The 57,914-nt window shown below is 32.3% G+C and overlaps 1 protein-coding gene across 8 annotated transcripts; it reads left to right on the top strand.

Moving 5' to 3' along the window:
* The first annotated feature begins 14,546 nt into the window (after positions 1-14,546).
* Positions 14,547-43,616, top strand: LOC127706095 (uncharacterized). 8 transcript variants are annotated; one of them, XM_052210552.1, is made up of 2 exons: positions 14,547-15,408; positions 27,929-28,675. In XM_052210552.1, exons 1-2 carry the CDS (start codon positions 14,550-14,552, stop codon positions 28,309-28,311), a joined length of 1,242 nt encoding a protein of 413 aa, XP_052066512.1. In that variant the 5' UTR covers positions 14,547-14,549; the 3' UTR covers positions 28,312-28,675. The 8 variants fall into 8 exon arrangements, 2 of the variants coding, with proteins under 2 accessions (XP_052066512.1, XP_052066511.1); XM_052210551.1 differs by lacking the exon at positions 27,929-28,675 and adding an exon at positions 18,117-18,833; XR_007984210.1 differs by lacking the exons at positions 14,547-15,408; positions 27,929-28,675 and adding exons at positions 15,774-15,888; positions 18,117-18,261.
* The last annotated feature ends 14,298 nt before the right edge of the window (positions 43,617-57,914 follow it).

A 57,914-nucleotide genomic window follows, 5' to 3' on the forward strand; every position in this document is an offset into this window, starting at 1 on the left:
AAAAGGACCATCATTAGCATTTACGGACTGTAGTTCAGTATTGACTGCCACAACATCTACTGTTGAATTTGTGGATGTAAATGCAATTTCTGAAGAAGTTGAGCTACATTTGTCATGGATAATTGATTACTTTCAGATTTACATGTATCAGGTTCTATAGATGGAATAAGTAGATTGGAGATAGTGTCAGATGCTTTCTCCTGCTGTTTAATTGATGGTGTTACATAACTTTTTATACTTTCAATGCTTTTCCATCCCCCTAAATCAGCAACTTCCGTTAAGGGTCTTCCACCATTTAATAATGTTGTTACACATTTTTTTCGAGAAGAATGATTTACTTTACGGCCCTGAAGATCGCATTTCTCTGCCATTTCTTTTCATGATTACCGCCCTTTTGTTTTTCCCCACACATTGTTTGGAATACCATATTTCTGAAATTGGGCGGTGTAAATGTCGAAGATAAAACTGACTATCCTGATCCCTCATATCTTGCGGACGATGGTCTCTATATGCCTTGTATATCTTTACGGGGCAATTATCATCTTCCGGCACTGCAAATGCCTTAGGGAGAACTTTTTCTGCAGTCACTAGACTTTTCACAACTCCTAGTTTTATTGCTTTTCTCTAAAAATAAAGGATACAATTAGATTATGAATGAATAAAACCTGAGGCTTGTGCGTGACTGACTTGTTATCTTAAGACATGAATTTGTTTGGATGAGACATGTGATTTTTTTTACCTAGGTTAATTAACTAAAGAAATTGCCTTTTTTCATGTTTTTGGTGTTTTTTTTTGTACCGGTATATATATGTGCACAAGACAAAACTCAATTAAAACAAAATGTATAAACTTGTATAAAAACAACAGAAAAAATCCATAATATTTTATTAAATTAAAAATAATACCTATGAATTCCAAGTACTCCTTTCCAACAGAAGTGTTTTTAGTTCTACTTCACCCCATAGCATATTTATATGGTCTTGCCTCTCCCTCAGTCTAAAATATACAACATTGTTCAACCACACTTTTTTAAGTAAGGATTCTGGATTACCTGAAACATGAAGTAAAACATATAATTCACATGGATAAAAGTTGTTAAAAATAAATGTCTTTTTCATTATTTGCAGTCAAAATTTGCAACTTGCACATACATATATTGGTCTATTTGAAGAACTGTCCAATAGACATATTATATAGTACTGTTTGGTGTTATAACAGTACATATCTTCCCTTTTTATTTTATTTTTACTTTTATTAAAATATTTTAAATCTACTTTGAATTTTTGTGCATTATTTAATGATACTGTATATCATGGTATATGGGATACATGTTTATTATGTAAATTGATTAATGAATTTACTTACCAGCACCTAAAACATTTTTCCAATACATCATGTCAATTTCCTTCTTTTCTCAGGGATCAGCCTTAAGTTTCTTGTTCCCTTTACCCATAGCCTTTAGGGATTTCCTTTTTAACTCCAAAACTCCTTGAAGTGCCTAGAAAATTAATATATAGATATAAGAAGATGTGGTATGAGTGCCAATGAGACAACTCTCCATCCAAGTCAAAATTTATAGAAGTAAACCATTATAATATCTCTATAAATATTTTTAAATGCATGACAAATAAAGGCGATTAATGATTATGCAATATTTGGTAATTACAGTATATTTATACATGTACATCTTTATTTTATGTAGTTTGTGTTTGGTCATTAAATTATTTTTGTAGAGAAAAACAAAACAATTATAGCCAACATGTAGTTAAAAAAAAACAGTATAAAGAACAAATGATTTCTATATATATGTAGTAATAAGTATTATATTGAAGAAACAACTAATGAAAACACAATGGAACAGACACATAAGAAAAAGAAAGGAAATCTCCATTTTCAAGTTTGTTACCTTTCAATACTATTGATCATTGCAGAAATTGAATCTGGTTCATACTCTGTTTTGTCTTTTTTACAGACACAAAGGCAAAATCTGGCTAACAAAGTATCCATATCCTTTGCTGATATATCAAGAAAATTCCTTTCCTCTCCAATTTCACTTAACCAATCTTTAAATGTTCTAATGTCAGCTTTGGTTTTGTAGAATGTATTCTTATTTACACTATCTGTTAGAAATTTATCTGTATCCTCCAGCGACACGTTAGGAAATCTGTTTTCCTTGTTGTTTGAAACATATTCTGACTCTGAGTTAACATTCACCGACGAGATTTCAGGGTTTGCATCATTACCATAGTTGAGCTCATCGAAATTATAGTCTAGTTCAAACGATGATTCATTTCTGGCAAATTATGCTAAAACTGCCTTTGCCTCTTCGCTTGTGAAACAGGCGATTCAGGATTGGGTCACCCATTTCTGATTCCGTTGACAAAGCTTGGTCTGCAGACAACATGTTTATCTATTATGTTTCCAAAACGGAAACGACAAAATTCCGAAAACAACCGGAAGTCAGTGTCCCATATTAGCCCATGGGTCAATACGTTTTTTTTCCGTATTACACCGGTCCGAAAAGCCGGTTTAATATCAGCGAAGTTACATCATCAGTATAATACATGCCGATTTTACCGTAATAGATCATTTTTAATCATATCATTTAATAATGTGTGATATTTTTACGTATACATCACTCTACAACTTCTTGTTTAGCGAATATTCATACATTCTTACCCATAATGGCCATGTGTGAAATTTACGTCGTTTATTTCTAAGAAAATCCGAATCAGAACTTCCTTAAATCTGGAATCAAGCTATACTATGTGGTCCATTTTCAGATTCATATCTCATCAACTTCCTGTTTATCGAGTTCTTAAATATCACATAATAATCATGTATAAAATTATGGATAAGTGCGTCCAGATATTTGGTATACAGATTTATGTGAGCTTGCTATATACCTAATGATGCATTTTCACTTCCATTCAACTTCCTGTTTAACGAATACTAAAAGCGGGGTAGTATAAATGAGCAAGAACTCAGAGTTCAACTTACACAGGTTTCTTTTTTTTTCTCTTTTCTGAAAACCCCCTCCACACCCTCTCTTATGACACATCGAATAAAGCTACTAAAGTCAAAAGTCATAGTAACATAATCATTCTTTGACAAAAATGGCGGAAAATAGTTTTAAATTGATGTTAAAGGATTCAAACGAGAAATATAAACAAACAAAAATCAGACGATCACAGATGAAGATGATTTATTAAACCTGTGATGAATCAAAAAGAGAGTGCATCTAAAAAATCAATCAACGCACCTTAGAATAGGAAGCGAAAGAATCAGATGTTTGTAAAGCTGAACAAAAAGCTATAGTGGTACTACACAGACACAAGCTCACAGAACACGGACAGTTCAGCATGCAAAATGGCTCTTTGAGAGGCACTAAATCAATTCAAAAAGAGTTGAAATTGTTGTCACATAACATTTTGTCAAATTATATTCTTCGTCTTTCATTTAGACTTATTTTATTTCCAAAAAAAAAAATACTAGGTTAGTAATGTGCTATCTGCAGAAATTTCCGACATTGGGCATACATGTATGTTAGATGTGGATTTGGATTTGGATGTAGGTAGTGGCGTGTATGGGTTGGTGACTAAGTGGTTGTGGATGTGTGTGTGTGTGTGTTTTCGGAAGGCTTTATCATGTGATAGACCTTTTTTCACGTGCTTGATAATTTTGAATAAAATAGTAATAATGAAATGTACATTTTCATACAAAAATTGCCCAACACATTGTAAGTAATAAACTTAAACTCTTACTATCCATGTATTCATAAGTATGGCAATAAACGTTCAAAGAATTTAAAGTAGATAAACAACCGATGCATATTTCTTAATTAACATGAACCCGTTTTACAATTGCTCGAGTTTCGAACAAATAAATTATTCATATATCAAGAAATGCACATTTATACCCCGAGGGTTTGAAGGCAAACAATACTTCACTATACACAATTTACATAACTATAACGTATAAAGGCAACAGTAGTATACCGCTGTTCAAATAGGAAAACCCACAAGTTTCCACAAAAACAAATATAAGTACATTTATACATGTATGTTTAGTTACTGTTGAAAACTTCTTTTCGATTAATTACTTTCCAAGTTTCATACTTATACAAAAGCTATGATATTTAGTCTCTAAGTATCTGAAAATTAAACGTGGACGTGAAAGTGTAAAATTTAAGGTATACAATTGACGTTTTTACAGAAGGAGGTTGTGATACTTCTAAAGACACATCCTTACACTATGTATTATTATGTAACGTCCAGTAGTAAATTGAATCCATATGCAGGACGAGCACATGTTTATGTGACAGGAATATGACCCTATTAATAACCGAGACTTAAACTTGACCATTAAGAGTAATTATTAATTAAAGTGCAAATAACTGCTAGTATATTCATTTATCAGTAAAATACAGGGACATTATTTTTGTACTTTTGTTTTGCTCCAGATTTCAAAATTTCCAAATTTAATCTAGTAATTGCATGTACAAGACCGACATGCTCAGATATTAAACGTGCTAGTTCACAAGATAACAGTCCACAGGAAAACATGTCACCCTACCCAGATATGTTATTTTCAACTCCAGGCCGACCAGTCTTTACTCTTACTCCTTAAAATGTCTCGTGCTTAACGGAAAAGCAGGAATGCCAATTTTCATGTCTTTGCTATGACCCGATCGGGAATCGAACCAAATACCTTGAATCTAATTTGACGTTGCCAGAAAAATGATGTTTACCTTTTATAGGACTGTAACGTGTAACCAGTAGGGCGTTTATATCGTAAACGATTCGTTCCAGTAAATACTTGGATTCAAGCTGTCCATAAATAATACGGCGATACCAAAAATCTACATCTATCTGTTTATGCTATGTACAACGAACTAAAATATACACACGGACTCGTTCCCAATATAAAGCAACGACGAACAATTATATATAAACAAATGTAATACAATCTAACAGCTTGTCCTCCAGATGGGGCGGTCTGTCACTACAAGACAGTATGGGCTGGTACAGTCTGTCACTACCAGACAGTGCGTGCTGGTACAGCCTGTCCACCGAGTGGGACAGTCTGTCACTTCCAGTCAGTGCAGATTGTTATAGTCTGTCCTCCAAGTGGGACAGTCTGCTCTGCCAAATTCCTATACTAGACCAACTTGTACCCAGTACAAATTGTCCTCACAATGTTACAGCTCTTATATGTAATTTATATCTAAGTAACGTACAACTGCTTGTAAACTGGTCTTTATAAGAACATTGACAGAACCCGAATTGTATTCCTCACCCGCTTATATACTCCAGGGCGAACACAAAGTTTCCTGGATAGGGGTGTTCCCTAAATGTTCCCCTTACTGAACACGAGAATCCCTCACAGACGGGGTCATGGTAACTGACTTTCCCGCCAAACGTCTAAATCTACATAACGCTTTCTCAGGCGTAAAACATGCATTGCTACAAGACGATTCGTCTTATAAGTAACAATAACGACGAATTAACATAACAGGACCTATGAATTCAGTATCATTGAGAAAACCACACTCCCCAAAAAACCAATAAAAACAAAACAATTTAAAACAGAAATAAGGATTTGAATGGGAGAGAGACAGTAGCGTTTTGTTCATGACAAGCAGAGGAGAATTTACTTGCGAGAAAGCGGGATACTACCTGGTTTGTGAACCATCAAAGGCAATTGCACGTTTGTACAGGGATTCTACTAAAATTGCTAAAACTAGGAAAAGTGGTGATCGTAATTACGAATCACATGCTGCAATGGGAATTACTCAACTTAATACGGGTGATGTTCTATCGGTGAAAGCTGGTACTAATGACATGGATGTGCACTTTTAAAAAGGTTGATTGTAATCTGAAAAATTAAGCTATTTTTTTGTATCTGTATATCTGAAGAATGATGAATCCTGCATCTTATGTGTTATACAAATCAGGATTCACCATTCTTCTTATATACTGATGAAATAAATATCTTATTTTTTCAGAATACAAACAACATTGTTTGCTTATTTCATTTTGTTAAGGCACCGACCATTCATCAATGGGGTGAAAAGGGGATGGTTTTTTATTATTATATTGATTGATAGTTGTACATCAAGTGGCAAAAACTGCTTGCATATTCAGGACAAGTAAAAATAACAATAATCAAATAGATATGAAGAGTGTGTCCACAAGGATAATAGCATACATTTTAAAATGCAATTGGAAAAGAAGAGCATGTTAGACAGGGGCAGACATTTCGTCTTGCAACAGGCTCCTAAGAAACCTTGTTTCATTGGTTCTGTGAAGTGTAGAGCTAGGCAGTTTCCCTACATCAGATTGAACTTCCCAATTCTGACTGGACGTAGCTGTGCATTTATACATCTTGGACAACCAAATACACTTTTAAGCATCACGCATGGGTTATAACGTTGGATATGGTATAGTATAGAGAACATACTTGAACATCTCGCAACGCTTAACGAACACTGCCCCCTACCCTTATACCCCCACTCCAACCAGCTGAGACGTTTAGGTGACCATGGCATTGATAAGGCACACATTGACACAAAGATTCAGATTTGTGGAATGTTATCATGAAATAATAGTATTTTTAAGTTCGTATTTCAATTAAAATTTTAATCCTCAGTATTCCATTAAAGACAGGTCCTGACCAAAACAAAAATTAATTATAAATATATGTATGACTTCCTCTAAAATGAGTTTGTACAGTATGATGATGTTAAATTCAAGATCCACTATGGTTTGTAACTTTATACCTTTTGGGGGTTGTGACCAGATGGATGGATTATTATAACAGGGGGAACTATGGAGTTTGGCTATATATATATTACAAGGTACATGCTTGTTGGAAAAGGAGTACAGTTTGTCCCATAGGGAAGCCAAGTGTCTGTTGAAAACCATGTCCAACAAAAGTAACAAGTTCATTGTCAAGACAAAATCAAGTGAACTGTGACATATAGTGGTTAAATTCTATTTCATCTGATCCTTATTGGAGAGTTGTCTCATTGGCAATCATGCCACATCTTCTTGTTTTAATATCATGTCAGTTTGTCAATTTTTACCTCTTGTTTGGATCATTTTTTTTACACGGTATAGTTTTCCGTTTCTTAAACAAGATAGTTGTATCTACTAGTACTTTTTCATTGTTCTGGAAGAAAGTTGGACTTATTAGGTTTTTTTTGTTAATAATAAAGAATGAGTGTGCAAACGGTAAGGAAGTCAACGTTTGGAACCGTCTTCACTCTCTATTCTACACTATCAAATACACGTTAAATATTTTCTCTTTATCGCTCTTTTTTATAGGTCAAAACTTTGATGAACCAGATGCCTCATTGTCTCAATGGAAGCTACGCAACTAAAAAGAACCTTATACAATATTTAGTTTTGTTTCAATCTATAAAATATAGGGATTTCATAGTTTTTCCAAATTATACTAAACGCAATGATCGAACAGTAGCATTATAACCTTTGTTAATGACTCTAGTTCATCAAAAAAAAGAAATATTTTAGGCAAATCCATGAACTTGTTAATAGGAAATTAATACCGCAAAAAAAAAAAAAACAGGTTTGTGCCATTCCAATTTCTAATAAAATCCTGCAGGTAAATCAATATTTTATCATAGTAAGTCTAAATATTTTTATGATATTTGTGCCAAAAATTATTTGAACAATTTATGATTTGTTTTTTTTAACATACTTTCATTAAAATATGAGACGTCACTGCAGACACGAACTAACTAAGAAATGTACACTACATATTATTTAGGAATTAACGAAACTATAACATCCACAATTGGAAAATCAACAATGAGAAAAGAAAAGTCGCCCCGTTTGTCATAATTGTTGATATGCAGACTTTCGTTAGATATCCTAAAAGGTTTCAAAGATACAACTTTTATCGTTAAATCTAACACGAGTTAGTACATATGGATATATAAATTTCATCTTCATATTTAGAAATATCTACTAGTATTTATCTAGAGACACTATGGCGTCTAAATCGAAGAAGATATTGTTGAAAATAACTATAAAATGACGTATATGTGGACATTTTGAAGATTTAGTCATAAACTGAAATTCATTACAGTAATGGAACAATTCTACGATAAGATAATTGTATTGGCAATTATCGTCCAGTGGTAAATATTACATTTATATCAGGATCAAAACATGTTGATGTGATATGCATAGTGAATATGAAAATAAGAAGATGTGGCATGATTGCCAATGAGACAACTCGCCAACAGAGATCAAATGACACAGAAGTTTACAACTATAGTTCAACGCACGACCTTCAACAATGAGCAAAATCCATACCACACAGGCAGCTAAAAAAGCCCCGAAATGACAAATGTAAAGCAATTCAAACGAGAAAACTATGATTTATGTACACAACGATGAACGAAAAACAACTATAGATCAACAAACGACAACCACCGAATTACAGGCTCTTGACTTGGGACAGGCACATACAGAATGAGGCGGGGTTAAACTAGTTTGTTGGTGCCAAACCCTCTCCCTAACCTGGGATAGTGGTGGAACAGTACAACATAACAACAAATTATAAAAATCAGTTGAAAAGGGCTTATCTCCTCAGATCGATACAAAGCAGAAAAACGTCTAACAAAAACACAGACCGGACGTGGTAGAGTATTTATACATCCGACAACAAAAAAAAAACAAAACAACACAGAACCCTGCTTTGAACAAGTCAGATTGTTTAACTCATTAGGTCATGAGGTCTACAAGGAAGCCCCTGACCGGGAACATTATAAGAACTCCGAGCCAACCTGTCTTTGTTTTAACTTTTATAGGTCACGATCTTAGCCGAGAATTGAAAAAAATACAAATTTGTAAGTCTTTGGTTTTACATGACCGGTGATCGAACCATGGATATGTTGTATAATTTGTATTAAAAAGATATAGCGCTTTAACATTGGTTGTCGTCTTATTACTTGAAAAAAAGACATATTTAATTTTCTCGTGTTTTCCACCTGGTAATGTAAGACGAATCATGTGATTTGATTGTGTAGTTATTTTCTGTTGTACATAAACGTTTTGTGAAGTCATAATTACAGGTTATCTTAGTTATCCAGTGTCGTTAAATTAATATTTCTATGTCGGTTTTGAAGAAACTAAGGTTTCAACTCCCTCAGGCAAAGTTGGCCTAAGAAGGATTTGGCTATTATTTTAGGTCATTTTTAATTATATAGCTTTTCAACTGCTTCAGATTTATACATCCTTGGCTTTCAAATATTCGGCTTTGAGCGTTCCTGATGAAGGTAAATCCAGAAAAGCGCTTCGGACGCATTAAATTTATAACGTGTTGTTTTCATTTTTTTTTTGGCATATCTAATGCTGAGTGATATTTGGCGCTTTACAAAATTTTGTTCCATTCTATTTCTAATTGCCAATGAAGGGCATGTCCAATGTCAGTCACAATCACCAAGTGTTTCTTTAAACAGAAAATTAATGAATCTTTTCACCTAGATTTTGCAGTATTTGAACTATTCAAGCTTTTTCGAGATTCCCTGTGTTGGTCAGCCTCAAATAAGATTGTTCCTCTATCCTTGAAGCAAAGCTGTTCGTGAGACAGGGAGTAACGGTAATGTTGACCACACAAGTTAAAGAAGAAAACATTTTAAATATATCTTAATGTAGACCACGTATATTCTAAATGCAATCGGTCAAGAAATTTTAAATAATGTGTTAGTGTTATTTAGACAATAATTGATAGAAAAGCTTAAAATCTCACACATCTCTTATCAAGATGTAAAATGATGGCGGGATAACGTGTTTTCCAAAGCATAAGTATTCCCTGGTGCTATAAGTCTTTTTACAGGAAAACTTTAGTCCCGAATGTTCTTTATCTTGAACATATCCGTATGTTGCAAGGGAGAGCACCCACCTATTCTGCTTTATAAATATGATTTAACATTCGAAAATTATAGAAATTATGTTAAGAAGCAAAGTAATAATTTCATCAGACAAAATTGATTTTAATATGGTTTTTGCGGTTCTGTTTATGTCCTATTTGGTCATGAATCTCCTCATATACATTATTAGATTTGAGTGTTCCTGATGATGGTTAATTTGAGAAATCGAATCCACAGGCACTCGTCTCTGGAAAAATACCTATATACATGAACTTTATCAAAGTGCATGTATATAGTTCTTTTTCAGAAACATGTGGCTGTAAGTGTTTCGGACGCACCAAAGTTGAAAAGTGCCATTCTTATTATTTGCTATAATTAAGTGCAGTCAGCCTTCATCAGAAAACCAAACACGTGATAAGATAGTTTAATCAAACATTAAGTTTATTCTATCACGCAAAATTTTAAAGGTGATCCACAGCAGATATTGTTACAAGCAGATCTATCGAAATATCATTTTATAAAATAAATAATAAGCATATATGGTATGAATACTGAGTAGAAATATCATAACTATCAATTACAAAGGAAACCATGTGATTTTCTACAGCTTTTATTTCAGTGGTTGTTTAAACGTGTTAAGCAAGGATCTTCCTTTCAGTAGATGTAGTAGTTACATGTATAAAGCATTTGAGCTTGTGAATCTCAGTGAAGCTTTAAAGTATTTGTAATCACTTTGCAAGCTGGTAAAAAACTAACCAGTACTTAATTTTTTTTTCAACCTTGACTTCGTCGTTGAACACTGTCTCGTGGAAAATACTTTTGGCGTTAAATAGATAGAAAAGATTTCACGTCAATGATGTTAAAAACAAGTTTAATCCTATATTCAACATTGTCTAAAAAAATTTACACGACATAAGGCCAATGAGTCAGCAACCAAACAACGTCAATATGCCATCACAGACGAATCTATTAAAAACTGTGTCTTGTGCGGTTTTTTTAAATAATCTACAAAACTCTGAACGTTGATATATGGCGTTTTGGTTAGTTTTAAGTTAAGTTTGACATTATGTTTGAAACATTTTTAATAAAATTCCCCTTAAGCAGTGTCCGCAATTTGATCTGGGAAACATACTTATTAGTTGAAATATGCTTTGACTAGCTTTAAGTATCTGCAAGTACTCTTAGATCGGTATTTTGTATCTTTAGTGTTCTTGTTAGTTGTTTTTGTTCTTTGTGTCAATCTGAAGAGTCAAGCTCTTTCCAACTGATTTTTGCAGTCTGGTCTAATGTTGTGCTGTTACACTACTGACCCAGGTTAGGAGTAGGTTTATGCGCGTACTTCCATGTTTAACGCCGCCTCATTCTGTTTGTGTCTGTTCCAAGTCAGGAACCTGTAATTGTAATTTAGTTGTTGTGTTGGTAGCTGTCAATCGTATTTTGATTTTCGTTTATTGGTTTGTTTGTGAATCAAACCGTTGGTTTTTTTCGTTTGAATTGTTTCAAATTTTATTTTGGTTCCTTGTGAAGCTTGTTATACATGTTATACGTAGCTGGTTTTGCTCATCATTAAAGTCCGTTAGTTGACCAATAGTTTCTTTCGTCTGCGTCATGTTGTCTCTGGTTGATATTGTCTCCCTGGCAATCAAACCAATTCTTCTTATTTTTTACATATTTCATATTTTTTTTCTCGGGAGACAAGTTTTACAATACTAGCAGTAAATCAGTAAAAAGGATTTTACCCTGGAACGGTTAACATCAATTACTGGTTTGGCTGCACTATAGCTTCAACCCAATGAATATTGATCAAACCCAAACGACATCTAGAGGACACCAGTCGGTTTTCTACAATTTCATTGCCACATTTCAAGTTCTAAATCCTCCCAAGTCTAAATAAATTGTGGATGAATTCAACAGAGACTATCGAAGATATGTCATCAGCACAAAATTCCTTATTTGAATAGCAAAAATAATCGCAAACATGAATAAACAAAAATTATGATATAACTAAAAACAATGAGCAGGAACAAACTGCTAGATTTTGTTTTTTGAGATTGATTGACTACTGAAACTGTGCGAGAAAAAGTGATAGACAGAGAAAGAAATGTATTAAAAAAACGTAAACACTGTGAGCAGGGTTTCCCCTGGGTCAATTTTCTTTTTCGCCACCTCTTTCGCCAAAACAATACATTTTTTGCTACTTTCAATTAAATTTCGCCAAATTATATTAACATTTTTATTTTAAAATTTTCCTCCTTTCTAACAAAAAAAAAAGTTTGCGGCATTGTTGTCTATAATAATTGTACATATCTATTTTCTAATCTTCATTGTAATAAATAAACACTTCAAAATAATAATAAACATTTACATTTTAATAAAAACTGTAAAATTGCAATATAGATTATGGAATCATTAATTTTTACTTCTGGGAACACGGGATCCACCTTATCGGATACTTCCTGTCTTGTTAAGGAATCAAGACTAAAATGTGAGATTTTTCATACTTTTAAATGTTTTTCTTCATAACAACAGTTTTTTTGTTCTTCACCATCGTTAAAAGGAAAAGTCGAGACGTAAAACTATGCTTCAAACACGTGTGCTAACACGATTGTAAAGTACCCACTTCAAAACAAATATTTCTATCACAGTTGAAAGGATAAAGTTTAAAATCAGAGATTTTTCTTATTTTTGCACAATTTTCGTCATAACCACAGTTTTCTTTTCCGTCCTCTTTAAAAGAAAAAAACAGAGGAGACGTAAAACTACATTGCTACAAACACGTGTGTCATTTCTTTCAAAGCTGTAAAAAAACCCTTAAGTTGACATTAATGTGACGCCAATAAACCACACTATTTCATTAAACAATACAATCAACCCCTTTTTTAATTAGGGCTTGTTGTCGATAGCTATACAATGCAATCAGCTGATTATTGATTTTCTATCAAAATCGTGACGAGTTCAGGGTGAATACCCAGTATTATCTGATCAGGCAAAAAGTCCGAGAATCCCAAAAAAAGTAAACAATATGGACAAAGTCGAAGCATTATATTTCTTTCGCTTTATTCTTTCGCCAATAACAAATTTTAATCGCTACAATTTTTATTTTTTTCGCAACGCCTGATGAAACACGATGCAAAAAAAAGGCTTACCCAAAGAGGTTTGATACATTTCCCTTCAAATTTGTTTCCAGACGTCTTAACATAATGTATATAGTTGAAAACTTAATATTGCCGTTAGATGTCTAAATATATCTTAGTCACTGGGTTGCTGCCTCAATAACGTATACCCAACATCTCTCTTCAGTCATATTGGAATACATGTTACATGTAATCAGATCATAAATGCTGATGGTTGTCTAAAAAGCTTCAGATTTTGACTTTTTTATGTATATTAACCCACAGACTGATTGGAATTTAATTTTTACCTAAAGCGCAGATTATATGGTTTGCAGGTATATCTTTGAAAAATCATCCATTTCGCATATAAATGTCCTTGTATCGACTGCACAAGTTTCATGACATAGGCGTGGGAAATTGTCCGTGTCGAACTTTATGACTTTTAAAAGTGTTATCTAAAAATTAGCTATAGAAATTGAGTAAAGTTGACGTTTCCTAAGATAGGAGACCCTCTTAAACATCTTTAAAATATTACTTATCTGATATGCGTAAAATTAAGGACTTTCTAAGTTATATAAACATTAAGAACGAACAAATCTTTACATTTTCTTTTACAGATTTTTAGACAACATTTATAAATTGTATAGAATTTCTCATTACTTTTCGGTATTAAGTGTATGAACGATTTTCATAATTTTTCAAAATGTTAGGACATGAATATTTATCGATTTTGAATTTTATTTTCATGATTTATTCATGTAAGTGTCAGGATTTAGATAAATACGTTGCACCAATACTGGACAACAGAGGGCACCGCTTGTTGCAATAGTAGATACAACTAACATTAGTTCACATATCGTCCGGTCAATAGAAATGCCATTACGTGAGATAATCAACACCACGATAGAATGCAAAATAAACGAAGAGTTACAAACAGTGAAACAGGACATTGCTACATTACGGATATAAGATTATGGAATCATTAATTTTTACTTCTGGGAACACGGGATCCACCTTATCGGGTACTTCCTGTCTTGTTAAGGAATCAAGACTAAAATGTGAGATTTTTCATACTTTTAAATGTTTTTCTTCATAACAACAGTTTTTTTGTTCTTCACCATCGTTAAAAGGAAAAGTCGAGACGTAAAACTATGCTTCAAACACGTGTGCTAACACGATTGTAAAGTACCCACTTCAAAACAATTATTTCTATCACAGTTGAAAGGATAAAGTTTAAAGTCAGAGATTTTTCTTATTTTTGCACAATTTTCGTCATAACCACAGTTTTCTTTTCCGTCCTCTTTAAAAGAAAAAAACAGAGGAGACGTAAAACTACATTGCTACAAACACGTGTGTCATTTCTTTCGAAGCTGTAAAAAAACCCTTAAGTTGACATTAATGTGACGCCAATAAACCACACTATTTCATTAAACAATACAATCAACCCCTTTTTTAATTAGGGCTTGTTGTCGATAGCTATACAATACAATCAGCTGATTATTGATTTTCTATCAAAATCGTGACAATTTTTCAAAATGTTAGGACATGAATATTTATCGATTTTGAATTTTATTTTCATGATTTATTCATGTAAGTGTCAGAATTTAGATAAATACGTTGCACCAATACTGGACAACAGAGGGGCACCGCTTGTTGCAATAGTAGATACAACTAACATTAGTTCACATATCGTCCGGTCAATAGAAATGCCATTACGTGAGATAATCAACACCACGATAGAATGCAAAATAAACGAAGAGTTACAAACAGTGAAACAGGACATTGCTACATTACGGATAGACACAGAAGAGACATTTTCACATATAATACACGAAAGGAAGAATTTCACAAAGGTTGTCGATACTGTAAATGCAGATCTTGATGAAAAGGTGAAGAATTTTAAACAAAATGTTGACCTCATGAAGTCAGGATTACAACAGACGTTTGACGAACATATTGGAGATAAGAGGAACCAATTTACTGAAGTTAAAGAGGACATTGCGACATTACGAAAAGAAATGGAAGAGAAAATTACTAATGAAATCTTTAAACAAATGAAGAATTTTACTGAGATTTTTAATACTCTGAACAAAGATCTAGATGAAAAAGTGAAGAATTTAAACAACATTGTGGAAATCGTGCAAACAGAATTAAGGGAAACCATACTGTCTGTGAATAACAATGCATCAAATTTAGTAGAGCAACTGGAAACCCATTCCAATAGATTGGATGTGCTCCGTTCAAATATACAAGAGTTAACTGTAAACACCAACGCAATTCAGAGTGGTATGAATAATCTAATGTCTACAGCTAACGTCAAAAATGGAAGGTTAAGAAGTCATGAATCAAGGCTAGACAATTTGAATGCTAAGGTCAATGTTATAAATTCAAGAGGTTAGTTTACAGGCAATACTAAATATGATCGTTTTTTACAATTCATATCAAATCTTTTTCTACAGAAACGGTGTTTAAAATATCACAGGGCAAAGTAATTTTAGTGACCATTGTTTCGTCTCATTTTTACGTATTTTGTATTCCAATAGTATTCATATATCAGATGTAAAATTTCATAATAATTTATCTCTATCTCTCTAAAAAAAAGGATTCTGTAGGGTATTAGTCAGTGGGAAAGAAACCTAACAACCAAAGAAACTAAAAGTAATGATGTAAATGAATATATGAATGTGCTGTGTATTGGATATTAGATGACTTTTAAAATTTTAACGATAACTCAAATGTTATGTTGATGAAGTGCAATTCAGAGTGGTATGAATAATTTAATGTCTACAGCTAACGTCAATGATAGAAGGTTAAGAGTTCATGACTCAGGGTTGGACAATTTAAATTCTAAGGTCAATGTAATAAATTCAAGAGGTAACTTTACATGGCAATATTAAATTGAATCTTTTTTAACGATTCATATCATATCTTTTTCTACAAATACAGTGTTTGAAATATCACAGGGCAAAGTAATTTTAATGGTCTAAGCCATAAATTCAAGAGGTAAATTTACAAGGCAATATGAAAATGAATATTTTTTAAAGATTCATATCAAATCTTTATTTTTTACTAATACAGAGTTGAAATATCGCACGGCAAAGTCATTTTATTTTCACAATTATATTCATGTGTCAGAAGTGAAATTTTATAATCCTTTATCCCTATCTCTATCTCAAAACAATTATTCTATGGGGTATTAGTCAGTGGGAACGAAACCTAACAACCAAAGAAACTTAACGACAATGTTTAGCTGTATATAAATATATTAATGTGCTGTGTGTATTGACATTGGATGATTTTGAAAACTTTTAACGATAACTTAAAATTTTATGTTGATAAAGAGCAAATGCGCCAGAGAGTAAAGGTTTCAGTTCACTTTTACTCATGATTTTTTGCCCTAAAAATCTGTAAATTTTAAATGCGATAATTGTATGAAGACTTTGTGAAAACATACGTTAAAATATTCAATTGTTTCAGTTAAAAAATATTTTCACCCATTACATCATTCGTTATGAAATAATTAATATCATCAATGTAGGTCAATTTCATTAAAAACTGAAATTTTGCATAATTTGGCAGATATTGTAACCGTTTTCTGAAAAATTAACAGTGGCCATACCCCTCGCTTAAAATACTTTTGCTGAAATAAACTTTACATACCATATTCTTTAATTTTCAACAACAATTTCTTTGGGCGAGGGGTGGCGCCATATATGAAATCATGAAAATAGACAAACAAAAAGTTGCAAATTTCTAGAAAATTTGACTAAAATAAAATCTATTACTTTTTCAGGCTAGTATAATAATATGAAAAATAATGCTTTTAGCACTACATTCACATTAAATTTAAACAATTGTAGTTTAAAAAATACACCATTTCTTGGTCGTTTTTTGGGGGTAACTGGTTTTACTCCTTTTATGCATGTGAAATCAAGTTTTCAGTAAGAAAAAAGTAAAATCGCAAAAAAACTGAACTCCGAGGAAAATTCAATCGGAAAGTCCCTAAAAACATTTTGTATGTTGTTTTCTGCTCTTTGGTTGGATTGTTTTTCCTTTGACACATTCCCCGTTTTCATTCTCAATTTTGTTAATTATCAGAAATCTTTTACCCAAAATACTAGTAAATGATTTGATATTTTTGGTTTTAAAAAATAATAATAATTACCATTGTGTTATTTAAGTTAAAACCGCATCAATTATGTAGTTTGACCGTTTTTATTGCGTTATTGCTTTATTCCTTTTGAGTGTTCAAAAATACTAGAAATAACAATTTAAAGCTTAAGGACTGTGACCGATTTTGATTTAAAAAAAATGTATTTTGTAATACTTAATGCTTCATTTCAAAGCTTTGAAAATATAATTCGATATTGGTGATATATGTAACGTAATTGAGAAAAAAGAAATGGCTGTTTATATTGAATTTCAAAACGATATTTTTTCTATTATTTTTTTTATAAACGAGTAGAGCCAGAAACCCCAAAAAACGGCCCTGTTAAGTATTTTTTTTTAAACGTCAGTGGCTTGAGTTTATTTGCTTGCTCTCCTTTGTTTGACATGTGTACTTACAATTCATCAAACTCAGCAAAATGTACAGCTAAATAACATTTTGGTAATATTATTGAAAATTGTGTAGGTATATTATTTAGACTCTCTGATATCCAAATTTAAGTAGGATTCAACAACTTTTATGATTTGACCTTGTAAGCGGAAGAAAATCAGAAATATTTGCCTTACCTCTTTGAACATATACAATAATATACACATGATAACAAAGACATGGTTACGATTTACAATTCCATCTTTAGGTTAAAATCTACAGTATTTATAATAGTGCCAACAGAAATTTTCTTTCCTTCCTTGCAAATGAACTATATTTCATTCAAAACATTCTTTAAGTTTCTTTATGAAAACAAATAAAAACGCAGAACTGGCGTTTAAACTGGCAAATGTTAACAGCAGTCCTTAGCAACAATTGTGTAGGTTGGTGTTTTGTTTAGAGTTGTTATTGTTTTTCTTCGTATAAGTTATAATGAACTACATAACAAAAGATATATCTACTAAATTACAACAGACTTTGATTGTCTTTTATTTCTTATTTTCAGAACGATTACACGTAGTCGCATTCTATGCCTATTTATCTACAAATAGAGTTAATCCTAGCTTTCGTCATACACTGATATACGATGTCGCAAAGACTAATTCTGGAAATGGTTACAATACAGTGACGGGAATCTTTACCGCACCCACAGCTGGTATGTATGTTTTCACATGGGTTACTCGGATGTACGAAGCTGGACATTCTACCGAACTTATGGTTAATAATGCTGTCTTTGGGGCCAGCTATCTTCGAATATTTCATGATCATGATGTTTCCGTGAGTGGAACCGTTGTTACAAAAATCAACAAAGGGGATTCTGTCTTCGTGCGCGTTCATTCGTCAAGAGTTGGTGTTGGTGATATTCTCAGTGAACAATATGGCCGTTCATCATTTGCAGGCTGGCTCCTACACTAAATCAACAATTTAAAACACAGTTCACAACTTCTTTCCTTCAACAACAGTCCTCAAACATATAACACAGACATATGTATAAAACAATGGTTTGGCATCTAAAAGGTTGCGAGAAAACAATTCTGATCCCCAACCTTGTTGAAAACAATTTCATGTCTAATTACAACATTGAACAAAAATATCTCAATATATATTCAGAATCATTATATTTTGATCTCACTCCACATTGGTCCTGGGATAATACCCATGGTCTGATATTGGTCAGTGGGAAACTCCATAGTACTTTTTTTTATTAGATACTTTTTATGGATGTTGTTGTCTCGTTATAATGTTCTCATTTAGCAAGAGGTTGTTCAAAGGTAAAATTATTTCATTAAGGTAACTTTTAGTAATAATTTGGTATTTGTTTAAACTCATGTAGACAATAACATAACATTTCAAAATAATAGTCAAAGAACTACTATAATTTGAGAAATTCAACAGAATGTTTTCCGCCTTTATGGATAAGCTTTAGAGAAAGGTATCGTTGATGAGTTTATCAAACTTTTTTTTAAAAGAATGGTTAATATCATGAATCTAAATAATTATACCCTTGATCCGAAGGAGGATGTTTACTGTTTTACCCTTGTTCATACATCCGTCCGTCGTTTATTTCTTAGAAAATCCGAATCAAGCTTCCTTAAATCTGGAATCAAGCTTGACGTGACCATGCTATACTTTGTGGTCCGTTTCCATATTCACCTGTTTATCGAATTCTTAAATATTCCTACTCATAATAATCATATATAAAACTATGGATCAGTGCATTCAGATATTTGGTATACGGATTTATGTGAGCTTGCTATATACCTAATGATGCATTTTCACTTCCATTCAACTTTTTGTTTATCGAATACTTAAAGCGGGGTAACATTTGGGAGCAAGAACTCAGAGTTCAACTTGCACATGTTTCTTTAACAATATATATTTTTTCAAAAATACAAGACGTACGGTTTCAGCTAACCCAGTTTACACACTCTTTCGTCATTGACGTATCATGAATCCTGGCGCTGTGCTTTAGGTTATATTCATTATACATAATATTATTCGTGTCAATGACCAGTGAAGCCTTTTCAAACTGATTTTAACAGTTCGTTCTTATACGGTGGAGTTACACGGTTGTCACATATTAGCTGTCGTTGTTTACATATCATATTTGTTGTTTGTTTGTTGTTTTTTGCGTAAATCGTGCCGTTGGTTTTTTATTTTCGATTGGATTGTTTTTTTTATTTTGTAATGTCGGATATAGGTCTTGCTCGTCGTTGAAGATCGTGCGGTGACTCATAGTTGCTAATATCTATGTACATGTAATTTGAACTCTGGTTGATAGTTGTATTATAAGGAGAATTGCTGTTTCAATGTGGAAGGTGTAAAAGTCGTATCACTTTACTTTTGTTCTATGCATCCGCATGGGTCGCGATATGGGGTCCTTAATTTATGTATTCCTTAAATTTTAAGATCATTTTTCTTAAAATTTAAAAATAAAGCGTTTTCTGTAAAGTTCTCGTGATTGTACCATTAACTGTTCATTAAATTTGGTGATTCCTTTATTCTGTACATTGTACATTCAAGTAATCAGTATTGTATTACCTTTTTTTTCCATAATTGTTGTTTATACTTTTGCACCTCATTTTTCTCTATTTTTTCTATTTTTTGCTCATTTTTCTCTATTCATTATTTTTATTTGGCCATTTGTCTCTATACTGTAACCCAAATACCTCTCCCCCCCCCACCCCCCACCCCCCCCCCCCCCCCCCCCCCCCCGAAATTCTTTGATGACACATCGAATAAAGCTGCTAAAGTCGATTTTCAGTCAAAGTCAAAAGTCACATTAGCATAATCATTCATTGACAAAAAAAAAGGTGGAAAAAAGTTCTAAATTGAAGTTAAATGATTCAAACGAGATATAAACAGAAAAAGCTCGGTCGATCACAGATGAAAATGATTTAATAAACTATGTAAACCTTTGATGAAAAAAAAGAGTGCATCTTAGAAATCAATCAATGCTCCTTAGAGTTGGAAGCGAAAAAATCAAAGAAGTTATAGTAGTACTACCCAGAAAGAAGCTTAGAGGGCACGGACAGTTAAGCATGCAAAATTGTTCTTTTTAGAGGCACTAAATCAATTCAAAAAGAGTTAAAATTGTTGTCACATAACATTTTGCCGAATTTATTCTTCGTCTTTCATTTAGACTTATTTCTGTTTCCCAAAAAATTACTAGGTTATAATGTTCAACTGCAGAAATTTCCCATAGTAGGCAACAATATTGGTTATATGTCGATTTTGGTGTGTTCGATTGGTGACACTGTGTATGTGTGTTTTTTTGTTTTTTTGGGGGGGGGGGAAGGTTTTATCTTTCTTCTTATTTTAATCAGAAATTTAAACAAAGCATGTAATAGACTTTTTTAGCTTGCGTGATGATTTGAATAAACAGTAATGTATATTTTCATACAAAAATTGCCGAACTGACTAAAAGTGAATAAACTTAATCTCTTATAATCCATGTATTCATAAGTATGACAATAAACGTCTAAAGTATCTTACATACATAAACCACCCATATATCTTAATTAACATGAACCCGTTTTACAGTTGCTCCAGTTTTGTACAAATAAATGATTTATTTATTAAGAAATGCATATTTATACTCGAGGGGTTGAAGCCAAAAAATACAACAATATACAAAATGCACATATATGTTTAGTTACGGTTGAAAACTGATTTTAATTCTTCTATAGATTCATACTTATACCAAAGATATGATATTTAGTCTCTTAGTATCTGAGATTTTAAAGTGGACGTGAAAGTGTAAAGTTTAAGGTATACGAGTGACGTTTTCACAGTAGGAGGCTGTGATACTTTTTAACACAATCCTTGCACAATATTTTACTGTGTAACGTCCAGTGGTAAATTAAATGCAAATGTAGGAATAGCACATGTTCCTGTGACAGGAATATGAGCTATTAATGACAGAAACTTAAACTTGACCATTTAGCTTTATCGTTAATGAAAGTGCAAATAACTAAGTTTCTGTCATTAATAGCTCATATTCCTGACAGAAACTTAAACTTGACCATTTAGCTTTATCGTTAATGAAAGTGCAAATAACTAAGTTCATTTATCAGTAAAATACGGGAAAATTGTTTTTATACTTGTTTTTTGCTCCAGATTCATAAAGTTCCATGAAAATTTAATAAAACTTAATCTAGTAATAGCGAGGAGCGTTTCGTCCATGTCAAGCAAAGGACTATTTACTTGCGAGAAAACGGAATATTATTTGTTATCCGTTTTTTGTGACATAGGAATCGTCAATAGCAAATGCAAGTTTGTATAGAGATTCTACTAAAAACAACGAAATATAGGGAAAATGGTGACAGTAACTACAAATCATATGCTGCAGTGACAATTACTCAACTTAATACGGGCGATATTCTATCTGTGGAAGCTGATATCAATGACATGAATGTGTACAACACATACGATTCAGGATTCACCATTCTTCAGATATACTGATGAAATTGTTAAAGGTTTGTTGAACGTGCAGAGAACAAACAATCTTTTTTATTTCGTTTAGATTTAGGCACCAACCATTCATCAACTGGGGAAACATGAGGTGGTTTTCTTCTTTTCTTTTTGCAGACATTAATGAAAAACCCACCTTTTTAATAACATACACAAGAATTTGTTTTGAATACTCAATGTTGGATTTATTCCCCCCTCCCCTTCCCTTAATTTCAATGGCAACAAACATTTCCCTTTTCACTTTCATTTTGAAACGAAAATAACATATCTAAAACAACCTTGTCTCCCACAGAAGATGAATGCTTGGTGTATTGTAATCCCTAGAGCCATTTGTCGAAGAACAACGAATACTTTTTGAATGTGTATGAACATACAATCGTTTGAAATATTTCTCAAATCGCAAAGGAATGAGTGTGCAAAAGGTAAAGAGGTCAACGGTTGGAACCGTCTTCATTCTCTACTGTATACTATGAAATACTCGTTATATATTTTCCATGTGTTTTCTCTCTATCACTCTTTTTTAATGGTCAAAACTTTGATGAAGTAGTTGCCTCATTATCTTAATAGAAGCTACGTCACTGAAAAACCCTTAAAACTATTTAGTTTTGTTTCAAACTATACAAAGTTAGAGACTTCATGTTTTTTTCCAAATTATACCGAACGCACTGGTCGAACAATATAAGGCAGTTTTATCTTTATCAATGAGTCTAGTTCAACAAAAAGAAATATTGTTAGACAAATCCATAAACTTGTCTATTGAAAATCAATACCGCAAAAAAAAAAAAGGTTTGTGTCATTTCAATTTCTAATAAATTCCTGCAGATATAATAATATTTTCTCAAAGTAAATCTGAATGTTTTTATGATATTTGTTCTAAAATGTATTGAAACTTTTGTACATTTTATGATTTCTTTTACTTTGTTGTAAGCGTTTTTTTAATAACGGATGTCAAGTTGGTTCAATATTCAACATTCAACATTCAACATTCAATTTTTTTTATTTTTTTTCAGCATTCATTTTCAACATTCAACATTCAAAATTTTTTTTATAAAGCTTTTTTTTTCAATTTTCATTTTTTTTTTTCAAACATTCGTTTTCAACATTCAACATTCGATTTTCGATTCTCTAATAAAACAAATTTGACATATTGCTCAGATCAAACTTAATTAAACACAATATATTTCCTGATGTAGATCTATAAATAGATCCTTGGAACCTGGTCAAACAAATTGACACAACAGATGTAATGGATAAAAGTCCTTCAGAAACAAACAAAAAACATTTGGCAGTTTGTTATTTTGAACTAACAAATGCTTCAAATTTAGAGCTACAATTGAATGGGAGAGACTCATATAAGAAAAGTTTAGAAAAATGACATGTCATGTTATATAAAGAAAGGTTTATTAAAATCAAGCTTAACCCAATCACAAGAAGGTTATAGGTTACTAGTAAGTAAACATTTTGAATGTTATTAATCTACAAGAAAATGATAAAAAAAAATAAACTATACTTTTAAATCTTTATCACAATCTGAAGTAAAACAATCTGAATTCTTATACAAAAAAGGTCATTAGAACTAAGGATAAGTATTTAATGAATTATTTCACTGTATGCCGTAATTTTACTGTTTGTGTTATATTTGTTAATTTTTTTTTTCACATGTTTTTTTTTATTTTAATAACCAATGATATTTGAATTTTATATTCTGGGATTTCTCAAGGTGCCTTCTTTGAGGTCTGCACCTACGATAAAATCGCCAAGTTTTCATTCTGTACCCCGCTCTCAAGAATAGAAGATCTTGATGTGTTTAATAATCATTTAGATGGAGCAGGACTGAACATCGGTTTACATTCATAAATTAAATTTAGATACGGGGTTGGATACAAATTTAGTAGACAAGTGTTAGAAACCTTCTGGTGAAATATAGGTTCATATGAATATAGCGTTTCTAAATGCTAAGACATTTATTTTGGTCAAACATTTCTCAAAAGAAAAAAATGCAGAGTCAATATAACACACTATTACAGTAACTGAGTGCTTACTAATCAGACCACGTCTATGTGCTGCTGTAAGTGCCTATACATAGGTCACACAGCTTTCGTATATGAATTTATGGATTGAAGCAGGTTCAACAAAGGTTCAATTCATACAGAGCTTCCGTTTATTGATAAATTTATATGATTATTTTGTAATTGAAAAAAGGAATAGTGTATCAATTCTTGACACAAAATCATTACGTGTACATGATGACATCAAAGCACGGCACCTTTCGATTTTCTTCAACCCAAAGTCAGCATGATGCATTAAACATGGAGCAAACTTTTACCCCACGGAAAGTTAAAAAAAGTTAAAGATGTACCCGTAAATAATATACATATTTTGATCGGTCTTTAAATTTTATAGGCTTCAGATAGTTGTTGAAAAAGTATTTTGCTATCCCCAACTTATTATTTAATATTGATATTTAATAATCGTTGACGAAGAGCGAAATCTTGATTGTAGGCACAAGGTATTAGTCTTCAAAACTGCAGGAGGAATTGTCTATATGAGCTTATATCATCATTATTGATTTTATAGTGTGGGTGCACCAACGGGAACAGAGAGAAAAAAATATTTACATCATCTAAATAATTCTATAGGCATTCAAAAGCTTATTCAATGCACTACTCTTTTGTACACTTACAACACATTTTAATTGGGTCAGTGTACGTGTGCGTTTTTTTTTTTATTGATGATATGTGACGTTTAAGACATAAATGAGCAGGTCTTGCAGTTTCCTTAATTTCTGTTTGTTAAGAAAACTTAGACACGATTTTAGTTTAAGGACTGGTCCTTTTAAAACAATTTGGCTAGTAATATAGGGTGGATATTAGATTTTAGAACATGAAATACTGATATATATTTATACGGACACTGATCGAGGACATTTCTTGTTTCTTGTTTGATTTGAAAAGGCAAAATAGTTGACCAGAGAATAATTAAGACAACACAGGCAATCCACCAATGAAATGATACAGTTCGTATTTATATTCGATCAAAAAAAAAAAAAAAAAAATAAAACAAGAAGTTTTTACATCGATATTTAAAAATAAGCCGATATTGAAAACAGATCCGCACATGAAATGTAACATGATCAAAAGCAAAAGTTAAAAAAAAAAGGAAAAAGAATAAAAAACCTAAAAAAGTTGTTAACTAAGCTAGATATGAAGAAATAACTATCAAGGAGCCAATAGAAAAGAAATGTGGAAGGCTTATTGTGGAACTTGTGAACATATTCAGGAAAAGAAGACTTTTGTATTCAAAAACAATATGATTTTTGACATAAATTGCAATATGGATTTATTCTGCAAAGCTGTTTAAAATTGTTTTCAATTTAATGTGTTTTTAATTACAAAACACATATGCAGAAGTGTGTTGTATAACCACGTCTTTTTTTTAAGGCAAAACATTAAATACGATAATTTGAATTTATTTTTAATATTAAGATGCAGAGAGTGGTCCTCGCCACAATATGTTGTGCCTTGACACGTCGCAGAAAAAAAAAACACTTGACCAAACAACGAAAGTAGAAAGGCTGAAACATTGAGGTTTAATCAATTTCCCTTCAAATTTGTTTACACCTGAGCCATTTTTATGACGTCTTTACATAATGTATGTAGTTGAAGATTTAATATTGATGTCTAGATGTCTATAAATATTATAGTCGTTGGGATGCTGCCTCAATATCGTATACCCAACATCTCTCTTCATTCATACATGTACCAGATCATAAACGCTTATGGTTGTCCAAATAGCTTTAGATTTCGGCTTTTAATGTGTATTAACCCACAGACTAATTGGAATTTAATTTTTATCCAAAACGCAGATTATATTGTTTGCAGGTAATTATTTTTAAAAATCATCCATTTCGCATATGAATGTCCCTGTATCGACTGCACAAGTTTCATGCATAGGCGTGGGAAATTGTCCGTGTCGAACTTTATGACTTTTTAAAGTGTTATCTAAAAATAAAAATTTGAGTAAAGTTGACGTTTCCTGAGAAAGGAGACCCTCTTAAATATCTCAAAATATTACTTATCTGATATTCGTAAAATTAAGGATCGTCTAAGTTATATTAACATTAAGAACGAACAAATCTTTACATTTTCTTTTACAGATTTTTAGGTATGATTTATGAATTCTATAGAATTTCTCATTATTTTTCAGAATTAAGTACATGAACGATTTTCACTATCTTTCAAAATGTTAGGACATAAATATTTATCGATTTTGGATTTTATTTTCATGATTCATTCATGCAAGTGTCAGGATTTAGATAAGTATATTGCACCAATACTGGACAACAGAGGGGCGCCACTAGTTGCAATAGTAGATACAACTAACATCAGTTCACATATTGTCCGGTCAATAGAAATGCCATTACGTGAGATAATCAACACCACGATAGAATGCAAAATAAACGAAGAGTTAGAAACAGTGAAACAGGACATTGCTACATTACGGATAAACACGGAAGAGACATTTTCAGATGAAATATACGAAAGGAAGAATTTCACTAAGATTGTCCATACTGTGAAAGCAGATCTTGATGAAAAGGTGAAGAATTTCACAAAATATGTGGACGTCATGAAGTCAGAATTACAACAGAAGATTGACGAACATATTGGTGATAACAGGGACCAATTTAAGGAAGTTAAACAGAACATTGCGACACTACAGAAAAACACGATAGAGACAATTTCACATGAAATCCTTGGACAAAGGAGGAATATGACAAAGACTATCGATAATGTGAACAAACATCTTGTTGAAAAGATGAAGAACTTCACTAGCAATGTAGTTGTCATGCAGTCAGGCGTACAAAAGAAGATTGACGAACATATTGGAGATAACCAGAATAAATTCACTGAAGTTAAACAGGACATTGTGACACTACGGAAAGAAATCGAGGAGAAAATTAATAATGAAATCCTTCAAAAAATGAAGAATTTTACTACAATCGTCAATACTGTGAACAAAGTGAATGAAAAAGTGAAGATTTAAACAACAATGTGGATATCATGCAATCAGAATTAAGGGAAACCATACTGTCTGTGAATAACAATGCATCAAATTTATCAGACCAACTGGAAACCCATTTCAATAGATTGGATGCGCTCCGTTCAAATATACAAAAGTTAACTGTAAACACCAACGCAATTCAGAGTGGTATGAATGAAGTAAGATCACCTGCTAACGTCAATTATGGAAGGTTAGGAGGTCATGAATCAAGACTAGACGATTTGAATACTAAGGTCAATGCTATTAATTCAAGAGGTTAGTTTACAGGCAATACTAAATTGGACCGTTTTTTACGATTCATATCAAATCTTTTTCTACAGAAACGGTGTTTGAAATATCACAGGGCAAAGTAATTTTATTGACCATTGTTTCGTTTCATGTTCAAATATCAGATGTGAAATTTCATAACAATTTATCTCTGGTAAATTTCATTGAAACCTGATTTTTTGCATAATTTGTAACAGTTTTCTGAAAAAAATTTAACAGTGGCCCTAGCCCTCGCCCACCAATGTTTTTGCTGAAATATTCTTAAAATACCATATTCTCTCATCTTGCAACAAAAATGTCAATGGGCGAGGGGTAGCTCCACATATGAAATCATGAAAATAGATGAAAAAAAAAAATCAATTCTTATATCTGGCTAATACATTTATAAATATGAAGCAGATATCGAAAGTTGGTAGGGCTAAGTATAAATGTATAAATAATAGTTGTCTTTACCTTAATATTTGTAAGTTGCATGTAAAACAAATATCACTATTTAACAATATTATCGCATTTCAGCTTTTCTGTCAGCATGGGTTCCTGATGTAAAAACAATGTCAACTAATGAGATCATACCATTTACGACTATAAATGCACAACATGGCATTAGTAGAGTTTCGTCCATGACAAGCAGAGGAGAATTTACTTGCGAAAAAGCGGGATACTACCTCGTGTCTTTTTTTGTGACGTCGAAATCATTAAAAGCAGAAGCAAAACTGTTAAGAAATTCTGTTAAAATCGCTAGAACTATGAAAAGTGGTGATAGTAACTACGAATCACATGCTGCAACGACAATTACTCAACTTAATACGGGCGATGTTCTATCTGTGAAAGCTGATATTAATGACATGAATGTGTACAACACATTCGATTCAGGATTCACCATTCTTCAGATATACTGATGAAAGAAATATCATCATTTTTCAGAATACACACAACTACTTCTTTTTTTATTCTATTTTGTTTACCATTCATCAATGGGCGAGGAAAAGGGATTTACAAATAAACATTTATTTAAATAACATTCCCGAAGAAGAATTTGCTTTGGAAATTCCATGGAAACAAACGTTTTTACCCTTCCGTTTTGAAACCATTTTTGTTTCAGAAATGTTTAATCAAATAGCATATCTAAAAGAAAATTATGCTCCCACAGAAGAGGACTGGTCGGTTCTAAATAATTCCCAGAGCCATTTGTCGAAGAACTACGAATACTTTTTGAATTTGTATGAAAATACAATCATGTGAAATACTACTCAAATTCATGAATATCTGTAATTCACTAAGATTTTTTTCAAGATATAATACAAAGAATTGTATCCAAATCAATCTCTTTTTCATTAATTTTTAAACACTTTGGATACATTGCGTATTAAAAAATGTCCAGACGTTATAGAACACAAACAGTTTTGGGGTGTTAGAAAATGCATTTTTAATTGTGTATCTACGTAAAATGTTAATAATTCATATCGATGCTATTTTTGAAAGGCTTTTAATGAGTTTTGTTAACAAAATGATAATTTATGGATTTTACACACTTTTTGAAGGTATCCTCATGTTTTGTTCCAGATTGATACCACTTCCAATCCCACAATCTCCAGCCATGTGTCTATCAAATATATATACGGATTGACAGTTTAGACTGAGAGCACATGGTTTGTTTATTAATTGTAGTGGAGCTTTTGGTGGCCACGACGTCGTCAATTATTTGTGAAAAGCTTTATATTCCGCAAGGAAGAAGACCTAGATGCTTCATACCTTGTATGTAGATGCCTTATGTTACGAAGTGTCCGTCTGTCATATTTCCATTATCCTTGACCTAATTTTCAAGGTTCAGCGACTGTTTGAAAAGAATGTGTAGTTTATTTTTGTAATGCGTAATACTCACTTATTATGAGCAATAGGATTACTATATTAGGTATATGGAATCCTTGCAATGTCAGACAGAGTTCACCTGACCTCGACCTCATTTCATAGATCAGTGATAACGATTACGTTTTCGTGGTCATGTCCGTGTCTCAGATACTATATATACTTATCTATATTTGGTGTATGGAATGATTGTGAGGTGTACAAGTCCGACTGGCAGGTTTCGTCTGAATTTGACCTTCAACTTTTTTCATGGTTCATTGGACAATGTTTAGTACATGACCAAACGTACAATGCCCGAATAAATCTGTACAGAATCTGAATGAATAGAACCCCTAAAAACATGTAGTTTTGTTTCAAACTATAACAAAATAGCGACTTAATGTTCTTCATCAATATACTAAACTCTATGATTGAACAACAGTAGTATTATCCATATCAATTTATCTAGTCGGTCAACACGGTCACAGTGTTTCTTTAAACAGAAAATGAATGAATCTTTTCACCTAGATTTGGCAGTGTTTGAACTATTAAGTTATTTTTGTTTCGAGATTTCCTGTAGGTGTGGGTCAGCCTTAAATAAGATTGGCCCTCTATCCTTGAAGCAACGCTGTACGTTAAACGATAACGTTGATCAAACAAGGTCAAAAAGGAAACATTTTGAATATCTTTTAGTAGAATGTAGACGCTGTACACGAGACAGGGGGAGAACAAGAGGCTCTTTTCACAAAACAAGAGGCTCCCAAGAGCCTGAATCGCTCACCTGTATTTTTTTGCTTAAATATTTCATCAATAATTATTTTTGCTTTTTAATATATATTAATGAGTGGCTTAAAAATGCAATTTAAATGTTCTTTGTATCTGTCATATTTTCTTCAAAAGCCAAAAACATGCATTTTACCCATATGTTCCATTATAGCCATATTTTGGCTTTGTTTCTTGACGTACAAGGACATAAAATACAAAAGTTATACTAGATACACTGAAACTCATTAAGCCCAAGTTTGCCTGAAATTGTTTCAGCAGTTTCAAAGGAGAAGATTTTTTTAAAGTAAGGCAAGCAAACTAAATAAACAAATTGTGGAAAATTGTCTTTAAAGGGCAATTTTTGGTCATAAAATTCTTTTTTGTAAATCTTACTTCGCTGAACATGTTTGCTGTTTACAGTTTATCTTTATCTTCAATAATATTCAAGATAATGACAAAAAACTGCAAAATTTCCTTAAAATTACCAATTTAGTGGCAGCAACCCAACAATGGGTTGTTCAGGTCGTCGGAAAATTTCAGGGCTGATAGATCTTGACCTATTGAACAGTTTTACCACTGTCAGATTTGCACTAAATGCTTTAGTTTTTGAGATATAAGCCAAAAACTGCATTTGACCCCTGTGTTGTATTTTAAGCCATGGCGGCCATGTTTGTTGATGGATCAAAACTTCGGATACAATCTATTAACTAGATACCTTAAGGAACATCAGTTGAAGTTTAGAAGTATTAGGCCCAGCAGTTTCAGGAGAAGATTTTTAAATGCAAGCAAACATGATGAACAAACTGTGAAAAATTGTCTTCAAAGAGCAATAACTCCTTAAGGGGTAAATTGACAATTTTGGTCATATTTACTTTTTTGTAGATCTTACTTTGCTGAACATTATTACTGTTACAGTTTATCTCTATCTATAATAATATTCAAGATAATAACCAAACACTGCAAAATTTTCTTAAAATTACCAATCTAGTGGCAGCAACCCAAAAATGGGTTGTTCGGTTCATCTGAAAATATTACAGCTGATAGATCTTGAGCTATTGAACAAATTTACCCCAAGTCAGATTTGCTCTAATTGCTTCAGTTTTTGAGATATAAGCCAAAAACTGCATTTGACCATGGCGGCCATGTTTGTCGATGGATCAAAACTTCGGATACAATTTATAAACTAAATACCCTAAGGAACATTCAGTTAAAGTTTGAAGTTATTTGGCCCAATTGTTTCAGAGGAGAAGATTCTTGAAGACGACGGACGACGACGGACGCCAAGTGATGGCATAAGCTCACATGGGGCCCTTCGGGCCCGGTGAGCTAAAAAGGTCATACAACATTTCAATATAACACGATCAATTTTAATCGTATGATTTTTTGTTAAAAGAGTCGCTGGCCCAACTTACGGTAAAGTTGATAAAAAAAGTTCAAGAAGGAAACATTTAGAATATATTTTAATGTAGACCACGTATATTCTAAATGTAATCGGTCAAGAAATTTTAAATAAAAGATGTGTTAGTGTTATTTGGCAATTGCTAGAAAAGCTTTTAATCTCACACATCTCTTATCAAGTTGAAATGATGCCGGCATTCCAAAGCATTAGTTTAAGTATTCCCTGGTGCTATAATATTTTTTTATGAATACGAGATGATGGGCATTAATCTATAAAAATAGACAGCAACCAAACATGGCAAAACAAAATCTAGAGGTAAATATACAATACACTATTTTCTATACCATATATCATTCTCTAAATCGCCTCGCGTCCAGAAATGTGTTTTGATAAGTTTATAAATGTATCAAAATTCTGTCTGAACACAAAATTCATATGAAGTACTAAAAATAATATATGGGTAAATACAACCATTAAAAAGGTTCTTGACTTGGTAGTGGCCCTTTCGAAATTTGATCTTAATGGGGATCTACAACAATTAAGGCAAACATTAGTCCCCGAGTGTATCATTCGCTCTTGAAGATTGCTGTTCTTTATCTTGAGCATATCCGTATGTTGCAAGGGAGAGAACCTGCCTATGCTGCTTTATGGACATGATTTTAATTTCGAAAAATTTAGAAGTTATGTTAAGAAGCAAAGTAATAACTCCATCAGACAAAATTGATTTTAATATGGTTTTTGCAGTTCTGTGTATGTCTCGTTTGGTCATGAATCTCCTCATATACATCATTAGATTTGAGTGTTCCGGATGATGGTTAATTTGAGAAAGCGTTTCCACAGGTACTTGTCTGAAAAATTACCTTTTACATGTACTTTATCAAAGTACGTGTACTTTATCAAAGTACATGTATATAGATATTTTGTTTTTTAGAGTATATAGGTAAATTTGTTTTATGAGACAAGTGCCTGTGAGCGTTTCGGACGCACCAAATTTAAAAAGTATCATTCTTATTATTTGCAATAATAGGGTGCAGTTAATCTTCATCGGAAAACCCATAACATGGCAAGATAATTTTGTTAAGCATTTCTACTACCAAGCAAACTTTTAATGGTGTTCCACAGCAGATGATGTTACAACCAAATTTATCAAATATCATTTTATAAAATAAAAAAAAATCCTTTTGATAAGTTAATACGGTACGGTCGAATACTGAGAAGAGAGATCATACATGTCAATTACAGCTAATTTTCCCCCAAAGGAAACATGTAACTTTCAATAGCTTTTATTTAAGTGGTTGTTAAAACGTGTTGAGCAACGATCTTCCCTTCAGTAGGTGTAGTAGGTACATGTATAAGGTACTTGAACTTGTGAATCTCAGTAAAGTTTTTAAGTATTTTTGGTCACTTTGCCAGCTGGTAAACAACCTAACCAGCATTTATTTGTTTTTCATCCTTGACATCGTTTTACTTAAAAAATGAAAATGGTACTTTATGTATTTACTACAATAATTATGATAATGGCCGTGAACCTTTTCATGATAATGTCGGTGTGTGATTTTAATCGCAACAGTGAATCAGATGTTGCATCATCATATTTGCTGTCTGTCTTCAGTATAATTTTCACTACTTGTTAACTTGGTGTTGTTTCAGCACAAAATGTTGTCTAAAATATCTCAGTTTTTTCAATGAAATTAAAATATTCTCGTGCTGAATTATCTGACGTGGTAAAGAAATATGTTGACAAACTAATAAACTAAGTAAACGTTGTTTTGATATAAGACAGCCTTATCCATAGCAGATTCTTGCGGTTCCCTGCTTACAAACTCGAACAATGTTAAACTAAATATCATAAATATGATAAGTAGATATGTATTGTGTAGGTATGTTCTATGTTAGGAACTTGAATGATATACAAATTTAGGAGTTTTACTTCAAATCTGTATCTCGTCCTGAACATACATGACATAATTGCCACTGGTCATTAAGCAAACAGTAATCAATCAATCAAGTATGTCTCTTGGCTTAATAGAATTATTGATAAAAGCTATAATTATGCTGTTGTTCAATCACTGCTGCGTTTTGTGTTTTTTGGGAAAACAACAATTATAGCTTAATTGCTTTTCCAGTATACTAGTTTTTATTGTTTATATAGCTATTACATATACGCCTTGACACTGATAAATAAAAGGTTGAGAATTAAAAACTATTTTTACCGCGCTATTTGTACACGTGCCTAAACTTCAGGAACCACTTCAGTAGTCGTCGAATGTCATATCTTATATTTTTTTCTTTATATGGGTATTGATGACAGTTATAGTTACTATTTTTTTCATAACTTTTATAGAATCCGACAATATAGAATTGACATTGTTAAATATGTCAATGTTGAAGACTATGATGTTTATTGGTTATTTTTGTCGTTGGGTTGCTGACTCATTAACGTATTCCCCACATCTCCTTTTAATAGAAAGTAAAATTACAAAAACACAGAACTCCAAGGAAAATTCAAATCGGAAAGAGAATAATGTTTATATTACTGTCAATGTCTATAGCACTGCTTAAGAAAGCAATTTTGACGATGATAGAAGCAAACCGGAACGCGAAATATGACGTATCCCGTTGAAAGAAGGGTGATTTCTAATTAGCTGAATTGTCATTCATGTAACTTAGGGAACGACGGGGAAATGTTCGTGGACAGTGCACGCGAATAGAGGTATAACGGCAGATGTTTAGTTCTTCAGCCTGAAGGCTGAACAGTAGCAGAACTAAAAACCACCTCCTTGAAAGTTGAATCAAAAGGGGAAAATAATTTAGATGCATACGGTCATTCATGTAAAATATAAGTTTAAAAGCTAATTAAGATACTTAAGGGGAGTACGGTCCTTCATGGGAAAATACAAGTTTGAAAGCTATACAAGATGATTTAGGGGAGTAAGGTACTTCATGTATAATATAAATTTGAAATATAAATAAGATATTTTGGGGAGGACGGTCCTTCATGTGATAATACAAGTTTGAAAGTTGTTCAAGATACTTTAGGGGAGTACGGTCCTTAATGTAAAATATAAGTTTGGCATTAAATTAATGTACGTTAAGGGAGCTGGTTTTTCAAGTGAAAAATAAGTTTGAATGCTATTCAAGATACTTAAGGGGAGTACGGTTCTTTATGTAAAATATAAGTTTGAAAGAGATTCAAGATACTTTAGTGGAGTACAGTCCTTATGTGTATAATATAAGTTTGAAATATAATTAATATACTTTAAAGGGAGTTCGGTTCTTTTGAGAAAATACAAGTTTGAAAGCTATTCAAGATTCGTTTGGGGAGTACTGTCCTTATGTGAAAATACAAGTTTGAAAGCTATTCAAAATACTATAGGGGAGTACGATCCTTCGTGTATTATATAAGTTTGAAATATAGTTAAGACACTTTAAGGGAGTATGGCCCTTCATGTGAAAATACAAGTTTGAAAGCTGTTCAAGATACTGTAAGGGAGTACAGACCTTCATTGAAAATATAAGTTTGAAATATAATTAATATACTTTATGGGAGAAAAGGCCTTCATGTGAAAATCTAGTTTGAAAGTTGTTCAAGATACTTAAGTGGAGTTCAGTCCTTCATGTGAAAAAACAAGTTCGACAGCTATTCGAGATTTAAATTTGTTTGGGGAGTATGGTCCGTATGTGAAATATAAGTTTGAAAGCCATTCAATATACTTTAGGGGAGTACAGTCTTTATGTGTATAATATAAGTTTGAAATATATTTATCATACTTTAGGGGAGTACGCTCCTTCGTGTAAAATGTAAGTTTGAATTATAATTAAGATACTTTCGTATTATTTGTATGTTAATCTTGTTTAATGTGGATTAAATGTAAAGTTACTAATACTTATAAAACCCTTGCTTGTTAGCTATTTCCATTTTACGAAAGAGCTGAGAGGTATGACAAAAAGCTTTGTGTAATATATAGAAAAGTTTCTTTCATGTAGTTGCCAAAAAGGTTTTGCCAGCTTCCCCTGTATTTGTTCCAATCAGAAGATAAAAATCTGAAATTTGTTTAAACCTACCTGTAGTCGATATGATATTCTCACACTAATGACATACTTTACTCAATTTTATATATTTCAAATAAATGAAAATATTATTCAGTGAATAAATCAGCGCTATTGATTTGATTTTTCTGTTTTACTGAAATAAAAACCTGTGCAGGAGGACCACACAGCTACCAAGAATGTAGACTATTATATTAGACATATCAATTTGTAACAAATCTTATTTTTTTCTGAAGAATATACAATAAGTTGTTAAATATTTTATATTGAGCAATCTCGTTATGTATTCACCAAAAGTCATATAAACTTGACGATTCCTTGTAAGTAAAGCAGAAGTGTGGTTATATCAATATGTGTGCTTGTAAATGGTAGCATAGTGGAAACAGGTGACACATTTTTGCATTTTTTGTGTCAAAGGTACAGTAAGCGACTCGTATGTGCTTAGCACCGCCCTACATTGCTACAATTGGTAGGATATGTTGGCAGAAAATCGTGTTCTGGTGGTCAATTTGAAAAAAAAAATCTAAAAATCTTCAAAATAACTTTTTTTCTTTCTTTAACGATGTTTTAAGAATTTTTGTAGATGTCGCAATCGGTTTTAAATATTGGTTGCAGATATAAAAGAAGAAGAAAATTTGACCAAAAACATGCAACATGATCTTTCATGGCAATTCCTGTAAATAATTTTCCTGTATTTAATATTTGATATACAGTTGTGTAAAAGGTAGTGGGCTTTAACTAGGTATTTAATCTAAATTATCAAATTTACCAAGCAGATGCACATTATGACAAATAACGTTTCATCAAAACAAACTTTTATCAACAATAGAGTAAATGGAAATTTATGTATCAACAACATATAATTTTTAGAATGAATTTGAAATTTGAATTATTTAAATTATGTGATGATTTAAGGAGAAATTTAAGAACTTTTTTTTTGCCAATTTTGTGTGCTTTCTGTACAAATATTCACCTATTTTGAAATGATTAATTCGGTAATATTTTAGAAAATAAAAGAGGTAAATGCATTTTTTTTTATTAACTTTTAGTAATAATTGAACGAGCCAAAGTTATATGCAAAATATTACTGAAACCTTTTGCATTGCCCATTTACTGTACTTTGACCTTAATCTCTTTCGCAATGTATTTTTTTAAAGCTGGAATTAAAGCTGGTAATGTTATGATATACAGTGCGAGCAGACAAATTAAAAATGGCGGATTCCGGCACTCTAAATTAGAAGAAAACATTTGAAATAGTTAATATTCGTAGAGAAATAAGTCGATGATATGGTTTTCAATGGAAACTGAAAGGAGTGGAACACGAGAAATTCACAAAAATTCACAAATTCTCCTCCTATTGCGCGGTTGCAAACGGGTTCCAATTCTCATTTTGGCCTCGAAACTGAACACATATTTTTCGTCATGATGATATTTTGCTTGTTAGAAATATGAAAATGGCCGTTGTTAAAAGGTTAATTAACTGAATGCAGAAAAGAGTTAAATTATAAAGAGAATACGTTTAGAAGGGTTTGAAAGTGACCGTAAGAGCCAGATGTTCACTTAAACGAGGTGACCGTTAAGGCAGGTTTGAATGTATTTATCTTTTTTTGCAACCTTTATTGTTCTTCAATACTAACACAGAGGGAAATATAGAGTAAATACACCTACTTTAACAGGTTCGTTTTCTAACTTTATGACGACGCCTTACCATGAACGGTATTCATTTTACTAGAACAGATCAGAGAAAGAAGTTTTCAATGTCCAAAGGTTACAAAGTATCTTGGAATGTATGGCGGAGACATTATTAAAAACATCATTCAGTAACTAACGTGTTTTAGAAGCAGAATCTTACTACACTTAATGTTCTAAAGTTCCTATTACCCTAAATGGATGTCTACTGAGTTATGTCTTCACCAAACGTAAGTCTCTAGGTTTCAGCTCTGAAGATTGTTATTTAGTAGATTCAAGGGGCGACAAAGAGTGGACTCCTCTTACTTTCTCCTTTAGATCTGCGAATTTGCGGTATCTAAACATTTCTTAAATGATCATTAACATAGACATAACCTTCTGGACTCGTGGTGAAAAAATCACCTTTTAAGATCTTTACATGAAGATGTGTTTCAAAACATTATTCTTGATGCGATACTGTCATCTCCATACATCCTTGTATGACAGGCAATGTCTTTCTGTCACAACTTGTAATAATTTGAAGTTTTGGAGTATTGTTTTTTTTTATCTTGGAGTATTTTTATGCATAGTTTCATTTGTCTTATCTATATCCAAAAGCTTTATATTAAAGTTAAGCCTAGGTTGAATATTAATATGATGCTTTTGAGATAAGTAGCAATTTTGACTCCTCTGAAGGGGTATACTCTTGGTATGGCTTTGCCAACATCATTCTAAATGAAATTGATTAAGATACTAAACAGATTCACAGAATACTGCAAAAGTTTAAAAGAGTAAACTATTAAAATATTATGTTCAACAAAATTATAAACAGCTCTATAAAAGATTATTCTACTCTAAACTAGAAAAATAGACGGAAAAGGTAAATTTATGGGGGGAATATTATTTAGCTACGCCAAATTTGATCTGTAGAAAACAAATCACTTGACTCTGAATTAATGAGCACACCTAAAAAGAAAAGGAGATGACATTTAATTATTTCCAGGAAAGAAAGGCTGGGTCGTAGTTGTAATTCATCAGAAGAAATTGTTTTCTTCTTGAATTTTAGAATTAACGAAGCAGAACGAAGAGAAATTTATTTTAACAAAATACAAAACTGTAACCTGATTTTATTGATCTATCGAAAAATGAAAAACAAAATTATATTTCAAACGCGTCAGCATTCTCTCGAGTAAATGAACTTTTTAAATTCAAACTACAGATAGGAAACTCTTGATATATTTAATTAACAGAATGCCTTTTTTGTTGTTGTTGTTTGCGGGGTGGGGATTGTATTTTATAATTTGCTTATTCAATTTGATGGCGATACAAATTTTAATTTGATATTCGAGGATTTCACAAGATTAAGATATGAATTAACAAATCGATACAGTAGCTAAGTTTTCATTCTGTACCTAGCTTTTGGTTACCTAACATCCAGTGGCAAATATTCCATGCATGTTCAGGACGAGAACAAATTAACAATAAATTCACTAGGTAGGTCCAGTAATAGAGGCCGTCTGGGATGAAGATCGGAGGAATCTGGACATCCACAGGAAAATGATGATATATTGGGTAAGGACAGAACGTTGGCCTTGCAACAGGCCACCTACGGACCCCTCAAAGAGTTGTTGCAAGGGTTCTTAACGTGCAAAGTGCGTTGCACTCTCTTTACACGAGGCATCAGATTTAACTTCCCCATACTGACCGGACGTGGTTGCGAACTTTTACATCCCGCACAGCCAAACGGACGCCCAACTTTGGCGAGGGTTTTACTGCCGGTCGGAGGAAGACCAATGGTGACCATATTTATATTCCCCTAGTCACCATTGGGGGTACCTAGATTTTAGGAAGGGAAGTTCGTTAGGGGTCGAAAACGGATTGTTGATTGTCTGTGAAAAATGGGTCACATACGTCATATAGATAGTACATTACTGAAGGCCGAAACATTAAGTTTGGTATAAACATTTTAATCAAGTTAGTGCCCAGGATTTCCGCAGTTCACATAACACACTATTGCAGTAATTGGGTGTTTCCTTTTCAAACCAGGCCTTCGTACTACTCTGTGTTCCTGAACTTTTTGGTTTAAAATAGATCCGAAAAAGTATCGAACAGCTTTCAAGTAGGTTTTATATTTATTGTATGAAGCAGGTTCAAAAGAGTATTCAATTCATTTTATGCTTATAATGTTTTTTGTTGTTTTATTACCATTATTTTTTAATTGAAAAGAAAGGATATAGTATATCAGATCATGATACAAAATCACAGCGTATACTTATGTACTTTGTCTATATGCCATTTTGTGTTTCTTTGTTGAAACAGTTATTTGTTAGAGATTAAGATTATATTACAACGTTGGCTGCTGTACCCCAATTTTTGACGTGTTTACCTATCATGTCTGTTTGTTTTGCTCACACATTGTTGTCAATATAATGGAATTCTATGCGACTGTCATACAAGTGAGAGGTTTAGCAAGCTTTAAAACCAGGTTTAGTCCACCATTTTCTACTTAAGGAAATGCCAGTACAAAGTCAGGAATATGACAGTTGTTTTCCATTCGTTAGATGTGTTTGAGCTTTTGATTCTGTCATTTTATAAAGGACTTTCCGTTTTGAATTTCCCTTGGAGTTCGTTTTTTTTTGTTATTTAACTTTTTACCAATAACAACGTCATCCAAAGGGACGATGATACCCTACTGATACTTTGAACATCAAACCTAGTTGGACTTATGACATGATTATTAGTTAACTTTGTCATGTAATTGGAATATATATATTTGCAAAAAACTGGCATTTCTTTATTCGTCATCTTGTAAAATATGCGTATCGTTTATCTGCCATCCAAAAAGGTTAATGACTTTCTTAAGTTATCTTGTTATATAAAACCCTGAGAAAAAATAAATATATATATCTTCTTATTTTTTATGTAACAATAATGCATCTTCTATAATACTTATTTTTTATCTGGCATTCATTAAGTAAAGAACTCTCTTAATTCCTTTATATAAACTTAAACAGAATAGAACATGACATCATCTGTGACATGAAACAAACAGCGAAACGTTTTGAAATATATATATTTCATCCATTTTCTCATATCGTTAAAGTTGTTGGAGTTTAGTCGATTAAATATTTCCAATAAAATTCAAAATGTTAAGACAAAAACTTTTGTCGATTTTGAATTTTTTTTCCCTAATTTATTCATGCAGATGTCAGGATTTAGAGAAGTATGTTGCTCCAATACTGGACAACAGAGGGGCACCACTGGTTGCAATAGTAGATACAAGTAACATTAGTTCACATATTGTCCGGTCAATAGAAATGCCATTGCGGGAGATAATCAACTCAACAGTAGAATGCAAAATAAACGAAAAACTAAAAGAAGACATAGTGTCAAGTCAAGTGTTGAGGAACGTAAATGATCACCTGGACACATTACAACAAAATATTGACAAACATATTGGAGATAACAGGGACAAATTTATTGACGTTAAACAGGACATTGCATCATTACGAATAGACACGGAAGCGTCCATTTCACATGAAATCCTTAAACAAAAGAAGAATTTTACTAATCTTGTCAATGCTCTGAACTAAGATCTCGAAGAAAAGATGAAGAATGTAACAAGCAACGTAATTATCATGCAGTCAGGAGTACAAAAAAGATTGACAAACACATTGAAGATAACCGGAACAAGAACCAATTTACCGTAGTTAAAGAGGACATTGCGACATTAAGGAAAGAAATGAAGGAAAAAATTACTCATGAAATTCTTGAAAACATGAAGAATTTTTCTATGGTTTTCAATAATGTGAACAAAGATCTGGATGAAAAAGTGAAGAATTTAAGGGAAACCATACTGTCTGTTGATAGTAATGTGTCAAATTTAGCAGAGCAACTGAAAAAAACATTCAAATAGATTGGATGCGCTCTATTCAAATATACAAGAATTAACTGTAAACACAAGGGCAATTCAGAGTGATATGAATAAAGTAAGGTCTACAGTTAACATCAATAATGGAAAGTTAGGAGGTCATGACTCAAGGCTGGACAATTTAAATTCTAAGGTCAACGACATTAACTCAAGAGGTAAGTTTACTAGGCAATATAAAATTGAAATTATATTATGATTCTTTATGAACTCTAATTTGCCGGCAGTTTTTTCGTATGTAGTGACATTAACCGTGACACCTTTCGTAAGCAATTCGACAATGGCACAGTGCAAGTGTGAAGGCAAAATTGTGGTGAAAAAAGTAAACAAACTTGGAAAGACGATAGTCTCAACCGATTACGAAAGAATCAAATTGATAAACCAAATAATTTTACAACTGGATGGCAAAGTTTAACTTATAAATAGGACCGCATAGAAAATATATATAAAAAAAAAAAATAAACATCGCTGTATTATCTCACTGATTTTCACGTTCTTCGTGATTTCGGTGATGATAGTTCAGTTGTTTGTTTATAAAAGTCACGATCGGTAAACTTCGGAACTAAAATCCGAAAGTTAATTAGCAGTCAAAGTTTTTGATCAACAATCACCGAATGAAATATCTTTTGTTGATCATACGTTATTGATTGTAAAAAATAATACACAGAATACTCAGTTCAGTATATATGCATGAATTGATTCAAACAATTTCATTAACATTATAGTAATTAATAATCATCAGGAATTCGTTTCATATGACTTTAACAATGACGAGTTTTAACCCCCTGCTAGTTCACATGAAAATCGATTGTTCTTATGTATAAAAGGTGGACTAGGTTAAAAGATGTACTTAATACAATAAGTAAAGTAAGAATTTGCATTGTTATTATTTGTAACATTAAAGTTTTAATAATGTAGCAAATGTAACACAAAATAATACAAAATATAACACAAAATGACACAAAATATAACACAATAGTCAATAATTATTAATGTATAAAGAATGGTTTTCTTAACCTGAATATTTGTAAAATGTCATTACTTCACTTTATTTTATCAAATTTCAGCTTTTCTGTCAGCATGGGTTCCTAGTTCAGAAACAATGACATCTAGTGAGGTCATACCATTCACGACTATAAAAGCACAACATGGCATTAGTAGCGTTTCGTCCATGACAAGCAGAGGAGAATTTACTTGCGAGAAAGCGGGATACTACCTCGTGTCTTTTTTTGTGACGTCGAAATCGTCAAAGGCACAGGCAAGTTTGTATAGGAATACTGCACAAATCGCTAAAACTACGAAAAGTGGTGATAGTCATTACGAATCACATGCTGCAATGACAATTACTCAACTTGATACGGGAGATATTCTATCTGTGAAAGCTAAAATTGATGACATGAATGTGTACAGCACATACGATACAGGATTCACCATTCTTCAGATATACTGACCGTTCTTGAGTTATGTCCCTTTATAAGGTTACATGCAAGCGAGGGTATCATCTGTCCCATAAACACATTCCCCATTTTTATTTTTTTTTTCACCATTTATCAATTGGTGGGGGAAGATGGATTATTCTTTTACCTTTTTCAGATTAACAAAAAAAACCTTTTTTTTATTAATTTTCATGAAAAGAATTTGTTTTGGAAATTCAATGGAAACAAACCTTTTTTTACCCCTCCGTTTTGAAACTTTTTTTTTTTCAGAAATGTATAATCAAACACCATATCTAAAAGAAAACCATACTCCCACATAAGATGACTGATTGGTGCCTTATAATCCCCAGAGCCATTTGTCGAAGAACTACGAATACTTTTTGAATTTGTATGAAAATGCAAGCATGTAAAATACTTCTCAAATCAATGGATATCTGAAATTCATTAAGATTTTTGTACAACTTCAAGATATATTACAAAGACTTGTATACAAATCAATCTCTTTTTCATTAATTTTTTGAACACTTTGGATACATTGCGTAGTAAAAATTGTCCACACAATTGTAGTTGTTTTTTTTTTTTTTTGCTTCCTTGCTTAAAATATGACATGAATCATACTTCAACTTTTATTCATGAAAAAAAAATTCTAATAAAAAATTGAAATTTCCACAGAAAATGTAAAACGCAACGCTAAACACCAAGCATTTACACAATGTGAACAGTCATTTGGGGTGTTAGAAAATGTATTTTTATGATTGTGTGTCTGCGCTAAATGTTAATAATTCATGTAGATATAATTTTTGAATGGCTTTTAACAGGTCAGGGCCACTAGATTTTGACGTCAGAATACATTTGCAAAGTAATTTCCCAAATACAAAATGTAAACATGGCCCTGAGAATTTGGCCAATCAACTCAATGAACCACAATACAATGTGGACTACTACGAGTTTACTATCACCCAATAACACGTGGAATTGTTTAAAAAGTGTCATTTTGTATTTTTTTCTATGAATCTCATATTTGATTTTTTTGTCCATCTACTGTAATACATGTAATTTATATAACATAATCTTCAATGTGCATGCTCATATATTAAAAGTATTGTTCACAAGCTTCAGAATTCGACTTTTCATTTCGACTCGTCAAAGTAGGAAAGAATATGTGTTGTCTATTGTTATGCACTGTACCTGTGCATTCATTCCACGTGAAATTAATAATGAAGTGTCATTGAGTAAATTCCGTTGAGCTCTTTAAAACTAATAAAAGTACTAATGGTTTACATGATACTATTTACTTATGGAATTTTCGTATCCTGTATATCTTACAGCTTATGTCTACCCAAACACAATGTTCTTTCATAATGCGCAGAGAATTTATATAAAACTTGATATCAAGCAAAACTGGCTACAAAGCACAATTAAAATTAGTCGAATTCAGTATTTTCAATAATTTATTGTATAGATAGCCATTAGACTGGGACACCTGTTTATTGTAAAAGACTTAATGCTGCATTCTAGTTGTCATTTGGTTATTTTTGTTGTTTAGTTGCTGTCGCATTGAAAATATATCCCACACCTCCTTCAAAGTTGAAAACTTTAAAATTACATCATACACTCGTATACGTATATAAATAGCAAAAGTAAAGGAAAATTACAGCGCACAATAGGAAAATAAATAGTTACTTATATGTTATATAAGTTCTGTTTATACATAGTTTGATTTCCATTACGCTCAGTAGTCATTATTTTAGGATTTTCCCAGGATTGTTTGTTTTCTTTACTATTGAAAAGAAACAGATTTATTATCATATCTTAATCAGCTACATGTGAGTTTATCAGGTGTTCTTAGCAGGGTGGTATAATTACATCAGTTCCATAACAAATATACATGTTTTGTTAATTAGCGACCACTTATGGCATCTGGCTTTCCTTTATCCTTTGTTTGTTTGCACATAAACTTGGGTGTAGTTTAGCTCCTCCCATTTAGGAATATATCCCATTAAGTAGTTGTATATTGAAAACCAGTACATGCTGCCTTTAGTTTCCAATTTTTTCAATGCAGATTAAGCAGTTAAAAGAATAATTTTTGCTCAAAAAGTGGCTAAGCTAAAAACTTCTTAATGTTTCAGTGATTTGGATTAATACTTTACCAAAGCAGGTTATACAGATTTTTGAACTATTTAATTTTGATTCAGACTTAATACACATTTATTTTGGAATAACTAATATCAAAATGTCTGGCAAATGGAAAGGTGTGTGTAGGAGGAGTAATAAGGATTTCTCCTTATGAGAACCATTGGTCTATAATAATCCATTTAACTGGAATATTACAAGCTGAAAGACAAAAAAGGAATTAGGACATCTTATCAAATGTCAAAACAAGTGTTAAAGCAATTTTATATAGGATAGTAATGAAGCAGTAACATATTTTGTATATATTACTTCTAAACTTTTTCACTTTTGGATTATGAATTACCCCTACAAAGCTGAATATTTAATGTTGGCGATATTTGTGTTGTGCATAATTTTACATTTTTAATGTTATCTGAATTTTGGACGACTAAAATAAACTGCGACTTTATTAGAGAGTGAATTATATTTGATATAGCCGATTTTAACAGCATCAGATCCATGTGTTTGTTGTGATCATGCAGAGATATTTCCATCCATGTTTATGAACTGGATTTACCTACAAATGTTCTAGGCAAGTATCTTTTTACTACATGTACAATTGGGTGAGCAACCCAATCAGAGATAATAGGTTAATGTGACAATGAATGGATTCAACAGCAAAACTGTGTACGCATACATCACCAACATACAAATCTGACTAAAAACTCAAACATTTACATACAAATAAATCTACATAGTTGCCAACAAGATTTTGTTTTTGTTTTTTTGTAGTTGATAGTAAATTTGACAAAGACAGCAACAAAAAGTGTTTGTAGTTGATAGTACATACAGCATATAGTTTACACTTTCTCAATAAAGTACAAATCAAGTAAAATATAAGACAACAGTATCAAGTGAAAACAACACTTTAAAAACCTATTGCATCATAATTGCACCTCTTGACCCACCTGCAACAGGAACCGCTAAAACCCTGGATAGCTGATGAACAAATACTGAGTCACGTCATGAATCATATAACCAAAGGAAGATAATAGCACAAAGACTAATAAAGGAAAAACTGTAAAGTAATTAAAAGATACACAACGTCAGTACCTATAGAAGCTATAACTCAAGACCTCCTTGTATTATTTATGAAGTAGACACTGAATATTTATGCACTGGTATTCACACAAGCTAATTTGGTTATTGACAATAGCTTATATATGTCAGATATTGTATTCATTTCTTCATCTTCATGTGATAATTTTGATTTATTTCTTTAGTATAATATCTATATTTTATAACATACACTCCACTTACTGCCAAATTAATTTCATGATCTATTTACCATATATTTCCTTGCATTATGTACAAAGAGAAACAATTATGTTGTTACAGTTATATGACATCTCCATAATTGAAGTCATTCGAAATTGTTTTTTTTTGTAAACACAATTGGTAAATGGAGTATTTAGATTGATTGATTGATTTGTGGTTACTTTACGCCGCCTCAGCACTTAAAGGCGATATCACGTCGATAAATGAATTAAGAACAAATAACTTGTGAACATATAAGTATAAACATTTAATCTAAATGTTAATAATTCTAGAATACTGTGATATGGGTTAAATCGTTACTATGCTAGCTTTACAGATAGATACTGACATAACAAACAATTTTATATTTTATAACAGCATTTGATATATTGTGAAAAAAGACACCTTTCTTCATTTTTTTTATTTGCATATTTATACACTGAGGGAAACAAGACATTGCACCTCCTGTATGCACATTGGGAACATCAGATGGCCAATCACAAGCATTGGACTCTACCAGTTTGACGTGCTTCTTTTTCTGCATAGCTATGACAACAGCTCGACTATATTATTTAATGCTTTCAGTTGGATCAACATCTTCACAGCTTTATTGTTAAGCTTTATATGTATCATTGCTGCTCAGTCATATATACATTATACACTTGAACATTGATGGTATTCATATCATGTTATAAACTGTTCAATACACTTGGATAATGACAGAGAATTCAGTACCAAGCAGTTCAGATCTCCAGGGTACATACCCAAGACACTTTAATGTTAAATCTCAGTGCTCTAGATGTTTTACTGTTATGTAATGGGATGTTTTAAACCTGGACTAATTAAACTAGATTAACTAAATTTGGATCAAAGGGACTAATACTTATAGTTGTGGATTCAACTTCATCTGTAGTAAATGCATAATGTTCAGCAACTAGTCATATTAATCAGAGTTCATGTTCCCATGTTTTAAACAGGATACATTATCCATATTCAACCATACAAACATTAGATACTAGAGCCTCCTCATTTCACCATGCACCTCTGGAAAGACATATTTCACAAACCAGACCCAGTGCAGCATAACTTTCAATGAAGTGCCAATGCAGCTTAGTTGTAATGTGGTCCTAAATCAGCAATTGATGATCTTTGGAACAGTAACATGATAATATGAACTGTTTATGAGACTGGGTTCAGAAATTTAAGACCTTTATGTTATTGAATGGATTATAATTACTAGTTTACCAGCTGTTTCTGAGGATTTTATAATATTGCTTTAAATTCTGAGTTTGTATACTCTACCATTGATTTGTATTTATGTAGAATAAGGTAAAGGTATCTGCAAGGTAATAAAAATTATCCTTTGCTGTCAGAAAGTAATACACCGTAATTAGGCTTGAACATGTTTTAAATTCTGTAAATATACTGCAAAAACCAAGATATATCAGATTACCATAATTTTGATTTTAGAGAAAATGGTAAAAAAGTTTTTTTTTTCAAAGTTTACTGATTTAATGTTTAGAACTGCATGCTTTGTAGCTTTTTTTTTATAGATGTGGCAAGTTTACATTTTCAAGGCCTCATATACATTTGATCCAGCTGTAGATCTATGCATTATAGAAGCTGCATTTTACTCCGAATTAAAAAAATATCAAAAACTGTTCTGTTTAGAAAGGGCATAAGCATTCAGCTACATATATTATGGCTTAATTAAATTAATACTTATTTGCCCATACAAGATTTTATTAGAATTTATACAGTAATGTAGGAAATTACTCCTATCCATCCTACTGACCCACTTTTTTTAACCATTGATAAGAAATTTTAAAAAGACAATATTTGCTTATATGTTACTCAGATCATAGCTTTAGAATAGGGACAGCTTCTAGAGCTGGAAAGACAAATACAAGATCAAGCTGGTCTTCAGATATTTACAGTAGATGTATTTAGTAACACCAGTATCTATAAAATCTTTTCAAATTAGGTTGGGTAGCTTTAAGAAAATGCTATTTCTCAAGTTCTTCATATATATAAAAATAAGAAGAAATATGCATGAATGTTTTCAAAGTAGTTTCAGTATTGTTCTGTGACTAAAGTTTATTTTTATGTGTTATCATTATGTGATTATTCTTTCTTAGCTTTTCTTTTATTTTTTGTGTGTATTTTATTTTTATTTTTTTCTCATGGCTTTATTGAAGGTATCCCCTTACATCACAAATCCTTGGGGACACTCAGCTGTTACCATCTGTGTTATGGACATTTATAAAATGTTATCACTGGTTGTTTCAAAAATTTCACTCATCCCCAAAGAATTTCTGGGGATAAACTGTCAACTTTCATACAAATTCATTCCATCACCAATTCAACATCAACACTACTTGGCTTCCTCATAGCCACATACTAGGCTTCCAAATAGCCTCATAGGCTTCCTCAGACATAGCCTCATATACTTTCTGATAGCCTCATAGGCTTCCTGATAGCCTCATGTGCTTCCTGATAGCCTCACGCATTTATTTGGAACCATAGTTCCAATTGGATTGGTGTGATGTCAAGCCATGGGTCTTTGCTTTGCTACTTTACTGTACGCACATAGGCTCTGAGCTTAGGCATGGAGCAAAAATTTTAATTTTAGTGGAGTAGATTCCCCAAGGGCCAAAATTAAGTGATGAATATAAAATAATAAAAGTTATAGTTCATTTATGATTTATGTTTCATTCGAACCCGGATACAACTGGCACTGCTACGCAATACATGTATTTACACAGAAGTTTATTTATAATGGGATATAGCAGGATTTTGAATTATGTTGATTGTTGGTATGAGTACTAAATGCTTAATTTTACATATCATGAGTTCAAATGGAGAGTTCTGAAGCAAATCAGGATAATTAAAATGTTGCGTAAATTAATTGTCTTAAGAACTCATTATGTGTGACTTTGAGGATTTTGTTCATTGGGCACATATTTCGGCAAGTTAGACTTACTCAGACAGGTTTTTCATGTCAGGTCAAAAGATTTTTGCAAGGAGGTAACTGTTTTGCTGGATGTTTACTCAGGCGTTATATACTTTTCATCATTACAAAACACACATCCACTGACCAAAGTAGAAATATGTACAGTATAAACAACAGACACTTAAATATAAAGTACAACATTACAACAAATAATGAATGGACCTTTAGTATATCTACAATCCAGAATCGGGACTCTAGTCAAACATGGAACAAATAACAGTTAAAAATAATCAGGACCATTTCTGAGGACTTTGTATAAATAGTTACTTATATGTTATATAAGTTATGTTTATACATAGTTTGATTTCCATTACGCTCAGTAGTCATTATTTTAGGATTTTCCCAGGATTTTTTGTTTTCTTTACTATTGAGAAGAAACAGATTTATTATCATATCTTAATCAGCTACATGTGAGTTTATCAGGTGTTCTTAGCAGGGTGGTTTAATAACATCAGTTCCATAACAAATATACATGTTATGTTAATTATTAACCACTTGTGGCATCTGGCTTTCCTTTATCCTTTGTTTGTTTGCACATAAACTTGGGTGTAGTTTAGCTCCTTCCATTTAGGAATATATTCCATTAAGTAGTTGTATATTGAAAACAATAACATGCTGCCTTTAGTGTCCAGTTTTTTCAATGCAGATTAAGCAGTTAAAAGAATAATTTTTGCTCAAAAAGTGGCTGAGCTAAAAACTTGCCAACCACCAACCCCAACCTTACACCTTCAATATTGCCATGACAGGGGAGTCAATCTCAGTACAGTTTATATAAGATTCTTATTGATTTTTCTGTATATGTATATGTTACAAAATTGCTTAAAAATTTCATTCCAACACCATTTCATATCAGTAGATCTCAGCAACCAGTAGTGCATGTTGGATTGGTGTGATGTCAAGCCAGGGGTCTATACTTTGCTACTTTTCAGTACGCACATGTACATAGGCTGTTGGTTTAGGCATGGATCAGATAAATAACCTCAGCATCTGAAGCAAGTCCATCATGTCTGGACATTTATATAGAAAAAGAATTTCGCTTTTATTGTTGCTATTCATCTCAAAGTAAAGTTGGACTTTGTAAATATGTTGTGACTCCAGAATTAGCAAAACCAATAACCTAGGATTAAGGAATGGTTAAAAACTCTCAAACACTAATTAAACAATAACTGGGACAAAAAGTATTTACAATGATAGTGCAATGTTCATTGCATGTTGTAGCACAAGAAAACATTTTCTGATAATCTCTGAGGGTGTTTTTTTTTAATTTATATATATAAAAAGCCCCCTTTAGAGAGTTTTATTGACCTTCGCAATGACAGAAATATGCTTAATATATTACTATCTGTGCCAAGGAAAAAGATTTTTGAATGGATTTTACGGATATTAGATACTCGCTTCCCCTATTTTACGAAAAAAATGAAAAGTTGAGGAGCCTCCCGTTTTAAAAATCTGAACGCAAATACAACACATCATTTTTTAAATCAAACATTTATACTATCATCCAAAGTTCCAATGGCGTTCTACAGCAGATATTGTTACAACCAGATTTGTCGAAATATCATTTTATAAAAAAGAAACAAATCTTTTGATAAGTTTATATGGTACGGTCGAATAGAGGGATCACAAATGTCAATTACAGCTAATTTTCCCAAAAGGAAACCTTGTGATTTTCAATAGCTTTTGTATAAGTGGTTGTTAAAACGTGTTGAGCAACGATCTTCCCTTCAGTAGATGTAGTAGGTACATGTATTAAGTACTTGAACTTGTGAATCTCAGTGAAGTTTTAAGTATTTTTGGTCACAATGCCAGCTGGTAAAAGAACCTAACCAGTATTTAATTTGTTTTGCAACCTTGACATCGTTTTACTCCCAAAAAAATGAAAATGGTACTAAACTAGAGGCTCCGGTGAGCCATTATTGTTCTCCTGATTCTTATGAGACATACTTATATGAATTATAAGTTTGAAATCTAATCAAGATACTTTAGGGGAGTACGGTCCTTCGTGTGAAAGATAAGTTTGAAATCTAATAAGATACTTTAGGACTCGTATCTAGAACTCGTATCTTGTTTGAAGTGGATAAAATATACAACTTACTAGTATTATGAAATTATTTGCCAGCGATTTCCATTTAGCGAAAGAACTGAGAGGTATGAATAAAGGTTTTTGTGATATACAGCAAAGGTGTCTTTTGTGTAAGTGTCAAAAACGAAAGTCCAACTTCCCCTGTATCTATTTCAATCACAAGATCAAAATCAGAAAATTAATGTTTGAACCTACTGATAATCGAATATGAAAGAGTCTATATGATATGATATTCTCACACAAACTACACACTTAAGATGTCTAATCACTTTATATAACTTATCAATATATTTTATAGGAGTAACTCGACGTGTAGAGCAGGATCTGCTTACCCTTTCGGAGCACCTGCGATCACCCCAAGTTGTTGGAGGGGTTCGTGTTGCTCAGTCTTTGGTTTTCCAAGTTGTGTTTTGTGTATTGTTGTTTGTCTATTTGTCTTTTTCGTTTTTAGCCATGACGTAGTCAATTTATTTTCGGCTAATGAGTTTGGATGTCCCTTTGGTATCCTTTGCCTCTCTTTTAAACAATTTCGTGGTCTGGTGTAGAATTTTATCAATGAATTTAAAAATCTTCAAAGTTATGTCAATTTAAGACAGCCTATTCTTTCTTTCTTTCTTTCTTTCTTTCTTTCTTTCTTTCTCTCTTTCTTTCTTTAAAGATGAGAGAGGAAGGGTTGGGTATTCGTTGAATTAGTTTTAGAAAATTGAACAAGCATTGGCGGTCAACCTTTCTGTATTTTTAAATACAGCTATCCTCTTGTCTAACCAAAGTCAATGTAAAATTAGCACACAAAAAAAGAAAAGAAAAATAAACACTAACTGGAGCTTTTTGGTGTTTTTCTTTCATTAAAATCTGAGGTGTCATAATTAAAAGTTCTTCTAAAAACATTAAAATTACAAATGTAACTGAGAACGAACAGATAAAATTCTTGGTTAGTGCTAATAAATGGATATTATATACCATTTTTCGAGATAGTACATGCTCTTTAAGTTTTTGAGCTGCAGTTTCCAACCAACAACTGAAGTTCCTGTAGTAGCAAGCACATATTGAACAACCTTATATTTAAAACACATACACACAATTTTTCTTTTCGTTTTTATGAGCGCTCAGGATGAAACGTTTTGGAGACTGATTTGAAAAAAAAACCATTTACAGTGACAATGTTATATACATAAGCATAAGCTATGTTGTTACCAAATAATTAGAATTTACACCTTCGATTTAAAACAACAGAGGACAAGGTCTCAACACTTAAGGAAAAGAGGTAAATGTGGCCCAGAAATGTCATTAGTGTTCTCTGAACAAGTGTAATGCTATTTAAAAAGATGAACTGATTGCGGTTTATTGTCCAGTGGCAAGTTAAATGCATAAACAGGACGAGAACACATTGATGTTAGATGAATGAGAAACCTTCTTTGAAAAGAACTAGATCGACACATCAAGCCGGAGTTTTAATGTGCTCGTTCACAAAATGTCACGCTACATACCTATTACTCTGACCCAGGGCCGTACAGTATTTGCTCTTACTCTAAAATAGAGCTTGATTTGAGGAGAAGCAGCAAATTCAAATGTTTCCCCATTTTTGTTTTGAGCTTTAGTCCTCACCCCTTTACTAGTTTTTCATAAGATAAGATAAGATGATTATTAGTATCAAATCTAAACAATCTGAATGTTACTAAATACGATAACACTAATTAACAATAAAAAATATAAATATGTAACATTTACATAAAACAGATCTACAAAAACAATTAGACGCTCTAAAAGAATATTGTGATAAATGGAAATTGAAAGACAATGTCCAAAAAAGAAAAATAGTAACTTTTTTCTAATGGTAGAGCACTACAGAATGTTATTCTTAAAGTTGCTGGTATTTTGTAAGATATTGTTGAAGAATTTAAATATCTTAGTGTATTATTTTCAAGAACAGGAAGTTTCACAAAAGCGAAGAAGGCACAACTTTATGTCTCTCCTTTACATTTGTACTTACAATGTTAATTTATTTTTATATGTCTCTATTTTGGTATAGTTTTTGATAACATTTTTATCTAAGTTTGATAAAAGATATTTTTCAAAAGTTCATACTTTACTTTAAATTTTCTATAAGTTCTTAACTTATTTCCATTAATCGAATTCTCATCATTAAGAAGACCATTTTTTCCAAAATGTAATTTGATTTTCCCAAAAATTGGAAAAATTCATTTTTGAGAGTAAAAGTTAAATTTTTGAAACATATCCTTCTGGTAATTGCTGGTTAACCTTATAATTATATAGTAAAAAGTCCTTCGAGTTTAAAATATGCAGCCAGAATCCTAAAGAAAACTTTAAAGCCTGAACACAAATGAGGAACATTCCTAAAACAGCTATAGTTACTGCCTTTGAATTAATTCCAAGTCAACTATTTGCAAGTTTGATTTGAAGATTTTACTGATTCCACTTACAATTATACACAGACGGAAACCCAGTTGAAATAGAACAAAAGAATCGAAGCTCTTTGTTAGAGAAGGCGATAAATGCTTACTGTAATGTTTACTATAGTAACAAAAATTTTAAAAGTTAATGGAAACAAATAAAATGACTGTTTTCGGCTAAATTACGAAGTATTTTATCATAAAAACACCATTTGCATAAGTTTTCAATTTATCTATTACATAATTAAGCAGAACAATTAGATATCAAGTCGACGACATGGGTGTCTATTCAGTTGGATCTAAAAAATACATAACCTCCGATTAAAAAAAAAATAATACCACGGACGGAGAACATATCAATCTATTTGTTCTTTAATTTTCGTTTCTGCCCTTCCATTATGTGACTTGAAAAATAATTCCAAAAAATGGGTAACAATTGCATCGAAAAGAGAAAATCGAGTGCACCTTTTTATGTTAGGGCGTGTTTGAGTTGAATATTTTTTCTTGAAAACGTAAAAAGCAAAAGTATTTGGCCCGAGAACACAGTTATTTCGTAGTGCTTTTCTTTTAGACAATAAATTCAAATTAAAAAAATCGCACCTGCTCTATCTCAAAAAGATTTTTACAGTGTAATGTACTACTATTGATACAAATAATATCAAAATTATAGAAACTTCTACCAGCTCTAACTCAAAATATTGACAGTTCTGTGTTAAGGGGGGCTAAAATTCAGTTTGACAACTTCAGACATTCTAATTTTTGACCTTTTTTAACTGGACCAAATCACTACTTAACATAAAGATTCAGCACCCAAATTTTTTTAACATGTAACTGCATCCCCTTACTTAATATTTCATGCATAAAATATCAAGAAATAAATTGGGAAAGTGTATAAAAAAAAAATGCAAGTTATACACTGTTCACAGTAGGGACTATATTTGTAAGACAACGAAAACCAAAGGACGATAACTGTGTCCTTGGACCATTTGATACATCATCTCGCTTCAGATTCTATCATTTTTATATATCAAGGCTACAGGTGGACTTTATAACAACGAAAATTTACAGTACTGAAAAATGAAATATATGGGTGAAGTGAAATACCTTACTAATGAATCACAAAAACAGTAGGTGTGTTCGAATAGTAAACTTTTACTAAAAGTACTTGACGACAGACTTTTCAGTTGGATCTTAAAAATGCATATCTTCGAACAAACTTCATTTTTTGTGTGTGATATCTAGGGTTTATAGTCTTCAACCAATGAAAATTTTTAGTCTGCCCCTCCACGAAATATTGAATTAGAATTTTTTTAAATGTTTATGAATTATCGAAAATTCCAACTGACAACCGATCAGACAATAGTTTTAAGTTGACTGAATGCAGACATGTACATTAACTGATGCTCATTAGCTAGTAGATACATTTGTCTTTTAAAATACAACTGGCATATAAGGATCGTAAAGGTGCTATGTGGATAAATTTATCGGGTTTCAAGAGCTAAATTGGCAGCGCGTCATCCCTACAATGGCTTCCATTTTTACGATTGTAAAAATGAACTGGCGTAATGGGGAGATAGTTTTAACGAAGTAGAATCCTAGGCTGAGAAGCATTTACTCTATCAGTTTACCTACTAAGCATATGTAACCCCCTCTTTTTTGACGGAAGTCTGTCAGTTTTGAGGGACTTCAAAGATATTAATTTGCTAATTAGGCAAATAGCGGAAAAACGAATCTCACTTCGTATCTACAGTATTTAACTTGGAATTTTATACTTTCTATAATTTACATCATCAAACGAGTTTTCACTCTGACTTTATTTTGCAAACTTTGGGAAAGAAAACTACATATAAAACATTCAAACATTCAAATGACAATGGATTAATTACATTTACTAATTTGAATCATTTTTAATAACCTGGATTATAGAAATTTTAAAATCATTAAACTTATTAATTCTGTACTATTTGCAGGGAGATAACTCTATATCCTTTCTTTTTATACTGCTATTTTTTTTAATTGCAATTTGTAGTTAAACACTATATATATCAAATATCATTATCTAACCCGAATTATTCAGTCGTAACATTTCGCTGCTTTAAGATAGTTATATTCATTTCGCGCGAATGGGAGAGATTGATCAGAGACAGAGATGGGACATAATCATTTCTTGTTTTTTGTTTTGATCAGAGTTGACTGACACCTAGAATAACATTTTAATTTGCGCCAGTGGTGAATCCCCCCCCCCCCCCCAACTTTGAGAGAGAGAGAGAGAGAGAGAGAGAGAGAGAGAGAGAGAGAGAGAGAGAGAGAGAGAGAGAGAGAGAGGATGAAAATTTTGTCCTGCTGTAATCTCTGTCCTGCCTTTTTATTTTTCACTCTATTCGGCCCTGCCTTTTTTTTATTAGTTTATCCTGACTTTTTTTACATAAATTGTCATCCTGCCTTTTTTTTACATAAATTGTCATCCTGCCTTTTTTTACATAAATTGTCAACCTGCCTTTTTTTTTTTACTTAAAACTCCTGTCCTGCCTTTTTTTTTTTTACTTAAAACTCCTGTCCTGCCTTTTTTTTTAAATTCATCCTAGCACCCCCCCCCCCCCCCCCCACCCCCCATAAAAATCAAATGGTAGCGCCCTAACTTGAACTTGTCTATTAATCGGGAATAAGCCGGGGGAAGTTTCATATATAATTTATATGTGCCTTTCTGAGCAAGGAACCTGGTCTGTGGTTTTCAAATGTCATGTTTGATAGCTGCTGTTTATATGTTTTTCACAACTATTGTTTGATTGTATTAAGACAGAACTTGTCATGAGGCAAACAAACCTGTGCGAGATTAGATTCATTTTGTTGAAATACCATTATCATGTTTGCACAAAACAGGGGAAAAGGAAAGGAAAAATAACTATATTTTAAAGTTATTTCCTGTTGCCTTAGCTTTTTTTTCTGTATTGTATAATTGCTATTTATTTTCATATATTTGTGTTGTTCTATCAGTTGTGATCTTGTCTATCTTTTGTCCAGATTTACAGATTTCATTTCAAATTTAAAAAAAGGTTAGAAAAGAGACACTTGCCAATCTGTTATAATTGTGACACATTGTCACTAGGTGATCACACAAAGGGTGTAACTAGTGGAGAAGGAACTGCTGTATCTTAAGAGGGAACCAGATTTTAACCTGATTTTAGGTGTGGTATGTGTTGATCAATCATAAGTTTCCTGAGAATTGTTCTGTGGTCTGTTGTTTGTTTGCCTTTTGTCTTCTACCCACCATAGTGTTGTCTGGACTGCTGTTGTTTGTTTGCCATTTGCCACCATAGTGTTGTCTGTGGACTATTGTTGCGTGTTTGCCTTTTGCCTTCTTGCCACCATAGTGTTGTCTGTGGACAGTTGTAGTTTGTTTGCATTTTGCCTTCTTGCCACCATAGTGCTAATCATGGACTGTTGCCGTTTGCCTTTGGCCTTCTTGTGACCATAGTGTTGTCTGTGGACAGTTGTAGTTTGTTTGCATTTTACCTTCTTGCCACCATAGTGTTGATCATGGACTGTTGCCGTTTGCCTTTAGCCTTCTTGCCACCATAGTGTTGTCTGTAGACAGTTGTAGTTTGTTTGCATTTTGCCTTCTTGCCATAATAGTGCTGATCATGGACTGTTGTCGTTTGCCTTTTGCCTTCTTGCCACCATAGTGTTGTCTGTGGACAGTTGTAGTTTGTTTGCATTTTGCCTTCTTGCCACCATAGTGCTGATCAAGGACTGTTGCCGTTTGCATTTGGCCTTCTTATGACCACAGTGTTGTCTGTGGACAGTTGTAGTTTGTTTGCATTTTGACTTCTTACCACCATAGTGTTGATCATGTACTGTTGCTGTTTGCCTTTTGCCTTCTTGCGGCCATATTATTTTCTGTCTTAATTTCATGGTATTGGATATCCCTCTAGATATTTTTTAGAAGAATAACTACTGGTACAGTTTCAAAAATTTCTTTTAAATTTGCTGTTTGTGTAATGAAACATATACAAAGAACTTGCAAAAATCATTTGAATATTAATACTAGAGGCTCTAAAGAGCCTGTGTTGCTCATCTTGGTCTATGTGCATATTCAACAAAAGACCCTCTCCAACATTGTAGACGAGAGTAGAATTCATGACAAAAATCTGTTTTGTTGATCATGTATTGCTGATCATTTAGTCTGTTTAGTTTCTCTCTATCTTAATTAGTTTTTGCTCAAAACACAAAAGAGGGTACAAAATTCCTCATTTAAGGGCAATCACTCCTATAAAGAGTGACAATCTACTAACTATATCGGCAAAATTTGACCTGTTAGTAGATCTTGCCTTGCTGATCATTTTTGTGATTTAAAGTGTCTATTTATCTAATATAATTTTTATCATATAAGGCAAAATGCAAAAAACTGATAAAAATCATCATTAAAGGGCAATAACTCCAATAAGGAGTCATCAGACGATTTCCTCTATATCGTC

The sequence above is a fragment of the Mytilus californianus genome, unplaced genomic scaffold, assembly GCF_021869535.1.
Source record: "Mytilus californianus isolate M0D057914Y unplaced genomic scaffold, xbMytCali1.0.p SCAF_6, whole genome shotgun sequence".
Classification (NCBI taxonomy): Eukaryota; Metazoa; Mollusca; class Bivalvia; order Mytilida; family Mytilidae; genus Mytilus; species Mytilus californianus.

What these genes read in the sequence shown, in the direction of transcription:
- LOC127706095 (XM_052210551.1), top strand. Translation starts at nt 14,550, where the DNA reads ATGTTAGGACATGAATATTTATCGATTTTGAATTTTATTTTCATGATT. An exon ending in CAATGTTATAAATTCAAGAG is followed by an intron (nt 15,409 to 18,116) that starts GTTAGTTTACAG and finishes TCTTATTTTCAG; the next exon opens with AACGATTACACGTAGTCGCA.